The following is a 72089-nucleotide window of genomic DNA, read 5'->3' on the forward strand; positions in this document are numbered from 1 at the left end:
AGGGAAATTCATAGCCAAGCAGTCACACATTAGGAAAAAAAAAAAAAAAGCTCAAGTAAATAATCTGACTGCACACCTTAAAGAATTAGAAGATGAGTAAAGGAATCCTTAAGCAACCAGGAGCATGAAAATAATAAAAATTGGGGCAGAAATGAAAAACATCAAAAAAAAGGACTCATAGAAAAGATCAATGAAGTAAAGTGTTGGTTCTTTGAAATGGTAAACAAGTTTTACAAACTCTTAGCGAGACTCACTAAAAAAAATGGAGAAGTACCAAATAAATAGAATTATAAATGAAAGAGAAGGTATCACAACTGACTTCACAAAAATACAAAGTAGTATGTGCAACTTCCACAAACAAATATATGATATCAACCTAGAGAACCTGGAAGAAATGGAATAGTTTTTAGGAACATACAACCTTTGAAAACTAAACTAAAGGATCTAGAAACGTAAATGGGCCAAACAACCAAAGAAATAGAAATAGTTATCAATAATAAACTTCCCAACAATAAAAGGACCAGATGGCTTCACAAATGAATTGTACAAATTCATCAAGGAAGAATTAATACCTCTACTTTTAAAGCTCTTCCAAAAGATTGAAGACACAGGGATACTCCCCTCAAATTCTATGAAGCTGCACACACACACACACACACACACACACACACACTACAGACCAATGTCTCTGATTGATCATAGATGCTAAATTAATGAACAAAATCCTAGCCAAGCAGATACAGGGGTATATTAAAAAAATGTTCATCATGGCTAAGTGGGATTTATCCTGGGGGTGCAAAGTTGGTTCAATACACATAAATAAATCAATTTACCACATTGATAAAAGCAAAATGAAAATAATGCATTATTATCTCAGTAAATGTAGAGAAAGTATTCAACAAAATCTAATATTAATCCAAAGTCAAAAAACACAAAAATGGGAATAAATAGACAATTCCTTAAGATACTGGAGTTCATATACAACAAACTTACAGCCAACATCATACTCAATGAGGAGGAGAAGCTGAAAGTGTTCCCACTCAGATCAGGTACTAGACAGGGCTGCCTACTATCATCATTGCTTTTGGATACTATTAGAAGTTCTCACCATAGAAATCAGGCAATAGCAAGGAATTAAAGGGATACAGATTGGAAGAGAAGGAGTAAAACTCTCACTGCTTACAGATGATATGATAGTATATATAAAAAACCTGAAGAATCTAGTAGAAAGCATTTGGAAATTTTAGGCAATATAGTAAGGTGTCAAGCTACAAAATGAACATAGAAATGTCAGTGACATTCTTTGCTACAAATGCTAAGCCAGAAAAAATATATCCACAAATTAGTTCCATTCACTATAGCAACAAAAATGAATAAGGTATCTAGGGAAACACCTAACTAAATAATTTAAAGACTGGTATACTGAAAACTGAGTCACTATTCAAGCAAATAGAAAATGACTCAAAGAAATGGAAAAATATTTCATGCTCATGGGTTAGGAGAATTAACATCACCAAAATGAATGTTCTACCCAGAGACTTATACAAATTTACTGCAATACTTATCAAGGTCCCATAAAGTTTCTATGAGAGAATAGAAAAAATTTCAAACACTCATTTGTAACTAGAAAACACCTAGAATCATCAAAACAATCTTGAGAAAAAGAATCAGAACTAGATGCATCACATCCCCTAAGTTTCAGACTATATTATAAGGTCATTGTAATCAAAACTGCTTGGTACTGGAACAAAAATAGAAAAACAAACTAGTGGAACAGAATTAAGAACCCAGAAATATACCCCACATCTATAGACATCCAAATTTTGATAATGGGGCCCAAATTATGAAATGGAGAAAGGAGAGTTTCTTCAATAAATGGTATTGGGAAAATTGGATTGTAATGTGCAGAATAATGAATCTGAATCACTATATCTCACCAAAAACAAAAAATAAACTCCAAATTGATCAAAGACCTGCATACTAAACTGTTGGTGGAACTATTTTCTGTCTAAATTTCAAGGGCATCTTTGATGATACAGATCTGATTGCAAGGAAGACTTCTGTCTTACCTGTCAACGCCCATGTTCAGCGGGGAAGCAATTACAGAAGCCAGACCTTCAACCTTCTGCATCCTACAATGACCTTGGGTCCATAGTCCTAGAAGGTTAAAGAATAAGAAAGCTATCAGTGGAGGGGATGGGATATGGAGCTCTGGTGATGGGAATTGTGCAAAGTTGTACCCCTCTTATCCTATGGTTTTGTCAGTTTCCTTTTTATAAATAAAAAATTTAAAAAAAGAAGTCAGACCTGCCACCTTCTACACCCCATAATATCCTGGGTCCATACTCCCAGAGGGATAAAGAATAGGAAAGCTATCAGGAGAGGGGATGGGATACAGAGTTCTGGTGGTAAGAATTGTGTGGAAATGTACCCCTCTTGTCCTATGGCCTTGTCAATATTTACATTTTATAAATAAAAACTATATAAATAAAAAATGTCCATTTACTTTTTAATTTCTTTACAGGTTTACAGCTGACAATAAAATACAATAGTTTGTACATATATAACATTTCTTAGTTTTCCACATAAGAATTCAAGCCCCAGTAGGTCCTCTTCTGTCCATGTTCCAAGACCTGAACCCTCCCCCCTTTACCCTAGAGTTTTTTTTACTTTAGTGCAATACACAAACTCCAGTCCAAATTCTGCTTAGTGTTTTCCCTTCTGATCTTGTTTGTCAACTTCTACCTGTTATGAGATCATCCCATAGTCATCCTTCTGTTTCTGACTTATTTCACTTAATGTGACTCCTTTAAGTTCCATCCAAGATGAGGTGAAGAAGGTGAATTCCATAGTGCATGTAAACTACAACATTCTCAGCCACTTGTCTGTTGTTGGACACCGGGGTTGCTTCCATGTTTTGGCTATTACAAATTGTGCTGCTAAGAACATAGGTATACACAAGTCTTTTTGGATGGGTATGTTTAGTTCCTTAATACATACCCAGGAGAGAAATTGCAAGGTCATAGGGTTGGTCCACTTCTAGCCTTCGGAGAGTTCTCCAGACTGCTCTCCACAGGGGATAGACCAATTGACATTCCCACCAGCAGTATAGGAGGGTTCCTTTGCCCCCACAACCTCTCCAGCACTTGTTGCTGCTACTTTTTCTGATGTATGACATTCTCACTGGAGTGAAGTGGTATCTCATTGTTGTCTTTATTTGCATTTCTCTGAAAATTAATTACTTGGATTATTGTTTCATATCTTTCTTGGTCTTTGGATTTCTTCTGTGGTGAATATTCTACTCATATCCTATCCCAATTTTTGGAGGATTAATTTGTTTTCTTGTTGCTGAGTTTGGTGAGTTCTTTATATATTTTTGTTATTAGCCTCTTGTCTGATGATTGACATGTAAAGATCTCCATCCAATCTTTGGGAGCTCTTTTTGCTTGGATGGTGGTTTCTTTTGCGGTGCAGAAGCTTTTCAATTTGATGTATTAAAATAAATGAAATAAAAAAGATAGGGATGGACATTACTTAATGCTCAGAGGATCAGCCAATCCAGAGGACTTACTGATTATTAACATCTATGGACCCAATGAGATGCCATTTAAATACATCAAACATCTACTGAAGAGATATAGCACTATATTAACAGAAACACAGAATACTAGGGGATTTTTAACATCCTGTGGATGTTATACCAGAAACTATCAAATAGTTAGAAGAAAATACTGGTTGAGATCTTCTCCATCTAAATTTTAAAGGCATCTTCAGTGAAATGAAGCCAATTACAAAGAAGAGTAAATAAAAATTAAACCAATGGGACAACATAAAAAATGTCCATTTTTAAGCCCACAGTTTCTTTAATTCACGCAAGGGGGCTCCTTTTCAATGAATCACCTACTGTTTTTCAAGTTCGGGTGGAATTGGATGCACCACTTCCCAGGTCTGAAGAATGACTCATTTTTTTAAATGATTTTTTTTGCTTTTTTTATTTATTTAAGAAAGGATTAATTAACAAAACCATAGGGTAGGAGGGGTACAACTCCACACAATTCCCACCACCCAATCTCCATATCCCACCCTCTCCCCTGATAGCTTTCCCATTCTCTATCTCTCTGGGAGCATGGTCATTGTGGGTTGCAGAAGGTAGAAGGTCTGCCTTCTGTAATTGCTTCCCCGCTGAACATGGGCATTGATTGGTCGGTCCATACTCCCAGTCTGCCTCTCTCTTTGGTCTTCAATCCAGGGAAGCCTGGCATCTGGAACCTGGTGACTGAAAAAAGAGTTAACATACGAAGCCAAACAAATTGTTGAGCAATCATGGACACAAAGCTTGGAATAGTGGAGAGGAAGTGTTAGGGAGGTACTCACTGCAAACTCTAGTGTACTTCTGCTTTCAGATATATATTGAATGACTCATTTTATGTAAATAACTTTTCTCTGTTTTGGAGACTGGAAATGCCAGTTTCCACACCTGTAGGCTGTCTTACTCAGTTATAAGAAGAGAATATATGGTAGTGGAGGAATGGGAGATAGCTTATTAAGGGAACCAAGGTACTAGTGAGGCTGGTGAGGGTACCATCACTGTTGGTCAAGATGGTTAATAGAGCGGAGCATGGGGAAGTCTGTTTCATGCCTCTTGTCTGAATGAAGGCAGTCTGTAAATGTTACCCTTCTGCCTGACACCCTCCCCACTCCATATGTGTGAACAGGTTATGTCAAGCAAGCATTTTCTGCAGACTAGAAGTCTGCTTTTGCCTTTGCTCAGATTTACACCCTTCACACACATTGGCATAAGAGGTCTGAACTGGCCTTTGTATGTGTACCACTGAAAATCAAGGACCTAGTTAAGTGGCACTTAATTTAATTGCTCCTTTAGGTCCACTTAGGATAATAGCTGTGAACATCTATCCCAAGTGTGTCCCAGAGACAAACAGAGACAAACTTTTCCAAGGATGAGTCACATAGTCATGACACAATCAGCTTAAATAGGGGAAGAAAGCCTTTACCTTGTATAAACTGTTCTTGTCTTAGACTGCTTGCTGCTTCCTTGTTACTATATTTCCAAGCTCAGTTGTGGGTGACAGAAAACAGATGGCTATATATTAAAATCTATTTACTCCACCAAGGGGAACTCCTTTTATAAAGGTAATTAGAATTATTCAGAAGACTGTTAATTTTATTGAGAAATAGAAAAGAATAAGAAAAAAAAGTGTGCTTACAACTCTAAGATGGCTTAATTTGAATCATTCATTATAAAACATATTTGACTTTTCACTTGAGTGAATAATGTTTGTGGATCTTTCAAAGTGTTTCATTGTTACTTCATAGCAAATGGAATAACAACCTATAAGGTTGCTTAGAGCCTAAGGTTTGCTTTCTATATATCAGTGCCCAAATACATTCTTGTTTAATTTTATTTGACATGTTATTATTGGATAGGGAAGGGTTAAATTGTGTAGTGAGTATTTTAGAGAAGACCCACAAAAGCCTTGAACTATATAATAACTTATCTTAATGCTCTGTGTGAGGAGTCTAAGTCACCAGAATCTTTGTGACTTGACAATAAATAAGTTCCATGATCTACCCATTGAACTATCTCCCAGGTCTAAGTGAAAAAACTTGCATGAAGACATAGTATGGCAGGCCCAACTCTGTTCTTTTCTGTCTCTATCCACTACTGAGCCTCATAGTGGTCTCTGCAGTTGACCATGAATTACATACAAATAAGGTGATAGATAGTACTAATCTCAATATCTCAGCTAAAACAGCAAAAGTCAAAAATCACTATTTTTATTTCAAACAAAAATTGTACTTTGAATAAACTGGATGTTCATGTCTTTTGCCTGGTGTCATATTGATGTGTTTTCTATGATTAATAAAACTTATTGATACCTATATAATATTGCATATATCATGCCAAATATGAATGAAACATAGCAGCTTTTCTTAGGACACCTCTTACTTTTCTCAATAGCACTGAAATCATATGAAGCTGTGGGTGGATATTCATCTGACAGCTCTAGAAATCCCTCTAAACCTGAGGACAATGAATAACCAGACACTGGTAACAGAGTTTATTCTGCAGGGATTTTCTGAATACCCAGAATTCCAGGTGCTCCTATTCATCTGCTTCCTCTTTCTCTACACTGTGGCCTTGACAGGTAACATCCTCATTATTTTAGCCATTACCTTCAGCCCTGGTCTCCACACACCCATGTACTTTTTTCTCTTCAACTTGGCTACTATGGACCTTATCTGCACCTCATCCATCATTCCCAAAGCCCTGGAGGGTCTGTTGTCAGAGGAGAACACCATCTCCTTTGGGGGCTGCATGGCCCAGCTCTATTTTCTCACATGGTCTGCATCTTCTGAGCTGCTCCTCCTCACAGTCATGGCATATGACCGCTATGAAGCTATTTGCCACCCGCTGCATTATAGCACCATGATGAGCAAGTCATTTTGCAGCATGTTGACCACAGGTGTGTGGGTGCTCTGTGTTATCAACACATCCATTAACACGGGGCTGATGCTTCGCTTGAATTTCTGTGGCCCCAATGTCATCACTCATTTCTTCTGTGAGGCTCCTCCCCTGTTACTTCTCTCCTGTAGCTCCACCTATGTGAACAGCATCATGATTGTCCTGGCTGATGCCTTTTATGGCATCTTGAACTTCCTGATGACCATCGTTTCCTATGGTTTCATCATCTCCAGCATCCTAAAGATGAGAACCACAGAAGGGAAGAAGAAAGCCTTCTCCACATGCTCTTCCCACCTCATTGTGGTGTGCATGTATTACACTGCTGTATTCTATGCCTACATAAGTCCTGTCTCCAGCTATAATGCAGAGAAGAGCAAGTTGGCAGGTGTGCTGTACACCATGTTGAGCCCTACTCTCAACCCTCTCATCTACACTTTAAGAAACAAGGAGGTCAAAGCAGGACTTAGAAAGATCTTACCCTTCTTCAGAAATTAATCTGAGTTTTCCGGTGCTCCTTCAGAGACTGCATTTTCAGTGACAGTTGACTTTTCTGTGAATATATAGTGAGGAGGTTTCTGGATTGGATGGTTGGTAGATCTGTCTTCATATCAAAATAGGACATATACATGGAAGAAATTGGAATTCTGTTCCCCTGAAGATAGTTGGTGTAAGAACTCTGCTTTGCATGAGTCTTTGAAAATAGCATTAAAAATTCTTACCCCAAGTAAAGTCAGCACTAAGTTGTCAGAGAATCAATGCTCTTATGCTTTAGATATGCAGATGTATGAGAGTTTTACTTTTTGCATTTTATTTTGGATGTACAATGCTTAGACTCTAAGAGCTAAAGTCATGCATAGAATTTAAGCATGCACTAGCTAAAAAGAGTTAATGTGTCCTTCAACATTTAGAAACTGAATTATTTATTTAAAGTGACCACTAAACTCACAAGAATCCTCCATTCCTACTATCATACCTCACATGTTTATTTGGAGTCAGTTTGACTTTATAAAATTAGTTTCTGATTCTAATGAAAACTGATTTCTGTTTTCCCTTTCTTTTAACTAGGAATGTGATGACTGAATTTATACCTATATTGAGCTATATATGACTGCACACATTATACATACAGTTTGATGAGTATGGACATATATAATTATGGTTTTGTTTAGTGTTCATTAATTTCAACAGTAAGATGTGATACACAGGCTATGATTTTATTTTAAAAAATGTGCAAGATTTCTTACCCCTTCTTTGCTTTCAAATTATGAGGGCCTGTCCTACCACATTGACCAAACATGGTGGTTTTTTTCCTTAAATTTAATTTTCTCTTAAAATTTGATTTCCTCTTAAAATTATGCAGCCTCTTAAGAAGCAATGAAAAACCAACAGTTTCACAATAAAACTGGACCAGTCCTCTGCTTTTAATTATAGTAGGTCTTAAGCTTTTGCTCTGTGCCATGGAGAAGCTGGACTGAAAACATTTTTCTTTATCATGATCCATTAAAGGTAACTGAAGCAAGATAAAAGATTATCTGAAATTTTCCATTGACTAAAAGGGTACTGATTATTATTATAGATGGAATCTTGAGTACAGTTTGGTTTAAAAGGGACTGGTTACCCATGATTCTTTATTTGTTATTCTAATTACCAGCCCTCAAAAGCACATTAACTATATTGCCTGATAATTTCCTGAAACTTTCTGTTGGATTCTTTAGATTTACTATATATGCTATCATTTCACCTGCAAATAGTGGCAGTTTGATTTCTTCTCTTCCAATCTGTATATCCCTGTAATTATTTTCTCTTGTCTTATTGTTATGGTATAGACTTCCAATATCATGTTTAGGAGTAATGGTGAAAGTGGGCAGCCCATGTCTAGTACCTGATCTGAGTATGGATGCTTCAGCCTCTCACCATTGTATATGATGTTGGTTGTGGGTTTGCTGTATATGAACTCCACTATCTTAAGGAATTTTCCATCTATTCCCATCTTGTAGTGTTCTGATCACGAAAAGATGTTGGGTTTTTTAAGTTTTTATTTGCATCTATTGATACGTGGTTTGCTTTTTCCTTTTTGATGAGGTAGGTCACATTGATTGATTTATGCATATTAAACTGGCCTTGCATCCATGAGATAAATCCCACTTGTCATTATAAACAATCTTTTTTATTATACTGCTGTATCTGGTTGGCAGGATTTTGTTCATTATTTTAACATCTGTGTTCATCAGAGATATTAAAGTTTCTTCTTTTTGTTATGTGTCTGTCTGTTTTGGTATCAGGGTGATGTTGGCTTCATAGAAGGCAGAAGGGAATATTCCTGTGCTTTCAGTCTTTTATAAAAACTTTACAGGAAGAGGTACTAGCTCTTCCTTGATGAAGTTGTACAATTCCTTTGTAAAACTATATGGTGCTGGATTTTTATTGATCAGAAGGTTCTTGATAACTGTTTGAATTACTTTGGCTGTGATTGACCTGTTTATGTTTTCTAGTTCTTCCTGGTTCATTTTTGGAAGGTTATATATTTCTAGGAACTCTTCCATTCCTCCAGGATCTCTAGCTTGGTGGCATATATGTAGTTGTTTATAGAAATTTCATGTGCTCCTTTGTATTTCTGTGGTGTCTGTTGTGATATCTCCCCTATAATTTACAATCATATTTTTAAGACTTGTCCCCACTCTTCCCCCCTTTTTGTTGGTGAGACTGGCCAAGGAAGTGTCAGTTGTTCTATGCTTTTGAATATCCAATATTTAGCTTCATTAATATTTTTGTGGCTCTCATATTTTCAGTGTTATTTATTTCTGCCCTAATTTTTGTTATTTCCATCCTTCTGGTTGCTATACAGTTCCTTTGTTCCACTACTTCTAAGTTTTTAAGGTGTGCAGTCAGGTTGTTTAGTTGAGCTTTTTCTTTTATCTTTTATTAGTCTTTGCTTACTTACTTTATTTTTATTATTGGATAGAGACAGAGAGAAGTTGAGAAGGGAGGGGGAGACAGAGAGGGAAAGAGACAGAAACACCTGCAACCCTGCTTCACTACTCCTGAAGCTTACCCCCTGCTGTGGAGACTGGGGGGCTTGAACCTGGGTCTTTGCACAGTGTAATTTGTGCACTTAACCAGGTGCTCTATGGCCTGGCCCTGTGCTGAGCTTTTTCTTCTTCCTTAATGTGTGTTTGTACAGCTATGAATTTCCCATTTAGTACTGGTTTAGTTGTGTCCCAAGTAGTTTGACAGCTCATGTATTCATTTTCATTGGATTCTAAGAACAAATTTCTTCCCTGGCCCAGTAGTTGGTAAGTAGTGCACTGCTGAATTTCCATATTTGGGGACTTTTATTAATTTTTTTGTTATCAAGTGCTAGTTTAATTGTGGCCTGAGAAGATGCTTGGGATGAAACTTTTATTAATTTTTTTGTTATGAAGTGCTAGTTTAATTGTGGTATGAGAAGATGCTTAGGATGATTTCAATGCTCAACAATTTGTTGATACTGTCTTTGTGACCTAACCTATGGCCTATCTTTGAGAATGTCCCACGTGGATTAAAAAAGAATGTGTATTCCAGTTTCTTGTTGTGAAGGACTTTGAAAATGCTCAGTAGCTCTAGTCTATAAGTCTCTTCATTTAATTCTCTGTTAAAATGATTTTTATTTATAAAAATGAAACACTGACAAAAACCATAGGATAAGAGGGGTACAACTCCATACAATACCCACCACCAGAACTCTGTATCACCTCACCTCCCCTGATAGCTTTGCTGTTCTTTATCCCTCTGGGAGCATGGACCAAGGGATATTATGGGGTGCGTAGGTGGAAGGTCTGGCTTCTGTAATTGCTTCCCTGCTGAACATGGGCATTGACAGGTCGATCCGTACTCCCAGCCTGCCTCTCTATTTCCCTGATAGGGTGGGCTCTGAGGAAGCAGGTCTCCAGGACACATTGGTGGAGCCATCTACCCAGGAAAGTCCAGTTGGTATCACGGTAGCATCTGGAACCTGGTGGCTGAAAATAAGAGTTAAAATATAAAGCCAAACAAATTGTTGACTAATCATGAACCTAAAGGCTGTAATAATGCAGATGAAGATTTGGGGGTCTCTGTATTGTAGATAGTTGGCCTATCTTAGTTATATTCCAAAGGGCCCATGACTAGTTTTTTTTGTTTTCCTGAGTCTGACATCTGATGTTTAGGTGTACCCAGGTTATTGTCTGGGGAGATATCACGGCTGCAAAAAGAACCAGAAAAGCTGGATCAGGGAAGAGAGTAGCTCCCAAATATGGGAAAGGTGTATAAATATTGTTGCCTGTAAATCCCATCAATTTGATCTGATCTGGGGCCCATATTCAGCTTAGGAGCCTATGTAACCTCTGCATTCCTGTAGATCTGAGCTCACATTCCATGGTCATGAGTAGGAACATTCCAAGGTGCCCCAATTTCAGAACCCTTCTTCCTCAGGTGGAAGATAGGAGGATGGAACATTCTCTACCATTGTTGATACATGATCCATTGTTGATCTGTGGTGTTTATCTCATTAGGTTATATGAGATTCCTGCAGACAGCATATGATTGGGTTGTATTTTCTGATCCATCTTCTTACTTTCTGTGTTTTCATGAACGAATTTAGGCCATTGACATTCATTGATACTATGGATTTGAGATATTTCAGTTCCACTATTTTATACTTCTTTATGTGTTCTGATATATGGCATGTTATTTGGTCATGTTGTTATTGTTTATACAAGAGCTTTAAGAATTTCCTTCAGGGAAGACTTGGTGAGATCAATCGATCAGTCTTGGTGAGATCAAACAATATATATAGTTATTGGATAGAAACAGAGAGAAATTGAGAGAGAAGGGGGAGATAGAGAGCAAGAGGGACAGAGAGATGCCTACAGACCTGCTTCACTGCCTGTGAAGTGACTCCCCTGCAGGTGGGGAGCCGGGGGCTCAAACCTGGATCCTAACTGGTCCTTGCACTTTGTGCCACATGTGCTTAACCTGCTGCGTTACCCCCCCCCCCAACTCATGGTTACTATATATATTTTAAAGTCTATTTTGCCAGATAGAATAGTTGTTGCTGTGGTTTGGTGTTTTTTTTTTTGTGATCTGTTAGCTTGTATGATAGTTTTCCATTCTTTTACTTTCAGCCTGTGTTTGTCTCATTAGGTTAGATGAGATTCCTGCAGAGAGCATATGATTCAATTCAACTGTTTGCTTGTCTGAGAAGGCTTTTATCCTTAAATCTAGTCAGAATGATAGTCTGGCAGGATACAATAATCTTGGTTGAAAGCTTTTTTGTTGAGAGCAATATAAATATCTTGCCATTTTTCTTCTGGCATTTAGATTTTGTGTGGAGAAGTCTGCTGATAATTTTATGGGATTTACTCTTTATGTGACTATTTGTTTTTGTCTTTCAGCCTTCAAAATTCTTTCTTTATCCTTACTCCTTTCCATTTTAACTATGATGCATCTTGTTGTCTTTAGGTCTGGGTCAATTCTGTTTGGGATTCTCTGGCTTTCTTGAATCTTAATGAAGTAGGAATAGTTAGTGTAATAAATACTTCTCAAAAGTTGTTGTTGCTCTAATATTTCATTCCGGAAATTGATGAGTGTTACTTAAGTCATGAAACAATCAATGTAAATTATTTTAATTATATTATTATGACAACACATCAGAATAAGAAGACCAACTTTAATATAAATTAATATAGTTAGATACTCTCATACATATAAATATCTTTTTTTTCTATTGAGTTTCTAGATATTTTGCTACTGAATTGAGGGTTTCTTTATATATCTTGGATGTCCGCTTCATGTAAGACATGTGTTGTAGAAATATCATCATCCAATTACAAGGATATCTTTTATTTTCTTATTTTTATATTATTTTTATTTATTTGTTGAGTAGAGACAGTCAAAAATCAAGAGGGGGGTATAGAGAGGGAAAGAGATGAAGAGACACTTGAAGCACTGCTTCAACACTCAAAAAACTTTCCCACTGCAAGTGGGGACCAGGAGCTCAAACCTGGTTCCTTGTGCATTGTTAACATGTGCACTCAACCAACTGCTCCACAACCAGGCCCCTAGATATCCTCTAGTTTTTGTAGCAGCTTATTTTGTTGTGTGAAACATTTTAAATTTGATGTAATCCTATTTGTTTATTCTTGCTTTATTAATACTTTACTTTCCAGTTGGGTTCAGAAAGATTCTGCAATGTTTCACTTGTGTTTTATACTATGTGTTTTATGGTTTCAACCCTAAAAATCCAAGTTTTAAATAAATTTTGAGCTACCTTTAGTGTATGATGTTAGCTGATGATATAATTTCATATTTACACACATGGCAGTTGTTATCTAAGTAACATATTGAAAAGGCTTTCTTTTCTTCATTGTATGGTTCAGGCTCCTTTGTCATAAAATAGATGTCTATGTATATGTCTACATATTTCTGGTCTTTCTAGTCTAGTCCACTGGTCTTTGTGCCAGTTTCTGTTCCAATCTCATGCCATTTTAATTATTATTGCTTTGTAATATATTTTGAATAGAGAGTGTGATGCCTTCATTTTCTTACTTTTTCTTATGTATATTTATAGACCTTCATAGTTTTGCATGGATATTTTATAATTGTTCTGTTTACTTAAAAAACACCCACTGGTATTTTGATAGAGATTGCACTATAAATAGGTTTGAGTATGCTGGTCATTGTAACAATGTTTAATACTCCAATTCATGACAATGCATGTTATTTCATTTTTTAAAGAATATTTTATAGTTTTTACTGTAAAGATCTTTTAACCCTTTCCCTAGATTCATTCCAGGGAACAATTTTTGCTACAATTTTATTATAAATGGTATTACATTTTTAATTTCGTATTATCTGACTTATCTTTGAAATATATATATATATATATATATATATATATATATATATATATATATTAGATTTTATACCAGCCTTGGAGGGTGCCTCCTTTCCTATGCACATACATGGATTTAAGCTCTGCATTTGCCACACTGGGCATCTACAGCACTGTAATATCTTTCTTTTATTTATTTGTTTTCTCTTTTATTGCCCTTGTTATTTTTTATTATTTTATTGTTGTAGTTATTATTGTTATTGGTGTTGTCATTGTTAGAAAGGACAGAGAGAAATGGAGAGAGGAGGGGAAAAAAGAGAGGGGGAGAGAAAGATAGACACCTGCAGATCTGCTTCACTGCCTGTGAAGTGACCCCCCCCCCCCGTAGGTGGGGATCCAGGGGCTTGAACTGGGATCCTCATGATGGTCCTTATGCTTCACGCCATGTGCTCTTAACCCACTGTGCTACCACCCGACTCCCTGTAATGTCTTTCTTTCCCTTATCACTATCTCTTATTCTGTTTGAAAAAGTTTAAGAGCTCCAATAAACTCAACTGATGACTAAAAAAATTACAATATATATATAGTAAAATTGATTAAATCAAGAGTAGGGCACCAAATTAAAACCCCTGTTGTGAGGGGAGGGTGGACATTTAGCTTCCCAGGGCAAGGGGGGGAGGGGTGGGCTGGGTGGGTGGGATGGGACACAGTCTTTTGGTGGTGGGAATGGTGATTATGTACACTCCTATTAATCTGTAGTCATAAAAATCACTATTTAATTAATTAATATGAGAGGAGCAAAATTGATCATATGTCTCAAACTTTTTAAAACATAGATTAAGTCTTTTTAATACATAGGCTAAGTCTTTGATATGCTGACTCTCTCAAAAGTCTAGACCAGGTAGAACAGAAGCAACTGGTGGCACAGCTATATACAGGATGCTGGGTATTATACAGCAAACCCTAACAAAGGGACTTTTCAAAGTTAACCCAATTACCAAATAATGTGATGATAACAGTAACTATCCATTTTCTTCTTGAACCCTAAGACAGCAGGAACCTCACATTTCCACAAGAGAGCCTATATTTCCCCTAGTCTTGGAAAAAAAAAACTTAGTTTACTACTTAAATTTTGTACTTATGATAAACCTGTTCTAGCTATCTATTTTTTATTCTTCTTAAAAGATTGTATAATAATAGTGGCATTAAAATATCTCAAATCTATTTCAATAAATGTGAATAGCCTAAACTCATCCATTAAAAGGGATAGAGTAGGAAGATGAACCAGAAAACACAACCTAACCATAAGCTGTCTGCAGGAATCCCACAGACTCAAAAAGAAAGGATGAAAAATTACCATACGGAGTGCGGGAAGATGGCGGACTGAGAAGCTGCTAACAGCGAGTGCTCTGATCACATCGTCGGCAACGCATACATCCTTCCCGCCGCCCCTCTCCCCCATAAGCAGTCCCTGGGACCAGCTACTAGCAGGATACCCCATACCACCAAACAGGGTTTTTTTTTTTTTAACTCACTGATACGTATTCGGGAAGTTCCTTACACTGCTCTTTAATTACAACTCTTCTTCTTATCTTCTCCCTTTTCTCTCTCTTATCTCTCTCTCTCTCTCTCTTTTTTTTTAATCTTGTCATACACTTCTTTCTTCTCTGCCTTTCTGAATTTGTGAATTACTTTGGGGAAGAAATATGACTCAGAGTGGACTCTCTATGTGTGTATCTCTGCTCTAGTTCCCTTTCCCCTCTTGTTACATCTAGAATATACACTGGATAGTAGATTTGCATAACTGTCTATTCTTGCTATCCTCTCTTTCTTTTCTCTTTATTCACTGGGATTTGGTTACTATTTTTTCACGGACTGGAGAAATTGGCTAACTGGTAACGATGAAACTACTTCAATACTTACTTCAGTTGCTACTGTAATTCCGGAGGTTGGTGAGTGCAATTGTCATAAAGGTATTTAGTACAGTGTTACTTGTACTCAAGATACAACAACTGAGGAACAACAGAGCATAAAAAAAAAGAGAAACACATAAATAAAAAATGGGTAGATTAAAAACAAATAAAACTGCTACTCCAATGAATGAAGACAAGAGCCCAGAAGAAACCACAAATCAGTCAGAAGTAACCATAGATAAGAAAAGTATGCAAGCAATAATAAACTTATTAATCACAGAAATGAAAACAACATTGGAGGAAAGGAATGGCAGTATTAGGGAAACAACAGTTGAGACCCCCAAGGAAAATACTGATTATCTTGAGGCAATTAGAGAACTGAAAGCTGAAATAGCTGTAATGAAGAAAGAAGCTGAGGCAAGGGAAAGCACACTAACAGAAGCAGAAAACAGAATTAGTCAGACAGAGGATGAGTTAGAGAAAACGAAGAAAGAGGTGAAAGAGCTTAAAAAGAGATTGAGAGACACTGAAAACAAGAACAGAGACATATGGGATGATATCAAAAGAAGTAATATTCGTATAATTGGCCTGCCAGAGGAAGAAAGAGAGGAAGGGGAAGCAAATATTCTAGAGGAAATAATACAAGAAAACTTCCCATACCTGAATAACAGAAAGGATATCAAGGTTCAAGAGGCCCAGAGAGTACCAAACAGAATCAACCCAGACCTGAAGACACCAAGACACATCATAGTCACAATGAGAAGAAGTAAGGATAAAGAAAGGATCCTAAAGGCTGCAAGAGAGAAACAAAAAGTCACATACAAGGGAAAACCCATAAGACTATCTGCAGATTTCTCCACTCAAATTCTAAAAGCCAGAAGGGAGTGGCAAGATATCTATCGAGCCCTGAATGAAAAAGGGTTTCAACCAAGGATAATATATCCTGCTAGACTTTCATTCAAGCTAGATGGAGGGATCAAAACCTTCTTAGACAAACAACAGTTAAAGGAGGCAACCATCACCAAGCCGGCCCTGAAAGAGGTACTAAAAGACCTCTTATAAACAAGAACATCACTATAATACTTGCAATATATCAGAGCAAACAAACTGTTTTTTAGAACAATGGCACTACAATACATTAAATCCATAATATCAATAAATGTCAATGGCTTAAACTCACCCATCAAAAGGCACAGGGGGGGGGATGGATCAGAAAACATAACCCAACCATATGCTGCTTCCAAGAATCCCATCTGTCACAACAAGATAAACACAGACTTAAAGTGAAAGGATGGAAAACTATCATACAGGCTAACGGTCCACAAAAAAAGGGCAGGAACAGCCATTCTCATCTCAGACACGATAGATTTTAAATTAAATAAAGTAATAAAAGATAGGCAAGGACATTACATAATGATTAGAGGATCAATCAGCCAAGAAGACTTAACAATCATTAACATCTATGCACCCAATGAGGGACCATCTAAATACATTAACCATCAACTGAAAGAATTTCAAAAATACATCATTAGTAATACAATAATATTGGGAGACTTCAATACCCCACTCTCACACTTAGACAGATCTACAAAGCAGAGAACCAATAAAGATACAAGAGAATTGAATGAAGAGATTGACAGACTAGACCTCTTGGACATTTTCAGACTCCTCCACCCCAAAAAACTGGAATACACCTTCTTTTCAAACCCACATAACACATACTCAAGGATAGACCACATGTTAGGCCACAAAGACAGCATCAATAAATTCAAGAGCATTGAAATCATCCCAAGTATCTTCTCAGACCACAGTGGAGTAAAAATAACATTTAACAACAAACAGAAAATTATTAAAAGACATAGAATTTGAAAACTAAACAACATGCTCCTTAAGAACCACTGGGTCAGAGACTCACTCAAACAGGAAATTCAAATGTTCCTGGAAACTAATGAAAATGAAGACACAACCTATCAAAATATTTGGGACACAGCTAAAGCAGTACTGAGAGGGAAACTTATAGCCATACAATCACATATTAAACACCAAGAAGAAGCCCAAATGAACGACCTTACTACACACCTCAAGGACTTAGAGGAAGAGGAACAAAGGAACCCTAAAGCAACCAGAAGGACAGAAATCACTAAAGTTAGATCAGAAATAAACAACATCGAAAATAAAAGAACCATACAAAAGATCAATGAAGCCAAATGTTGGTTCTTTGAAAGATTAAACAAAATTGACAAACCCCTAGCCAGACACACCAAACAAAAAAGAGAGAAGACTCAAATTAATAGAATTGTAAACGATGCAGGAGATATCACAACTGACACCACAGAAATCCAGAGAATCCTGCAAAACTTCTATAAAGAACTATATGCCACCAAGCTAGAGAATCTGGAAGAAATGGAACAATTCCTAGAAACCTATGCACTTCCAAAACTGAACCAAGAAGAACTACAAAATCTAAATGCACCAATCACAGACAAAGAAATTGAAACCGTTATTAAGAATCTCCCCAACAACAAAAGTCCTGGACCAGATGGCTTCACAAACGAATTCTACAAAACTTTCAGGAAACAGTTAATACCCATAGTTCTTAAGCTATTCCATAAGATTGAAGAAACAGGAATACTCCCTTCCACCTTTTATGAAGCCAACATCACCCTGATACCAAAAGCTGATAGGGAAAGAACAAAAAAGGAAAACTACAGACCAATATCTCTGATGAACATAGATGCCAAAATATTAAACAAGATCTTGGCCAACCGGATACAGCAACACATCAAAAAGATTGTTCATCATGACCAAGTGGGATTCATCCCAGGAATGCAAGCCTGGTTCAACATCCGTAAGTCAATCAATGTCATTCACCACATCAATAAAAGCAAAGCCAAAAACCACATGATTATCTCAATAGATGCAGAGAAAGCCTTTGACAAAATCCAACACCCATTCATGCTCAAAACTCTACAAAAAATGGGAATAGATGGGAAATTCCTCAAGATAGTGGAGTCTATATATAGCAAACCTACAGCCAACATCATACTCAATGGACAGACTCTGAAAGCATTCCCCCTTAGATTGGGGACTAGACAGGGCTGTCCACTGTCACCGTTACTCTTCAACATAGTATTGGAAGTTCTTGCCATAGCAATCAGGCAAGAGAAAGAAATCAAAGGTATACAGATTGGAAGGGAAGAAGTCAAGCTCTCACTATTTGCAGATGATATGATAGTATACATAGAAAGACCTAAAGAATCCAGTAGAAAATTACTGGAAGTTATTAGGCAATGTAGCAACATATCAGGCTACAAAATCAATGTACAAAAATCAGTGGCATTTCTTTATGCAAACACTAAATCTGAAGAAGAAGACATCCAGAAATCACTTCCATTTACTGTTTCAGCAAAATCAATCAAATACCTAGGAATAAAGTTGACCAAAGAAGTGAAAGACTTGTATACTGAAAACTATGATTCGCTACTCAAGGAAATAGAAACTGATACCAAGAAATGGAAAGATATCCCATGCTCATGGATTGGAAGAATAAATATCATCAAAATGAATATTCTCCCCAGAGCCATATACAAATTTAATGCAATACCCATCTAAGTTCCACCAAGCTTCTTTAAGAGAATAGAACAAACACTACAATCATTTATCTGGAACCTGAAAACACCTAGAATTGCCAAAACCATCTTAAGGATAAGAAACAGAAATGGAGGCATCACACTCCCAGACCTTAAACAATGTTATAAAGCCATCATCATCAAAACAGCATGGTACTGGAACAAAAATAGGCATACAGACCAGTGGAACAGAATTGAAAGCCCAGAAGTAAATCCCAACACCTATGGGCATCTAATCTTTGATAAGGGGGCACAACGGATTAAATGGAAAAAGGAGGCTCTCTTCAATAAATGGTGCTGGGAAAACTGGGTTGAAACATGCAGAAGAATGAAATTGAACCACTTTATCTCACCAGAAACAAAAATCAACTCCAAATGGATCAAAGACCTAAATGTCAGACCAGAAACAATCAAATACTTAGAGGAAAACATTGGTAAAACACTTTCCCACATACACCTCAAGGACATCTTTGATGAATCAAACCCAATTGCAAGGAAGACTAAAGCAGAAACAAACCAATGGGACTACATCAAATTGAAAAGCTGCTGCACATCCAAAGAAACTATTAAACAAACAGAGAGACCCCTCACAGAATGGGAGAAGATCTTCACATGCCAGACATCAGACAAGAAACTAATCACCAAAATATATAAAGAGCTCAGCAAACTTAGCCGCAAAAAAGCAAATAACCCCATCCAAAAATGGGCAGAGGAAATGAACAAAACATTCACCACAGAGGAGATCCAAAAGGCTAACAAACATATGAAAAACTGCTCTAGGTCACTGATCGTCAGAGAAATGCAAATTAAGACAACACTAAGATACCACCTCACTCCTGTAAGAATGGCATACATCAAAAAGGACAGCAGCAACAAATGCTGGAGAGGATGTGGGGACAGAGGAACCCTTTTACATTGCTGGTGGGAATGTAAATTGGTACAGCCTCTGTGGAGAGCAGTTTGGAAAACTCTCAGAAGACTAGACATGGACCTTCCATATGACCCAGTAATTCATCTCCTGGGGTTATATCCCAAGGACTCCATAACACCCAACCAAAAAGAGGTGTGTACTCCTATGTTCATAGCAGCACAATTCATAATAGCTAAAACCTGGAAGCAACCCAGGTGCCCAACAACAGATGAGTGGCTGAGAAAGCTGTGGTATATACACAATGGAATACTATGCAGCTATCAAGAACAATGAACCCACCTTCTCTGACCCATCTTGGACAGAGCTAGAAGGAATTATGTTAAGTGAACTAAGTCATAAAGATAAAGATGAGTATGGGGTGATCCCACTCATCAACAGAAGCAGACTAAGAAGATCTGAAAGGGAAACTAAAAGCAGGACCTGATCAAATTGTAAGTAGGGCACCAAAGTAAAAACCCAGTGGTGAGGGGTAGACATGTAGCTTCCTGGGCCAGTGGGGGGTGAGAGTGGGCGGGAGGGATGGGTCACAGCCCTTTGGTGGTGGGAATGGTGTTTATGTACACTCCTAGCAAAATGTAGACATATAAATCAGTAGTTAATTAATATGAGAGGGGGAAATCAATTGTATGTCTCAAAGTTTCTCAAAAGACAAACTGAATCTTTTTAATATATAGGCTGTGTATTTGATATGCGGACTCTCTCAAAAGCCTAGACCAAGTAGATTAGAAGCATCCAATAGCACAGCTATATACAAGATACTGGGTACTGTACAGCAAACCATAACAAAGGGACTTTTCAAAGTTAACCCAATTAACAAATAAAGTGTTAATATTAACTATCGATTGTCTTTTTGAACCCTAAGACAGCAGGAACCTCACATCTTTACTATAGAGCCCCTACTTCCCCCAGTCCTGGAACCCTTGGATAGGGCCCACTTTCCTGTATGCATCTCCCAATCCGAACCAAATAATATTGCATCCGCCGATCACAACCTAACCAAAGCAACGATTGCCACCTCAATATGCTTCACCTCAGACTGTATCCAGAGACTTCACGTGTGGAATGACAACCCTTCAACTTCATTACTCAGGTGAGACCTTTCCTTTTATAGTACACTCTAATTTCATCTCAGGTAGTTCACTTTCTAACAAAGTCCCATAATCTAGATATGCACCCGTTTCTGTGAGAGAGAGCTTATGTGCACACGTATCCATAAACTACTGCAAAATATATACCTGAAAGCAGAAGTACACTAGAGTTTGCAGTGAGTACCTCCCTAACACTTCCTCTCCACTATTCCAAGCTTGGGATCCATGATTGCTCAACAAATTGTTTGGCCTCATATGTTAACTCTCTTTTCAATCACCAGGTTCCGGATGCCACCTGGATGCTGGCTAGGCTTCCCTGGATTGAAGACCCCACCAATGTGTCCTGGAGCTCAGCTTCCCCAGAGACACACCTTACTAGGGAAAGAGAGAGGCAGACTGGGAGTATGGACCGACCAGTCAACGTCCATGTTCAGCGGGGAAGCAATTACAGAAGCCAGACCTTCTACCTTCTGCAACCCTCAATGACCCTGGGTCCATGCTCCCAGAGGGCTAGAGAATGGGAAAGCTACCATGGGAGGGGGGGGATTATGGGGATTGGTTGGTGGGAATTGTGTGGAGTTGTACCCCTTCTACCTTATGTTTTTGTTCACTAATCCTTTCTTAAATAAAAAATTAAAAAAAAAAAAAAAGAAAAATTACCATACAAGCTACCAGACCACAGGAAAGGTCAGGAACAGCTATTCACATTTCCGACAAACTAGACATTAAAATAAAAGAGTAATAAAGGATTAATACGGTCATTACATAGTGCTCAGAGGATCATTCAACCAAGAGGACTTAACAATTATTAACATTAGGGGCACACAATTAGGGGCCATCTAAGTACATCAAACACCTACAGAAATACCAACATAAATACATCAATTGGAACACAGTTATAGTAGGAGACCTCAAAAAAAAAAAGGAGAAGATTCAAATCAATTGAATTGTAAATGATAGAGGGGATATCACAGCAGACACCACAGAAATCCAAGAAATCATGCAAAACTTCTAGGAACAACCACCATAGTTTTCTTGAAGTCTTAGGTACATAAAAAAAAATTTTTTTCAATCTCTCTTCCCACCCCCAACCATCACCTGAGTACTAATCAGGTTTATAGTGGCCTGGGAGATTGAATTTAGGATTTGAAGCCTCAAGCTTGAAAGTCTTTTTTCATAACCATTATGCTATCTTCCCTCCTACCCCACCCTACTTTTCTTTCTATCTTTCTTTTTCAAAAAGTTCATGTTTTTAGTTCTTTCAATTTCATATGAGTGAAATCATCTGACTGTTGGTTTTTCACAGAAATGCAAATATTTTGGTAATAGATATAAAAAAAAACTATAGAAATAAGGGATTTGAACACAAACTGAAGGATAAAAGTCCTGACATTATTTCTTCCTCCTTCCGTCACAATTTCTATTTTTAATGTAAAGCCGGGGCATGGGAGGAAGTATAATTATTATGCAAAAGACTTTCATGACCTAGGCTCCAAGTCTCAGGTTCAATTCATTCCACCACAAGTCAGAGCTGAACAATGCTCCAGAGGGGGGGAAAAAAAAGCCCAGGAGGAACTCAAGGCCTCTTGCATATAAGATATCACTCAGCTGTCTCATGGACAAATGTCCATTTTTAAGCCCACAGTTTCTTTAATTCATGCAAGTGTCATTTCCCAGGCATTGCCAGGGGGCTCCTTTTCAATGAATCACCTACTGTTTTTCAGGTGCAGGTGGAATTGGATGCACCGTTTCCCAGGTCTGAAGAATGACTCATTCTATGTAAATCACTTTTCTCTGTTTTGGAGATTGGAAATGCCAGTTTCCACACCTGTAGGCTGTCTTACTCAGTTATAAGAAGAGAATAAATGGTAGTAGAGGAATGGGAGATAGCTTTAAGGGAACCAAGATACTAGTGAGGCTGGTGAGGGTACCATCACTGTTGGTCAAGATGGTTAATAGAGCGGAGCATGGGGAAGTCTGTTTCATGCCTCTTGTCTGAATGAAGGCAGTCTGTAAATGTTACCTTTCTGCGTGACACCCTCCCCACTCCATATGTGTGAACAGGTTATGTCAAGCAAGCATTTTCTGCAGACTAGAAGTCTGCTTTTGCCTTTGCTCAGATTTACACCCTTCACACACATTGGCATAAGAGGTCTGAACTGGCCTTTGTATGTATACCACTGAAAATCAAGGACCTAGTTAAGTGGCACTTAATTTAATTGCTCCTTTAGGTCCACTTAGGATAATAGCTGTGAACATCTATCCCAAGTGTGTCCCAGAGACAAACAGAGACAAACTTTTCCAAGGATGAGTCACATAGTCATGACACAATCAGCTTAAATAGGGGAAGAAAGCCTTTTACCTTGTATAAACTGTTCTTGTCTTGGACTGCTTGCTGCTTCCTTGTTACTATGTTTCCAAGCTCAGTTGTGGGTGACAGAAAACAGATGGCTATACATTAAAATCTATTTACTCCGCCAGGGGGAACTACATTTATAAAGGTAATTGAATTATTCTGAATACAGATAATTTCATTAGGTGATGTAACAGAATAAGAAAAAAAAAGTCTGTTTACAATCTAGGTCAGCTTAATTTGAATCATTTAGTAGAAAACATACTTTTTTAATAGTTTTTTTATATTTATTTATTTTCCCTTTTGTTGCCCTTGTTGTTTTATTGTTGTAATTATTATTGTTGTTCTTGATGTCATCGTTGTTGTTTGGATAGGACAGAGAGAAATGGAGAGAGGAGGGGAAGACAGAGAGGGGGAAAGAAAGATAGACACCTGCAGACCTGCTTCACCACCTGTGAAGCTACTCCCCTGCAGGTGGGGAGCCGGGGGCTCGAACCGGATCCTTTCGCCTGTTCTTGTGCTTTGCGCCACGTGCACTAAACCCACTGCGCTACCGCCCGACTCCCAGAAAACATACTTTTTAAAAGACTTTATTTTTCCCCTTTTGTTGCCCTTATTGTTTATCATCATTGTTGTTATTATTGTTGTTGTTATTGCTGTTGTTGTTGGGTAGGACAGAGAGAACTTGAAAGGTGAAGAGAAGACAGGGGGGAGAGAAAGATAGACACATGTAGTCCTACTTCACCTCCTGTGAAACAAAACCCCTGAAGGTGTGTAATCAGAGCCTCGAACTGGGATTCTAACACTGGTCCTTGCACTTGGCACCATGTGCCCTTAACCCGCTGTGCCACCACTCGGCTCCCAAAACATACTTTCTTTTTACTGACCTTGAGTGAATAACATTTCTGGATCTTTCACAGTGTTTTGTTGTTATTTGATAGCAAATGTAATAAACTGGATGAAAGTTTAAGGTCTACTTTCTACATATCAATAATAATAAATGGCCATACACATTCTTGTTTCCTTATCTTTGGTTTGTTCTTTATTGGATAGTGAGGGTTAAATTGTGTAGCAAATATTTTATGGAAAAATCAAAAAAGCCTTCTAGATCATAACTTTGTCTTAATGCTCTGTGAGAGGAGACTAAGTCACCTGAGCCTTTGTGTCTTGACAATAAACAAATAAGTTAGGACACTGTCATCTTTAAAGTGTTTTTCAGGGTAAACCTATAAAGAGTACATGCCAGTTTTTTCTGACTTCAGCTTTTCAGTTCTTGGGATATGTTATCAATAGGAATATTCACCCATGGTGCCTTATAATATTTTTATGAATAAAAATAACAGAAGTAGTTCAACTTCTTCATTCTTAATTAAACGACTTTTTCAATTTGTGAAATTATGATCAGTAAATTGGACTAAAGCTAAGACTTTAATGAACTCATATTTCCATAGAGAATTCAACTTAATTAAGGAAGCTCAATAAAATTAACTTTCTAGGGGCTGGGTGGTGGCATATCTGATTGAGTGCACATGTTACAATGCACAAGCTCCTGGGTTCGAGCCCCTTGGTCCCCACCAGCAGGGGGAAAGTTTTGCGAGTGTTGAAGCAGTGCTGTAGGTATCTCTTTGTCTCTCTCACTTTCTTTCTTTCTTTTTTTTTTTTTTATCACGCCCTTCTCTCTCTTGACTTCTGGCTGTTTCTATCCAATAAATAAAGATAATTTTAAAAATTAACTTTTTGATTTCATAGATTTTGACAACACTTTGTGCTGTTTCTCCAGCGTGATTAAGTCGTACAAGATCATTGCCCTAATTTTCTCTAAAACCTAAGTGTTAAAGGATTTGCTAAGTATGGTAAATTCTAACTGCTTAAATGTCCTAACACTTTGTATGTGGGAAGTCATGTTATTTCAGTGTAATATGTGTTTAAATTTGTTACTTACACCTGAAATCTTTTTCTTTTTCCTCATATCTTTAAAGTTCTGGTGATATTGTTGAATTAAATCCATAAATCTCAGGAGACAAGATCTTTGTTATTTTCAGAGGAAGAAATGTCTGGTTTAGGTTCAATAGAGATTTCGTGATTATTCTCATAGGAAGCTCTTTGCATCTGATGTTTAGATCTGCTATTCAACAACTGGAAGAGAGGACAATCCATCTTCTCTGGAAATCACTATGTGATGGTAATTTATTATATGAGGGCTAATTTGTTCCCTTAATGTGAATTAGTTTGTTGATAGTTCTTTGTGTTCAGCGCCTATTCAAGACTTCCATTATATTGCAGTTTATTTCCCACTTTTGCTTACTCTGAAGCCAAATGAAGAGAAAGACTGGATTTAAGATTTTCTTCATAATAGGTTCTCTTGGTGATATACTTACACATTATTTTTCAGTGCCTCATTATAGGTATCTTTTCCTACAATTCATGTAGCATTTTGAATCTAGTTTTATACCCAAAGTCATTGATTTTTTTTTTTTTTACCACTGTGGAAGGGACCATACATGAATACAGATGACATGAAGTGGTTAAAATTCTAGGAAATTTACTAGTGGAAAGTGTTAGGAATATGAGACCAGTAGAGTCAGATGTGAAGACAAAGGAAGGTTTTAATTTATTGGTCGGGGAAAATTGAGAGCCTCTAATGGGAGAGCTCGAGAAGCCCAGCTATAGCTGCCAGGGGGGAGTTTTAGGAGCCCTGGCCAGGAAAGTGAGAGCCCAGACAAAGGGTGTATTGGAGTCAGCCCTGGGATAGGTAGAGCTCAGTGCTGTTTTGGTAGCTTGGGAAGGCCTGGTAGTCTTAGATTTATTGATGTATTCAGGAATATTTCTGGTTGTCCTCTGATATGTCCTATGCAGGCAGGAACAGATAAGATTTAATGATAAGATTTTCCTATATGGGTGAGGGGTCTGCTTGTTCCTAGCACGACCACTTCAGTCTGTTTCAAGGAGACAGATTCTTTCTGAGAGGGTAGGGGTCAGGCCTCTGCATATTTCCTTAGAGAGTGTGGAAATGTTTTTTAATACTTCAGTGTTTTTTTTTTTTTCTTTTCTTTATTTTATTTTATTTTTTTTTTAATTTAAATTTTTAATTTAAGAAAGGATTAGTGAACAAAAGCATAAGGTAGGAGGGGTACAACTCCACACAATTCCCACCACCCAATCCCCATAACCCACCCTCTCCCATGATAGCCTTCCCATTCTCTAGCCCTCTGGGAGCATGGACCCAGGGTCATTGAGGGTTGCAGAAGGTAGAGGGTCTGGCTTCTGTAATTGCTTCCCTGCTGAACATGGGCGTTGACTGGTCGGTCCATACTCCCAGTCTGCCTCTCTCTTTCCCTAGTAAGGTGTGTCTCTGGGGAAGCTGAGCTCCAGGACACATTGGTGGGGTCTTCAATCCAGGGAAGCCTAGCCAGCATCCTGGTGGCATCTGGAACCTGGTGATTGAAAAGAGAGTTAACATACAAAGCCAAACAATTTGTTGAGCAAACATGGATCCCAAGATTGGAATAGTGGAGAGGAAGTGTTGGGGAGGTACTCACTGCAAACTCTAGTGTAATCCTGCTTTCAGGTATATATTTTGCAGTAGTTTATGGATACGTGTGCGCATACGCTCTCTCTCACAGAAACTGGTGTATGTCTAGGTTATGGGACTTTGTTAGAAAGTGAACTACCTGAGATGAAATTAGAGTGTACTATAAAAGGAAAGGTCTCACCCGAGTAATGAAGCTGAAGGGTTGTCATTCCACACGTGAAGTCTCTGGATACACTCTGAGGTGAAGCATGTTGAGATGGCAATCGTTGCTTTGGTTAGGTTGTGATCGACGGATGCAATATTATTTGGTATGGATTGGGAGAAGCATACGGGAAAGTGAGCCCTATCCATGGGTGCCAGGACTGGGGGAAGTAGGGGCTCTATAGTGAAGATGTGAGGTTCCTGCTGTCTTAGGCTTCAAAAAGACAATCAATAGTTAATATTATCATCACATTATTTGTTAATTGGGTTAACTTTGAAAAGTCCCTTTGTTATGGTTTGCTGTACAGTACCCAGTATCTTGTATATAGCTGTGCTATTGGAAGCTTCTAATCTACTTGGTCTAGGCTTTTGAGAGAGTCCGCATATCAAATACGTTGCCTATCTATTAAAAAGATTCAGTTTGTCTTTTGAGAACCTTTGAGACATACAATTGATTTCCCCCTCTCATATTAATTAGCTACTGATTTATATGTCTACATTTTGCTAGGAGTGTACATAAACACCATTCCCATCACCAAAGGACCGTGACCCATCCCTCCCGCCCATTCCCACCCCCCACTGGCCCAGGAAGCTACATGTCTACCCCTCACCACTGGGTTTTTTCTTTGGTGCCCTACTTACAATTTGATCAGGTCCTGCTTTTAGTTTCCCTTTCAGATCTTCTAAGTCAGCTTCTGTTGATGAGTGGGATCATCCCATACTCATCTTTAACTTTCTGACTTAGTCCACTTAACATAATTCCTTCTAGCTCTGTCCAAGATGGGTCAGAGAAGGTGAGTTCATTGTTCTTGATAGCTGCATAGTATTCCATTGTGTATATATACCACAGCTTTCTCAGCCATTCATCTGTTGTTGGGCACCTGGGTTGCTTCCAGGTTTTAGCTATTATGAATTGTGCTGCTATGAACATAGGAGTACACACCTCTTTTTGGTTGGGTGTTATGGAGTCCTTGGGGTATAACCCCAGGAGAGGAATTATTGGGTCATATGGAAGGTCCATGTCTAGCCTTCTGAGAGTTTTCCAGACTGCTCTCCACAGAGGCTGTACCAATTTACATTCCCACCAGCAATGTAAAAGGGTTCCTCTGTCCCCACATCCTCTCCAGCATTTGTTGCTGCTGTCCTTTTTGATGTATGCCATTCTTACAGGAGTGAGGTGGTATCTTAGTGTTGTCTTAATTTGCATTTCTCTGACAATCAGTGACCTAGAGCAGTTTTTCATATGTTTGTTAGCCTTTTGGATCTCCTCTGTGGTGAATGTTTTGTTCATTTCCTCTGCCCATTTTTGGATGGGGTCATTTGCTTTTTTGCGGCTAAGTTTGCTGAGCTCTTTATATATTTTGGTGATTAGTTTCTTGTCTGATGTCTGGCATGTGAAGATCTTCTCCCATTCTGTGAGGGGTCTCTCTGTTTGTTTAATAGTTTCTTTGGATGTGCAGAAGCTTTTCAATTTGATGTAGTCCCATTGGTTTGTTTCTGCTTTGGTCTTCCTTGCAATTGGGTTTGATTCATCAAAGATATCCTTGAGGTGTAGATGGGAAAGTGTTTTACCAATGTTTTCCTCTAAGTATTTGATTGTTTCTGGTCTGACATCTAGGTCTTTGATCCATTTGGAATTGATTTTTGTTTCTGGTGAGATAAAGTGGTTCAATTTCATTCTTCTGCATGTTTCAACCCAGTTTTCCCAGCACCATTTATTGAAGAGAGCCTCCTTCTTCCATTTAATCCTTTGGGCCCCCTTATCAAAGATTAGATGCCCATAGGTGTTGGGATTTACTTCTGGGCTTTCAATTCTGTTCCACTGGTCTGTGTGCCTATTTTTGTTCCAGTACCATGCTGTTTTGATGATGATGGCTTTATAATATAGTTTAAGGTCTGGGAGTGTGATGCCTCCATTTCTGTTTCTTTTCCTTAGGATGGTTTTGGCAATTCTAGGTGTTTTCAGGTTCCAGATAAATGATTGTAGTGTTTGTTCTATTCTCTTAAAGAAGCTTGGTGGAACTTTGATGGGTATTGCATTGAATTTGTATATGGCTCTGGGGAGAATGTTCATTTTGATGATATTTATTCTTCCAATCCATGAGCATGGGATATCTTTCCATTTCTTGGTATCAGTTTCTATCTCCTTGAGTAGCGACTCATAGTTTTCAGCATACAAGTCTTTCACTTCTTTGGTCAACTTTATTCCTAGGTATTTGATTGATTTTGCTGAAACAGTAAATGGGAGTGATTTCTGGATGTCTTCTTCTTCAGATTTAGTGTTTGCATAAAGAAATGCCACTGATTTTTGTACATTGATTTTGTAGCCTGATACCTTGCTATATTGCCTAACAACTTCCAGTAATTTTCTACTGGATTCTTTAGGTCTTTCTATGTATACTATCATATCATCTGCAAATAGTGAGAGCTTGACTTCTTCCCTTCCAATCTGTATCCCTTTGATTTCTTTCTCTTGCCTGATTGCTATGGCAAGAACTTCCAATACTATGTTGAAGAGTAACGGTGACAGTGGGCAGCCCTGTCTAGTCCCTGATCTGAGGGGGAATGCTTTTAGCTTCTCTCCATTGAGTATGATGTTGGCTGTAGGTTTGCTATATATAGACTCCACTATCTTGAGGAATTTCCCATCTATTCCCATTTTTTGTAGAGTTTTGAGCATGAATGGGTGTTGGATTTTATCAAAGGCTTTCTCTGCATCTATTGAGATAATCATGTGGTTTTTGGCTTTGCTTTTATTGATGTGATGAATGACATTGATTGATTTACGGATGTTGAACCAGCCTTGCATTCCTGGGATGAATCCCACTTGGTCATGATGAACAATCTTTTTGATGTGTTGCTGTATCCGGTTGGCCAAGATCTTGTTTAATATTTTGGCATCTATGTTCATCAGAGATATTGGTCTGTAGTTTTCCTTTTTTGTTCTGTCCCTATCAGCTTTTGGTATCAGGGTGATGTTGGCTTCATAGAAGGTGGAAGGGAGTATTCCTGTTTCTTCAATCTTATGGAATAGCTTAAGAAGTATGGGTATTAACTGTTTCCTGAAAGTTTTGTAGAATTCGTTTGTGAAGCCATCTGGTCCAGGACTTTTGTTGTTGGGGAGATTCTTAATAACGGTTTCAATTTCTTTGTCTGTGATTGGTGCATTTAGATTTTGTAGTTCTTCTTGGTTCAGTTTTGGAAGTGCATAGGTTTCTAGGAATTGTTCCATTTCTTCCAGATTCTCTAGCTTGGTGGCATATAGTTCTTTATAGAAGTTTCGCAGAATTCTCTGGATTTCTGTGGTGTCAGTTGTGATATCTCCTGTATCGTTTACAATTCTATTAATTTGAGTCTTCTCTCTTTTTTGTTTGGTGAGTCTGGCTAGGGGTTTGTCAATTTTGTTTAATCTTTCAAAGAACCAACATTTGGCTTCATTGATCTTTTGTATGGTTCTTTTATTTTCGATGTTGTTTATTTCTGCTCTAACTTTAGTGATTTCTGTCCTTCTGGTTGCTTTAGGGTTCCTTTGTTCCTCTTCCTCTAAGTCCTTGAGGTGTGTAGTAAGTTCGTTCATTTGGGCTTCTTCTTGGTGTTTAATATGTGATTGTATAGCTATAAGTTTCCCTCTCAGTACTGCTTTAGCTGTGTCCCAAATATTTTGATAGGTTGTGTCTTCATTTTCATTAGTTTCCAGGAACATTTGAATTTCCTGTTTGAGTGAGTGTCTGACCCAGTGGTTCTTAAGGAGCATGTTGTTTAGTTTCCAAATTCTATGTCTTTTAATAATTTTCCGTTTGTTGTTAAAAGTTAGTTTTACTCCACTGTGGTCTGAGAAGATACTTGGGATGATTTCAATGCTCTTGAATTTATTGATGCTGTCTTTGTGGCCTAACATGTGGTCTATCCTTGAGTATGTGTTGTGTGGATTTGAAAAGAAGGTGTATTCCAGTTTTTTGGGGTGGAGGAGTCTGAAAATGTCCAAGAGGTCTAGTCTGTCAATCTCTTCATTCAATTCTCTTGTATCTTTATTGGTTCTCTGCTTTGTTGATCTGTCTAAGTGTGAGAGTGGGGTATTGAAGTCTCCCACTATTATTGTATTACTATTGATGTATTTTTGAAATTCTTTCAATAGGTGTTTAATGTATTTAGATGGTCCCTCGTTGGGTGCATAGATGTTAATAATTGTTAAGTCTTCTTGGCTGATTGATCCTCTAATCATTATGTAATGTCCTTGCCTATCTTTTATTACTTTATTTAATTTAAAATCTATCGTGTCTGAGATGAGAATGGCTGTTCCTGCCCTTTTTTGTGGACCGTTAGCCTGTATGATAGTTTTCCATCCTTTCACTTTAAGTCTGTGTTTATCTTGTTGTGACAGATGGGATTCTTGCAAGCAGCATATGGTTGGGTTATGTTTTCTGATCCATCCCCCCACCCTGTGCCTTTTGATGGGTGAGTTTAAGCCATTGACATTTATTGATATTATGGATTTAATGTATTGTAGTGCCATTGTTCTAAAAAACAATTTGTTTACTCTGATATATTACAAGTATTATAGTGATGTTCTTGTTTATAAGAGGTCTTTTAGTACCTCTTTCAGGGCCGGCTTGGTGATAGTTGCCTCCTTTAACTGTTGTTTGTCTAAGAAGGTTTTGATCCCTCCATCTAGCTTGAATGAAAGTCTAGCAGGATATATAACCCTTGGTTGAAACCCTTTTTCATTCAGGGCTCGATAGATATCTTGCCACTCCCTTCTGGCTTTTAGAGTTTGAGTTGAAAAATCTGCAGAAAGTCTTATGGGTTTTCCCCTGTATGTGACTTTTTGTTTCTCTCTTGCAGCCTTTAGGATCCTTTCTTTATCCTTACTTCTTCTCATTGTGACTATGATGTGTCTTGGTGTTTTCAGGTCTGGGTTGATTCTGTTTGGTACTCTCTGGGCCTCTTGCACCTTGATATCCTTTCTGTTATTCAGGTCTGGGAAATTTTCTTGTATTATTTCCTCTAGGATGTTTGCTTCCCCTTCCTCTCTTTCTTCCTCTGGCAGGCCAATTATACGAATGTTACTTCTTTTGAGATCATCCCATATGTCTCTGTTGTTGTTTTCAGTGTCTCTCAATCTCTTTTTAAGCTCTTTCACCTCTTTCTTAGTTTTCTCTAACTCATCCTCTGTCTGACTAATTCTGTTTTCTGCTTCTGTTAGTCTGCTTTCCCTTGCCTCAGCTTCTTTCTTCATTACAGCTATTTCAGCTTTCAGTTCTCTAATTGTCTCAAGATAATCGGTATTTTCCTTGGGGGTCTCAACTGTTGTTTCCCTAATACTGCCATTTCTTTCCTCCAATGTTGTTTTCATTTCTGTGATTAATAAGTTTATTATTGCTTGCATACTTTTCTTATCTATGGTTACTTCTGACTGATTTGTGGTTTCTTCTGGGCTCTTGTCTTCATTCATTGGGGTAGCAGTTTTATTTGTTTTTAATCTACCCATTTTTTTTTTTAATTTATGTGTTTCTCTCTTTTTTTTTTTTTTTTTTAATGCTCTGTTGTTCCTCAGTTGTTGTGTTTTGAGCACAAGTAACACTGTACTAAATACCTTTATGACAATTGCACTCACCAACCTCCGGAATAACCGTAGCAATTGAAGTAAGTATTGAAGGAGTTTAATCGTTACCAGTTAGCCAAACAATTTCTCCAGTCCGTGAAAAAATAGTAACCAAATCCCAGTGAAGAAAGAGAAAAGGAAGAGAGGATAGCAAGAATAGACAGTTATGCAAATCTACTATCCAGTGTATATTCTAAGGGTAACAAGAGTGTAAAGGGAACTAGAGCAGAGATACACACATAGAGAGTCCACTCTGGGTCAGATTTCTTCCCCAAAGTAATTCACAAATTCAGAAAGGCAAAGAAGAAAGAAGTGTATGACAAGATTAAAAAAAAAAAAAAAAAAAGAGAGAGAGATAGAGATAAGAGAAAGAAAAGGGAGAAGATAAGAAGTAGAGTTGTAATTAAAGAGCAGTGCGAGGAACTTCCCAAATGTGTATCAGTGAATTAAAAAAAAAAAAAAAAAAAAAAAAGGAAAGAGGAAAAAAAAAAAAAAAAAAAAAAACCTGTTTGGTGGTATGGGGTATCCTGCTAGTAGCTGGTCCCAGGCACTGCTTATGGGGGGGGGGGGCGGCGTGAAGGATGTATGCTTGAAAATTAAAAGGAAGAAAAAAGAATTTTTTCCCCTACTCTAATTCTTAACCCAAATTAAGTTATAGAAACATCCTTGGTATGACCGTTATGGCCCCTTATTGGCTGGCTTGCTAAAGGCAGAAAATCCTATTGTTTACAAGAGATGTGTCCGGAGCTCAAAGGCTAGCCGCTTCTGCTTCTCCGGGCGCCATCTTCCGGGAAACCCCGCCCTCCAGACTTTTTTAAAGGATTTCTCAAAAATGAAAACTAGCTCCAAGTCCTTTGATCCAATGAGAGCTATACTCAAGAAGTCTTTGGATCCACCCTCAGGGTCGCGGTGGACCCTAGCGACTCCCAAGAGGCAGCCCCCGAGCTAACGTGTTCTCTCCGGGTCCTCTGCCCGCTGCGCTCTGCAACTGGCGGCGGAGGAGCCGCCTTCCCGGGCGGGCGGAGGACAATGCCCGGCGCACTCGCCTTGCCTGGCGCCGCCTGGGAATTCTGGAGCCCCGCTAGTCCGTGTCCCCTTTGCTCTAATTGTTAACCCAAATTAAACTGTAATCACTTCTTTGGTGCTCCCCCCTTGTTGACTGGCCTGCTAAAGGCAGAAAATCCTACCTTTGCCGACGATGCTATCAGAGCACTGGCTGTTAGCGACTTCTCAGGCCGTCGCCATCTTACCTCCAAGCTTGGATAATATTTAATCTCAGGATAGACAGACAAACCAGCAGGGTGCCATGATATGAAAGGATTGGATCCTATGCGGCTTAGGAGGAAGGGGAGGGGTCTGTGACAGCTTGTCCCCGGAGAAGTGGACTGATGTCTTACTTCAGTGTTTTTATAGGAGAGAATGAGAGAGATAGAAAGACCAGAACACTGCTCATCAGTATGATATGACAGCGTGGAGGAATCAAACTCAGAGCCTCAGGCAGGTAAGTTCAATCTTCTACCCACTGAAATGTCTCCTTGGTCCAGTGCAGAAATTTGCATGGAGACATAATATGGCAGGCCCAACTCTGTTCCTTTTAAGTCAGTCCCCACTTTTGAGCTTCATGGTGATCCCTACAGTTAACCAAGAATTACCCACAAGACCATGGTGAGGATCAAATAAAGTGACAAAGCAGCAGAAGGACACAGTATCTTCAGCTAAAACTGCAAAAGTCAAAATCACTATTTTTGTTTCAAACAAACTTGTATATTGAATGAACTACATGTTCATCCTTGGCCTGAGGTCATGCTGATGTGTTTGCCTTGAGTTATACAACTTATTGACAGCTATACAATATTGCTTATGTCATGCCAAATATGAATGAAATATAGTAACAGTTTTTCTTAGGACACCTCTTATTTTTCTCACTAGCACTGAAGTCACATGAAGCTGTGGATGGAAATTCATCTGACAGCACTAAAAATCCCTCTCAACCTGAGGACCATGAGTAACCAGACGCTGGTAACAGAGTTTATTCTGCAGGGATTTTCTGAACACCCAGAATTCCAGGTACTCCTATTCAGTTGCTTCCTCTGTCTCTACTCTGTGGCCTTGATAGGTAACATCGTCATTATTTTAGCCATTACCTTTAATCCTGGTCTCCACATACCCATGTACTTTTTTCTCTTCAACTTGGCTACTATGGATATTATCTGCACTTCTTCCATCATGCCCAAAGTCCTGGAGGGTCTGCTGTCAGAGGTGAACACTATCTCCTTTAGGAGCTGCATGGCCCAGCTCTGTTTTCTCATATTGTCTTCATCTTCTGAGCTGCTTCTCCTCACAGTCATGGCCTATGACCGCTATGCAGCTATTTGCCACCCACTGCATTATAGCACCATGATGAGCAAGTCATTTTGCAGCATATTGGCTATAGGTGTGTGGGTGCTCTCTATCTTCAACACAGCTGTTCACACAGGCCTGATGCTGCGCTTGAATTTCTGTGGCCCCAATGTCATCACTCATTTCTTCTGTGAAGCCCCTCCCCTGTTACTTCTCTCCTGTAGCTCCACCTATTTGAACAGCATCATAATTGCACTGGCTGATGCTTTTTATGGCATCTTGAACTTCCTGATGACCATCGTTTCCTATGGTTTCATCATCTCCAGCATCCTAAAGATGAGAACCACAGAAGGGAAGAAGAAAGCCTTCTCCACATGCTCTTCCCACCTCATTGTGGTGTGCATGTATTACACTGCTGTATTCTATGCCTACGTAAGTCCTGTCTCCAGCTACAATGCAGAGAAGAGTGTTAGCAGGTGTGTTGTACACCATGTTGAGTCCCACTCTCAATCCCCTCATCTACACTTTGAGAAACAAGGCAGTTATAGCAGGAGTCAGGAATCTCTTACATATCTTCAGAAAGGGAACCAGCCTTGAATTCCTGGGATAAATCCCATTTGGTTGTGATGAACAATTTTTTTTAATATACTGGTCTATCTGCTTGGCTTGGATTTAGTTCAGTATTTCAGCATCTATGTTCATCAGAGATATTGGTCTGTAGTTTTCTTTTTTTGTTGTTGTCTGTCTGCTTTTGGTATCAGGGTGATGTGGCTTCATAGAAGGTTTAAGGGAGTATTCCTGTATCTTCAATCTTTTGGAAGAGCACTTAAAGTAGAAATATTAACTATTCCTTGATGAGTTTATAGAATTCATCTGTGAAGCCATCTGGTTCTGGTCTTTTATTGTTGGGAAAGCTCTTGATAACTGTTTGTTTCTTTCCTTTGATTGGTCTGTTTTTGTTTTGCAGTTCCTCCTGGCTCAGTTTTGTAAGGGTATATTTCTATGAACCCTTCCATGTCTTCCAGGTTCTCAAGCTTGGTGGCTTGGTTCATAGATGGTGACATGACACTTTGGATTTCTGTGGTGTCTTTTGTGATATCTCCACTTTTGTTTACAATTCTATTTATTGAATAATTTCCCTCCATTCATTTATTTATTTATTTATTTATTTATTTATTTATTTATTTGACTGGCCAAGAGTTTGTCAATTTTGTTTATCCTTTTGAAGAACCAACATTTAACTTCATTGATCTTTTTATAGTTCTCTTATTTTTAATATTATTTATTTATGCTGTAACTTTTGTTATTTCTGTCCTTCTGTTGGATTTAGGTTTCCATTGTCCCTTTTCCTCTAAATTTTTAAGGTGTGCAGTCAGGTTGTTTATTTTTGAGCTTTTTCTTGTTTCCTAATGTATGATAATGAATTTCCCACTTAGTACTGCTTAGCTGTGTCCCAAATATTTTGACATCTCATGTTTTCATTTTCACTGGATTCTAAAAACATATTAATTTCTTCCTTGATTTTGCCTTTGACCTAGTAGTTGTTAAGTAGTGTTTTGTTGAGTTTCCATATTTTGGGACTTTTACTCTGCCAAACCTTTTGCCTTATACTTCCTGAGCTTGGGCATGAGTTAGAAAGTTGGAGAAGTCAACTCACCACTCCAGATGTCTGTACCTCTGGATTTATGGATGGAGTGAGCATGTAAGGGAGAAGGTCAGTCACTGCCTCCATTATAGTGGAGTTAGAGCTCAGTGGCACACTCCCCTTGTGATGGTGAAGATGGCTGCAGCAATGGCTTGGGCTGCAGTGATAGAAAATGATTTGGAGACAAAATGTTGAAGATTCTGTATATAAATAGAGAGAATTTACATACTTCTAGTCCCCAATACGAATAAAACATATAAACGTCTCTAGTTGATCAAAAGCTCCCATTGTTTTAATAGTTCACCAGTTTGGTTTCTGTATCAAAGACTTGAAGATAAAGGATCCTAGAAGGAGACATTATAAGCTCTGGAACAAGTAATTGAATAGTTAAGATAGTTTTTACTACTATCAAAAACTTAAAGGATCTATGGTGAATTTAGCTTAAGGGAGGGAAGAGAAGCTCAATTGTCTTCATAAATTTATCTCTCATAATAAAAAAACCCAAAAACCTTTATATAAGTATTTTTGATTGTGGAGTGAGAACATAGATATAATGACCTCTAAGAGTTTATTAGTATTAATGGAAAGGATATTGTAGCTACCAAACAGGAGACATGTATTAGATGTGTAAAAGAAATATAATTTGAGAGCTGGCAAGATAGCTTACTTGAACAGTGTACTTGCCCTGTTGTGTGCATCATGCAGGTTTGAGTTGGGCCCCAGTTGGACTAGAGGAAAATTTAGTCATGTAGTTTCTTTCCCTCAGTCTGTTTTTCTGTCTGAAAAAAAAATGGAACTATAGCAATGCAACCCCGATAATGGCCAAAATAAATAAATAAATAAATGAAGTAAATTGAAGTTTTATTTTAATAACAACTGTAATTTATTCAGATTTTTATCTGAATAATTTGATCAGGTGATTTGGATACAGCATGCTGTGAGAACAACACTAGAAGTGGAATTTAATTTGAATGGTTGGTGAGTGACCATTATTGTGTTTTACTCTGAACATATTAGCTTATGGCAGCAGGGGTGATCACAGAGATGTCTGTACTTCCATATTTACTGTAGCATTATTTATAATAGTACATAGAAAAATCATGTGTGTGTGTTGATAGAAACTCCATAAAGAAAATGTGGAATATACATTTGAAATAGTGTTGACACTGAAAAAAAGAAATTTTGCTACTTGAAGCAGCATGAATAGACCTGGAAGAAAAAGAAAAAATAAACTATACAAAAGTGAATATAACATCATCTCATGTGTTCATAGCATATGTGCCATGTGCTATGAAATGAGTCACCAAACTATTAGAGTTTGAAGGTTGAAATCTCAGGCTTGGAATCTCTGGATACAGTTCTAAGTTAAACATGTCATGACGACATTAGTTTCATTGATTGAGTTAAGGTCAGCTGAGGCAGTACCACAGGGTAGGAAATAAAGAGGAAAAGCATCAAGAAATACAAGCAAAGTCCTAGTGATTCCAGGACTGGGAGAAATATGCATTTTAAAGAGGGGAAGGTTCCTTGTTGCCTTACAATTTAAGAAGACAACAGATAATTATTATTATAACAAGTTTTTTTGTAAGCTTGGTTCATTTTGCAAATCCCATGTTGCCTTACAATTTAAGAAGACAACAGATAATTATTATTATAACAAGTTTTTTTGTAAGCTTGGTTCATTTTGCAAATCCCATGGTTAGGATTTACTGTAGCAAACATAACCTCACCATGATATATGTCATTTATTGCTATTTACTAATAACTGTATCTTAGATACTGACAGGGCCAGTTGATTCTGCTCTACCTGGTCTAAGATTGTGGGTAACTTAGTACTTGGAAAAAATGTTATTCTTAGAAATGCTTTAATTATTCCAATTTATTGTCGTAATTCAATAAATTTACAAATTTGAAACAGCAAGCGCTTAGACTAAAGGAAATCGAGACATTCAATAAATTTCTCCCTGACATATTAGATAAATAATTTATAAGATAATAAATTATCCCTGGACTGAAGACCCCACCAATGTGTCCTGGAGCTCCACTTCCCCAGAGACCCACCCTACTAGGGAAAGAGAGAGGTAGACTGGGAGTATGGACCGACCAGTCAACATCCATGTTCAGTGGGGAAGCAGTTACAGAAGCCAGACCTTCCACCTTCTGAAACCCACAACAACCCTGGGTCCATGCTCCCAGAGGGATAGAGTATGGGAAAGCTATCAGGGGAGGGGATGGGATATGGAGATTGGGTGGTGGGAACTGTGTGGATTTGTACCCCTTCTTCCCTATGGTTTTGTTAATTTATCCTTTCTTAAATAAAAAATAAATTTAAAAAAGATAATAAATTAATATAAGTATAGTTTGACACCTTTTTCACCACCAAAGGTCTGTGTACCTACCTCTACCCCCCTATAATGGTCCTTAAAAACCACCTTCCCCTCCCTGACCCCTTCTATAGCCTTTTACATTGATGTATTATGTAGGGAAATTGTGAGGATGTGGTAGAGCCTGGCAGGGCTTGACCTGAGGGGTGTGGCTATCCTGTTAATCTCTCTCTCTGCTGAGAGGTTGAGTGAAGGGTGTTGTTAAAATTTCAGGCTGGCTTTGTTGTTAAAATTCGGAGGCTCTAGCTGGCCGGGCTAGCTTCACGGGCGGGTAACAGAGACACGGAGACAATGGCTGGGTAGGGAAGCTGTATTTCTTTATTCAGGAACAACGATTCATAAACTAAAACAAACTAATCACCAAACAGAACTCTGCTGCCTCTTTCCCCGGCGGCAAGCACTCTCTTACTCTCGAACTTTGCAACTCTCCAACCCTCCAACTCTCGAACTCTGACCCTCTCTCAGGGTTCCTAGGGGTGGGGCCAAGCGGGCCTGCGAAACTAACAGGACTGATCCAATTCTCTTGGCGGGGGAGAACTAGAACCCAATGTAAAGCATACAACAGAAGGGGACACAGGAACCCCAAAGGTTTGCCTTGTCTTATTAGACTCCCTGCCTCACAAAGCACCCTGCACTTTTCTGCCTCCAGGAGCCTGGCATTCCTTAAAACATTAAGCCAGCTCCCCCTGCTCCACCATGCATTCCTTGATACTATGACCCGTCCTTTTATTATCTACATATCAATCTTCTGCTTTGTCTAAAAATGACTTATGGCCTCCATCCTATCCCCCCACCCATTCTGCTCATTTAATATATTCTTTTTCTACCCTCAAGACCACAGGGTATTATTAATCCTACCAACTAAGCCCCTAGCAACAGTTGCTAAGAAAGTTCCTACCTTTTTCACCTTTCTCCTCCCCTTTCCTAACCATGTATGGTATTGTCAAGCCACTTCTGTTTCCAACTTGGCTCTTCTGTGTCCCTACTTGGCAAAGAGCATGGGCAGACCAGGAGGCTGACACCGGTCATTGCTGTTTGCTCCACATAGCTTAACTTGTGTTATGTGGCTTAACCAGGTGTGCTACCACCTGACTCTGGGGCATTCGGATGATTAAAGAATTGAATGGCCTCACCACCATGAGCTTGGTTCCTGGGTCATCTCTCTCTTGCATTGCTAGCCTAACAGTGTTACTCTAAACCTTAGTCCAAGGTCTGATTTGTGTTTCCTTTTCTGCTGTTTCATGACTTTTGCCTATGTGTGGGATCAATCCACATTCAGACTTCTCTTTCTAACTTATCTCATTTAACATGATTACTTCAGGGTGCTGGGTGGTGGTGCAGTGGGTTAAGCGCATATGACATGAAGCACAAGAGCCAGCCTAATGATCCCAGTTAGAGCCCCCCAGCTCCCCACCTGCAGGGGGGTCAATTCATAGGCAGTAAAGCAGGTATGTAGGTGTCTTTCTCTCCTCCTCTCTGTCTTCCTCTCCTTTCTCCATTTCTCTCTGTCCTATCCAACAACAATAACAATACTACTAACAACAATAATGATAACAGCAACAATAAACAACAAGGGCAACAAAAGAGGAAAAAATAGCCTCTAGGAGCAGTGGATTCATGGTGCAGGCACCAAGCCCCATCAATAACTCTGGAGGCAAAAAAAGAAAAAATGACAAAAGCACAATTATCTCAGCTACCTATCTTTGTTTGACAACTGGGATGCTTCTAGGTTTCAGCTGTTACAGACTGTGCTGATAGGAACACATCTTTTTGGATGGATATGTTTGACTCCTTAGGATATATCCCCAAGAGGGGAATTGCTGGGTCATAAAGTGAGGGTTCTCATGTGTGGGGTTCTCCAGACTGCTCTCCACAGGGTTGGACCAATTTATATCCCTACCTTGAATTGGCTAATATGTTTCTTCTTCTGTTATTCTGCTCTCCTTTCTCTCAGCTTTATTCCTTACTTTAGCAGTTCTTTTTTAATTTTTTTCTATGTTCAATTACAGTATTAGCTTGTTCTGTTATTTGGCCTGTTAGATCAGCTATTTCAGCTTTGAGATAGCGAATTACCTCAACATAGTTCATATTTTCTTTCAGGTTATTTATTGTTTCCCCATTTCTGATATTATAGCCTCAAAATTTTTTCTCATATCTGTGATTAATGTGTCAGTTAATGTTTGTTCACTTTCCTCATTCTTAATATCTTCTAGCTAGATATATGTATCCCCTGGGTTGCTGTCTTAGTTCATTCTTGCAGTTTATTTATTTATTTATTTTTATGTAACAATCTAATCACTATATTTTTTGTCATTTGTAATTTGTGTCTTGGCTGTTGCTGTTCAGGTATGATGTAGGGTGACCTCTGGTCTGTTGTTTCCTAGACTTCTGAAGCCAGTCACTTTGTGTTCTGTCTCAGGAGGGGCTGGAGCTGTTGTTCTAATGTGACACCACTGACACCTCATCACAGACCCCTGCAAGCGTCAACCGGGCTTTGACCTAGCTTGTTATGATTGGGCCCTCCTCAATCGCTATCGAACAGGCCATGGCCAGTGCGCCGCTATGTTCCATCGCTGGGGAGCCAGAGTCGACCCGAACTACCCCTGCGGCTACAGACAGACTATGACCCACATAGTGAACGACTGCCACCTCTCCAGATTCAAAGGAGGTCTCGAAACTTTACATCAGGCTCAACCTGACGCTGTTGACTGGCTACGGAAGAAGGGCAAATGCTAGAAGAAGAAGAACCACTGCCACTGCCTTTGGAAGATGAGAGGAAGGGTGTCTTGTGTTCAAACTGAATTAGGGGATAGATGACTGAGATAGCAACAAAACAAACAATAGCAACAACAAATGACAAAATGAAACCAGATCCCCCCCCCAAAAAAACCCACAAACACCAAGAAAATACTGCTATAAAACAGGAACAAAAACTAAACAAAACAAAATAGAACAACAACAACAACAACAACAACAACAAAAAGGCTGCCAACAAAAGGGGTTTACATAGAGAACCAGGGAGGAATTAATTAACAGAAAATATTTATGTGCTTGTAGTTGGGGAGTCTGTTGGTTTGAAGAAGCTTTTGCCTGACTGTTTCAGTGGGCACACCTATCAGCCTGACAAATTGCTTGGGACTGCCTGTAGGTCAGAACTAAATTAAAGTGGGGAATAGATGCCTGAAATAACTAAGAAAAAAAACAGAAGAAAAAGAAAGAAAGGAAAGAAGAAACACACACAAACACACACCCCAAATAACCAAAAAACATGCAAATCAAATGAAACTAACAAAAAACTTCACCCAGAACAAAGAAAACAAGAAAAAGCAGCAACAGCAACAAAGAAACAAAAATAAAATAAAGTAAATAGATAAATAAAAGCAGCCATCCAACTGCAGACAACAAAAGGAGACTATACAGAGAACCAGGGAAGGAATTAAGAAATTAGTAGAACATTTATATGCTTACAGTTGGGGAAGATATTGATTTGATGAAGCTTTGCCTGATTTTTTCAGTGGGTAGACCTACAGCCTAACAATTTATTTGGGACTGTCTATACTTCATATAGAAACTGAAGTAGAGAATATATGACTGAAGCAGGTACAAAACAAAATAACAATAAATAAAAACAAAAACAAACCAAACAATCAAAAATCTCTCCCAAAACAAACAGCGCTCATATCCATCATCCTCTTCGCCCCTGCATTCTGACAAAAGGTTCAACCTTGGACTCTTACTTGATGAGTTTGACTCCACAAGGTAGGAGGGGACTCTTTCTCAGGCTGCTCCTATTTCCCAAATAAGCCACTTCTGGCCTGGTGTGGATTTTGAGGGGTACAATAGAAGACTCACTGCTCAGCTATCCTTTGTCCTTTTCAGCACCATTTTGCCAATTCACAAATGAATTGTAATTTCCCACCATGGTTTCTCTTTGTCCTCTCCTCTGTATTTTCTCTCCTACTGGCTTGGAAATCCTGCTTCCATTTAGAATTGCCAGTATTTGAAGGTGTATATATATAGTTTAAAATTTTTACTTATAGTTAGGAAACACTGACAAAACCATAGGATAAGAGGAGTACAATTCCCACCACCAGAACTCTGTACCCCATCTCCTCCCCTGATAGCTTTCCTATTCTTTATCCCTCTGGGAGTATGGACTCAGGGTCATTATGGGGTGCAGAAGGTGGAAGGTGTGGCTTCTGTAAATTCTTCCCTGCTGAACATGGGTGTTGGCAGGTTGATCCATGCTCCCAGCCTGTTGCTCTCTTTCCCTAATGGGACAGGGATCTGGGGAAGTGGAGCTCAAGGACACAGGTGGGGTTGTCTGCCCAGGAAATCCAGCTGGTATTATGGTAGCATCCGGAACCTGGTGGCTGAAAAAGAGTTAACACAGAAAGCAAATTGTTGACTAATTATTAACCTAAAGGCTGGAATATTGCAGATGAACATTTGGGGTTTCCGTTTTGAAGAAAGCTATTAGGTCTGTTTTAGGTATATTACAAAGAACCTATGACTATACTAGTTTTTTCCTGAGCCTGATCTCTGATATGCAGGTGGACCCAAGTTATTGTCTAGGGAGATGATATCATGGCTGAAAAATGACTAGGAAGCTGGATCAGGGAAGATAGTAGCTCCCAAATATGAGAAAAGTGTATATATATTGTTGACTGCAAACCCCATTGATTTGATCTGGGGCCCATATTCAGCATAGGAGCCTATGCAACCTCTGCATCCCTTTAGGTCTGAGCTCACATTCTGTGGTCATGAGTAGGAATGTTCCAAGCTGCCCTAATTTCAGGACCCATTTTCCTCAGGTGGTAGATAGGGTTATGTTATTCAACCACCCTTAAAAGGATGGAATATTCTCTACCATTGTTGATCCAACTTGAGAGCAAGGTCCTAGGGGGACACCCAAAGAAGTCCATTATATTGTTCTTGAGGGAGATGACCAGTGAGAATGAAGAGAGAGATCTATTCAAGGTCTAGGCACATCATGTCTGTGTGGGAATCCCAGGACTCCCCAGCTAGGACCCCAGATGTGGCCTAATAGTAACTAAAGAGTCATCATTAAAGTATGACAGTCTCTTGCCCTTATTCAGCTTTTTAGTCCTTACTTTGACAAGGTTACTCTGTTCCACATGTGAAGGAAAATATCAGAGCTTATTTTCACTTTTTTTTCCTTTTTGTTTTATTTCCACCACCAAAAGACTGTGTCCAATCCCCCCTTTTCTCCCCGCTGCCCCATGAAGCTGAACATCCACCTTCACTGGTTTTCACTTTCTTAATTCAATAACAGATTATCTTAAACTCTATTAATTTTTACCACAAATGCTCAATGCTATTTTGCTAATGGCCAGCTGGTATTCCATTCCGTATATGTCCTACATGTTAACATCATTGTTAATTGTGGCATTATAAAGATAGAATGACATTTATCCTTTTAATTTAGAGTTTTCCTGTAATTTGGATAAATGCCTAGGTTTAGCATTCATGTTCACAAGTTCATAAGGTATTTTTATATTATAATGAATTGCTTTTCTATTTTCCAAAGGGCTTGCATTTTTTTCATTCCCAGCAAAAATGAATCAGAGATTCATTCATACCAAATCTTCATCAGCACTTGTTTGTGATAATTTTGATTAAGGCTATTCTCACCAGTGTGGGGGTGGTGATTCAGTGCAGTTTTAATTAGAAAATCCATAATAATTAGTGACATTGAACACCTTTTCGTGTTATTTGTTGTTCATCTGCATGTCTCATTTGGATAACTGTCTATCTAGATCTGTTGCCCATTTTTTCTATAGGTTTGCTTAATTTTGATAGAGTTGAGGGATTTCTTTATAGATTTTGTATGTCTACTCTGTATCAGGCGTGATACAGAAATGTCTTCTCCCAATTACAAGGATATTTTTTATTTTTGCAGAAATTTATTTATTTATTTATGAGAAAGGAGGAGAGAGAAAGAACCAGATATCATTCTGGCACATACGCTGCTGGGGATCAAACTCAGGACCTCATGTGTGAGAGTCCAAAGCATTATCACTGCGTCACCTCCCGGACCACAAGAAATTTCTTTTGATGTGTAAAAGATTTTTAATTTGGGTTAGTCGCATTTGTTTATTCTTGTTTTAGTTTCCTTGCCAATTTGTTTGAATCCATAAAACATCTCTGATTTTAAGGTTTTTAAATATTTCACTTACATTTTCTTCTATGAATTTATGGTTTCAATTCTAAAACCCACATTTTTTATCCATTTTGAGTTAATTTTAGTGTATGATGTTAGGTGATGATCTAATTTCAGTTTTCCACAAATGGCAGTTTTTATGTGAGTAACCTTTCTTGAAAAGGTGTTCTTTTCTCCTCTGTATGCTCTAGGCTCCTTTGTTATAGATTAGATGTCCATATACAGTGGATATATTTCTGGCTTTTCTATTATATTCCACTGATCTGAAAGCTAGTTTCTGTTCCCATACCAAGCCACTTAATTATTGTTGCTTTGTAGTATAGTTTGGAGTCAGAGAGTATGATGTCTCTGTTTTCTTATTTTCTCTTAGATTGTTGTCACTATTTGTAGTCTTTCATAATTTTGTGGAAATTTTTAGAATTGTTCTGTTTTCATGAAAAATTCTATTGTGGTTTGGGTGGAGATTGCACTAAATCTATAAATCAGTTTGAGTATACTGGTCACTATAATAATGTTTAGTCTTCCATCATGAACACTGCATATCTTTTCTTTCTTTTTTCTGTGTGTATGTGTGTCTCTGTGTGTGTGTGCTTTAAACAGTGTCATATAGTTTTTTACTGTAAATGTCTTTAATCTCCTTTATTAGATTGATTCCAGTAAATCTTCATGCTGCAATTGGAAATCTTATTAATTCATTAATTTTCCTTTAATCTGATTCATCTGTTGTGTCTACATATTCAGTTCTTTGTATTACACATATGAGTGAGATCATCTGACTGCTGTCTTTCACATAAATTATTTGGTAATAGATAGAAACTATAGAAATAAGAGGTTTGAACACACACAAATGAAAGATAAAACTCCTGACTATTTATTTTTTATATTTTACATTACAGAATTACATGTCGACAGGGGTTTAAATCCACACCATTCCCAACACCAGAGTTCTGAATCCTCACTCTCCCCACTGCAATCCACCACTGTTCCCTTAAAGTTTTAGACATGGGCCAGCCATCTTTAAAACTGTCTGTCCACATTTATACATAGGTGCCCCTTCTTTTCTGAGTCAATCCTCTCTTTCCTTCTAAGCCACTCAGGACATCATAACTACCTTCATATGTCCCTCTCTTTTTCCTTCTCTCTCTCTGGGTGCTGATGGAGCTGGAGTGCAGAGTCCTCTTATCTTCATCCTATTGCTTCTCCCCCGCTGGGAGTATGGATCAAGGTTGTTTCTGGGGAGCAGAAGGTAGGAATTCTGGTTTCTGTATCTGCTTCTCCACTGAGCACGGGTATTGACAGGTAGATCCATACCCTGAACCTGTCTCTATCTTTCCCTAGTGGACAAGAGCTCTCAAGATGTGAGGGTGCAGGACACATTGGTGAGGTCATCTGCCCAGAGAAGTCGGGATGGAGTCATGGTAGCATCTGCAGCCTAGTGTTTGGAAGGTGGCATGACCTAAGTTCAGACAAGATGGTTAATGAACAGGAACCAGAATGTAGGATCAAAGCAGGTGAGATTAGGGATTTTAGGGTAGAAGAAAGCTAGGAGAACCATTTTAGGCATGTTTCTGGGGGAGTACAACAGTAGTTTTGCTTGAGTTTGGTAGCTAGTGTGAGGTTGGATGAGAATATTGTCTGAGAGAATGGTGTCAGAGTGGAGAAAGGGGCTAGAAAGTTGGATCAGTGAGAGGAGTAGCTCCCATTCTTATAAAAAAGAATTTTGTGGCTAACATTGACTATTTACCTCCATCCACCTGCTCCAGGGCCAATATTTAAATGCACATTAATATTTAGTGCCAGAGCCTGTGTAACCTCTAAGTCCCTATTGATCTGAGCTTATAGCTCATGGTCACAACTGGGAACACTGCAGGCTGCACTTATTTTAGGACCAATCTTTTTTGAGTGCCAAGGCAGGATATTACATGTCTCCCTTTGGAGACTAGGGCTATCCCTTATCAGAGTTTAATCATTTTGAAAATCTAAGATAAATATTAGCAAAAACTAGTATTTGTGCTTAGGCTATGGTCTAGGCAGTCAGGGAACTTGAAATGTTAAATCTATCCATCCTCCTCACATTTGTATTACTGCTGATAGGACTAAATAGTGATAGGACTAGAGTTTCACATTTTTCCCACCACCAAAAGTCTGTGCTCTCTCCTCTCCCCTGGGTAATCACTATAGTTTTCCAAATTTAAATAGGGGTTTTGTTGTGTCTGGTTGTTTATTTTAAGTATTTGTGTGCAGTTCTCTAAATTCCACACATGAGTGAAACCATCCTGTAGTTTTCCTTTACCTCCTTGCTTATTTCACTAAGCATAATGTTCTCAAGTTTCATCCATTTTATCCCAAAGGATGTGGAATCATCTTTTTTATTGCTGAGAAGTATTCCATTGAGTATGTGTCCCATAACTTTTTTTATCCAGTCATCTGTGGAAGAACATTTTGGTTGCTTCCAAATTTTTTCTATTGTAGATAGTGTGGCTATGAACATAGGGGTGCATATATCCCTTCGAATTGGTGATATCTCTTTTGGATAAATGCTTAGAAGTGGGATTGCTAGGTCATAAGGTATTTCCATCTGTATTTGCTTAAGGATTCTCCATACCGTTCTCCATAATGGTTGTACCATTTTGCATTCCCACCAGCAGTGTATTAGAGTTCCATTCTCTCTGCATCCTTTCCAACATTTTTCTTCTCCTGTTTTGTTGATGAAGGGCATTCTCACAGGTATGAGGTGGTATCTCAGTGTTGTTTAATTTACATTTCTCTGGTGATGAGTGAATTAAAGCATTTCTGCATATGTTCATGGGCCATGTGTATCTCTTCTTTGGAGAAATGTCTATGCACATTCTCTGCCCACTTTTTATCAGGTTGTTCTTTTTCTTTTTGTTGAGCTGAATGAGTTATTTATAGATGTTTGATATCAAGCGCTTGTCTGAAGTATGATATGCAAATATATTTTCCCATTTGCTGGCTTTCCTGTTTATCTTTATGGAGTTTTCATTTGATGTATGGATGCTTTTTAATTTGCTATAGTCCCACTTGTTCAATCTTGATTTTGTTTCACCTGCCCATGGGTTGAACTCTCCAAACATGTCTTTAGTGTTAATGTCATGAAATGTTTCACCGATATGTTCTTCTATGTATTTTATACTTTCAGGTCTTATGTCCAGATCTTTTGATTCATCTTGAGTTAATTTTGGTGTATGGTGTTAATTGGTGGTCTAGTTTCATTTGTTTACATTTGGCTGTCCAATTCTGCCAACACCATTTGTTAAAAAGACTTCCTTTTCCCCAGTGGACAGATTTGGCCCCTTTGTCTTCTATAAGGTGTCTGTACATGTATGGATTGAGTTGTGGGCTCTCTATCCTATTCCATTTTGTTCCAGTGCCACACTGTTTTAATTACTAGTAATTTGTAGTATAACCTGAAATTGGGTATTGTCATGCCTCCATTTTTCTTCTTTTTAGTTAGGAGTGTTTTTGCTATTTGTGATTTTTTAGAGTTCCACACAAATTTTTGAATACTCTGTTCAATTCCCTTGAAATATATCATTGGTATTTTAATAGGGGTTGTATTGAATCTATAGATTGCTTTTGGCAAAATTTCCATTTTAATGATATTTATTCTCCCAATCAATGAATAGGATGTTCTTCCATTTCTTTGTGTAATCCTCTATTTCTTTTAACAGTGTCTTGAAAAGGTCCTTAAAGATAATAAAAATATTTAAGGAAAATATAGTAGTAGAGGAAAGAAAGATAGCTTATTAAGGGAACCAAGGTATTAGTGAGGCTGGTGAGGAAACCATCACTGTTGGTCAGAATGGTAAATACAGGGGAACCTGTTTCTTGCCTCTTGTCTGAATGAAGGCAGTCTGTAAATGTTACCTTTCTGCCTGACACCCTCCCCACTCCATATGTGTAAACAAGTTATGCCAAGCAAGCATTTTCTGCAGACTGGAAGTCAGATTTTGCCTTTGCTCAGATTTACACCCTTTATGCACATTTACATCAGAGGTCTGAACTGGCCTTTGTATGTATACCACTGAGAATCAAGGACCCAGTTAAGTTGCTTAATTTAATTGCTCCTTTAGGGTCCACTTAGGATAATAGTTGTGAACATCTTTCCCAAGTGTGTCCCATAGACAGAGACAAACTTTTACAAGGATGAGTCACCCAGTCATGGCACAATCAGCTTAAATAGAGGAAGAAAGCCTTCACCTTGTATAAACTGCTCTTGTCCTGGACTGCTTGCTGCTTCTTTGTTACTATGTTTCTAAGCTCAGCTGTGGGTGACAGAAAACAGATGGTTATACATTAAAATCTATTTCTCCCACCAAAGGGAACTACTTTTATGAAGGTAATTAGAATTATTCAGAAAACGGTTAATTTCACTAGCTAATAGAACAGAATAAGAAAAAAAAAAGTCTGCTTACACCTCTAAGTCGGCTTAATTTGTATCATTCATTATAAAACAGACTTGATTTTTCACTTGTGTGAATAATGTTTGTGGATTTTTTTCAGGGTGTTCTGTTGTTACTTGATAGCAAATGGAATAAAGAGCCAATAAGCTGGCTCAAAGTTTAAGGTTTGTTTTCACGATAATTGGCCATATACATTATAGTTTTCTTTCTTTGGCAAGTTCTTCATTGGGTGGGGTAGTGTTAAATCATGTAGCAAGAATTTTATGGAGGAATCTGAAGTGCCTTGAATACAAACTTTATTTCTTATGCTTCGGTGAAGAGACTAAATCATCTGAGCCTTTGTAACTTGACAATAAATAAATATGTTATGACTTTGTCATTTTCAAGGTATTTTTCAGAGTAAACCTGTATAAAATGCATGCTAGCATTCTTTGACTTTTGCATTTCAGCTCTTGAAATATGGTATCAATAGGAAAAATCACCTTCTTATATAATAGAGGGACTTTATATTTAAACTATGGTTTCTGAAAATCTTTGGTTGCTTTATAAATAAAAATAACAAAATTAGTGAACATCTTTATTATTAACTAAATGTCTTAAGGCAGTAATTACTCTTCATTTGTGAAATTATTATCAGTAAATTGTACTAAAGCTAAAGCTTTAATAAAATCGTTTTTCTATAGAGAAATCAGCCTGTCTTTATAGAAACTCAATGACATTAGCTTTTTGATTTCAGAGATTTTGACAATACTTCATGCTCTTTCTTTAACTTGGTTAAATCATAGTAGATCTTTTTCAGAATTTTCTATAAAACCTAGGTGCTAAAGGATTTGATTAGATACAAAAAAATTACAATTGCTTAAATGTCCTATCACTTTGCATGTGGGAAGTCATGTTGTCTCAGTGTACTAAGTGTTTAAATTTGTTAAATACTTCTGAAATCCTTTTCCTTTTTCTTCATATCTTTTGTAAAGTTCTGGTGATATGTTTTAATTAAATCCATGTTCCATAAATCTCAAAAGAGAAGGTTCTTGTTCTTTCTAGAGTAGGGAATGGCTGGCTAAGGTTTAACAGAGATTTAATGGTCATTCTCATAGGAAGTCTTGGCATCTAGTTTTTAGATCAGTTTAGAACAACTGGATGAGAAGACTGTCTATCTGCTCTGGAAATTATCAGATGAAGATCATTTGTTATATGAGATATAATTTGTTCCCTTAATGTAAAAAAATTGACACTTTTTTGTGCCCAGTACCTATTAAAAATTTTCATTATATTGAAAGAATTATTTCCTGCTTGTGTCAACATGGAGAGAAATTAAGAGAAAGATAGGTTCAAAATAGGTTCTCTTGGTACTCCAAAAATGGCTGGTGAAAGACTTGAACATTATTGCTCAGTGTCTGGTTATAGTATCTCTTTCTTCCTTTGTTTCACGTAACATTTTCAGTCTTCATTTTATTTGCAAATTCTTTGTTTTTTTTTCCTCTATGGAAGGTACTATGAGTGGGTACAGTGACATTAAGTGGTTAAAATTAAAGAAAATTTATATGTGGAAAGTGTGGAAATCTTTGGTAATACTTATTTATATGGGAGAGAGTGGGAAAGATACACCAGAGCACTGTTCAGCAGTATCCTATGACATTGTGAAGAAGTCAAACTCAGAGCCTCACACAGGACATTTCCATGTTATAGCCATTGAACTATCTCCCTGTTCCAAGTACAATAATTTGCATGGAGACATAATATGGCAGGCCCAACTCCTCCTTTTCAGTCAGTCTCCACTTTTGAGTTTCATGGTGGTCTCTGCAGTTAACCAAGAGTTGCCCACAAGACTGTGGTGAGGACCAAATAAAGTTACAGAGCAGCAATGGTCTCAATATTCTCAGCTTAAACTGCAAAATTCAAAGTCATTATTTTTGTTGCAAACAAAATTGTACTTTGAATGAACTGGAAGTGCATGATTTTTCCCTGTGATCATGTTGACATGTTTGCTTTGAATAATACAACTTATTGACAGCTATACAACATTGTTTATGTCATGCCTAATATGATGAAACATAGTATTTTTTTTCTTAGGACACCTATCTGTTATTTCTTTATTAGGGTACTGATGTTTTATAGTCGACAGTAAATACAATAATTTGTACATGCATAACATTTCTCAGATTTCCACTTAACAATACAACCCCCACTAGGTCCTATGCCATCTTGTTTCAGGACCTGAACTCTCCCCCACACACCCCAGAGTTTTTTACTTTGGTGCAATATACCACTTAGGACACCTCTTATTTTTCTCACTAGCACTGAAGTCACATGAAGCTGTGGGTGGAAATTCATCTGACAGCACTAGAAATCCCTCTCAACCTGAGGACCATGAGTAACCAGACACTGGTAACAGAGTTTATTCTGCAGGGATTTTCAGAGCACCCAGAATTCCAGGTGCTCTTATTCAACTGCTTCCTCTGTCTCTACTCTGTGGCCTTGACAGGTAACATCCTCATTATTTTAGCCATCACCTTTAATCCTGGTCTCCACACACCCATGTACTTTTTTCTCTTCAACTTAGCTTCTATGGACATTATCTGCACCTCATGCATCATGCCCAAAGCCCTGGAGGGTCTGTTGTTAGAGGTGAACACCATCTCCTTTGGGGGCTGCATGGCCCAGCTCTATTTTCTCACATGGTCTGCATCTTCTGAGCTGCTCCTCCTCACAGTCATGGCATATGACCGCTATGCAGCTATTTGCCACCCACTGCATTATAGCACCATGATGAGCAAGTCATTTTGCAGCATGTTGGCCACAGGTGTGTGGGTGCTCTGTGCCTTCAATACAGCCATTCACGTGGGGCTGATGCTGCGCTTGAATTTCTGTGGCCCCAATGTCATCACTCATTTCTTCTGTGAGGTCCCTCCTCTGTTACTTCTCTCCTGTAGCTCCACCTATGTGAACAGCATCATGATTGTCCTGGCTGATGCTTTTTATGGCATCTTGAACTTCCTGATGACCATCGTTTCCTATGGTTTCATCATCTCCAGCATCCTAAAGATGAGAACCACAGAAGGGAAGAAGAAAGCCTTCTCCACATGCTCTTCCCACCTCATTGTGGTGTGCATGTATTACACTGCTGTATTCTATGCCTACATAAGTCCTGTCTCCAGCTACAATGCAGAGAAAAGCAAGTTGGCAGGTGTGCTGTACACCATGTTGAGCCCCACTCTCAACCCCCTCATCTACACTTTAAGAAACAAGGAAGTCAAAGCAGGACTTAGGAAGATCTTACCCTTCTTCAGAAAATAATTTGAATTTTCCAATGCTCCTTCAGAGACTGCATTTTTAGTGACAGTTGACTTTTCTTTTTAAAAAGATTTTATTTATTTATGAGAAAGATAGGAGGAGACAAAGAAAGAACCAGACATAACTCTGGTACTTGTGCTGCCAGGGATTGAACTCAGGACCTCATGCTTAGAGTCTAATGCTTTATCCACTGCACCATCTCCCAGAGCACTTGACAGTTGATTTTTCTGTGAATATCTAGTGAGCAGGTATCTGAACTGGAAGGTTGGTAGAGCTGTCTTTTCCATTATAATACAACATAGACATTGGAGTGCTTGGAGTTCTGAAGTTGGTGTGAGAATTGTGGTTGTATATGATTCTTTGAGAGTAGGATTAGAAAGTCTCACCGCACAGTTAGGTCAGCACTACATTCACAGGTATACAAAGCTCTCTGTGCAAAAAAAAATGTTCCTTATGTTCTAGACAACTTATAGACAGCTATACAATATTGTTTATGTCATGCCAAATATGAATGAAGCAGTAACACTTTTCTTAGGACACCTCTTATATTTCACTCTAGCACTGAAATCACATGAAGCTGTGGATGGAAATTCATCTGAAAACTCTAGAAATCCCTCTCAACCTGAGGACCATGAGTAACCAGACACTGGTAACAGAATTTATTCTGCAGGGCTTTTCAGAGCACCCAGAATTCCGGGTGTCTTCTGTAGCTGTATGAATTTTTTTCCTTTTCCTATTTAATTTGGATGTACAATGTTCAGATTTTAAGTTCTAAGGTCATAACTAGAATTCAAGTGTGCCAGCTAAAAAGAGTTAATGTGCCCTACAACATTTAGAGTATTACCTGATTGAGTAATATCTTTAAGGTGACCACTGACTCTCAAGAGACTTCTATTCCTACTATTATACCTCAGGTATTTATTTGGAGTCTGTTAGGCTTCACAAAAATAGTTTGATTTTATTGAAATCTGGTTTTTGTTTTCCCCTTCTTACTAACAAGATCGTGACTTGGCTTTATTCCTCTATTGAACTATATGGATTGTACACATATAATACATACACTTTGATGCATAAGGTATGTAATTATGTCTTTGTTTAGATTTCACTAAGTCCAACATTAAAATTGTATGCACAGGCTGTGCTTGTGTGCAAATGTACAATATTCCTTACCCTTGCTTTGCTTTCCAATCATAAAAATCTGCCCTACCACATTGCTCTAGCATGGTGATGACTAATATGATTTACTTCTTAAAATTATGCAACATATTAGAAATCAATGGTATCTTTAATAGTTTCATTACCAAACTACAGCCCTCAACATCTAATTATAATAGGGCTTGATCTTGTGCTCTATGCTATTGAAAAACTGGACTGAAAAGCAATTTTCTTTATCATCATTCATTAGGGGAAACTGAAGCAAGATAAAAATATTTTTCTAGTGCCAAGCAGTAGAGTACCAGTAGGACCCTGGTTCAAGCACCTGTTTCCCACCTGCAGCAGGGACACTTCAGGAGCAATGAAGCAGGTCTGCAGGTGTCTCTTTTCCTCTCTTCCTATCTATCTGTCTTCTCTCTCTTCTCTCAATTTATCTCTGTCTTAGCGAATAAAATTGAAAAAAAAATTGCAGCTGTGAGAGGTGAATGCTTAGTGCCAGCACTGTGTGCCACATCTATAATCCTCAAGGCAAAAAAGCATATAAATATGTATATATATGTTTATATATATATATATATACTTTTTCCATTGAATACAAACATATTGATTACTTTTTTATATTGCTTTAAAAAGAGTTTGGTTATCTATGGATCTTCATTCAGTATTGTTATTACCAGTCTTCAAAAGTGCATTAAGTTTGGGCATGAAATTCCAGAATTCAATGAACTATCAAATCTCCATGGCATCAGGATACAGTTTGCTGTGGACCTGATTGAATATCTTCTAATAGAATTTCTGAAGGCAAGTAACAAGTTCAGACCATCAGCAGTTTTGGAATTATTCCTATGAATAAAATTTTTCTGCCTGCCATTGATGACTAACTATGATTATTAATGTGTTTTTGACATGTCATGAAGGACATTTATTGTTACTCATTTTTGTTTTTTTAAATAATTTTTACATTTTGCACACTTTGTAATGGATAAAAATTAAAAATAATTATGAGTACTAATTTTTTAAGATTATTACTCAATTGATGAATCAAAAATGTGAAACAATATATAACCTAAAGAATTATTACAGTTGGTAGTAATTGAATGGCATGATAGTTAAGAAAACATTAGGATCTATGATAATAAATATAAGCAGTCACATGAACACTGCATTTCTGAATGTGGTATCAGTGTATTGTAGACACATAGAGAAGAGATGTCTAATATGGACAGTGCTGAATTGGGAGAAGGTCTGGGTTCACATTCAAACTCTTTTTTTTTTTACTTTCAAGTCATTTTATTTTACTTGTTTTCTGTGTTTTTATTCATTTTATTTTATTTTATTTTTATTTATAAAAAGGAAACATTGACAAAACCATAGGATAAGAGGGGTACAATTCCACACAATTCCCACCATCCAAACTCAGCATCTCATCCCCTCCCCTGATAGCTTTCCTATTCTTTATCCCTCTGGGAATATGGACCCACGGTCATATGGCATGCAGAAAATGGAAGATCTGGCTTCTGTAATTGTTTCCCCACTGAACTTGGGCGTTGACAGGTCGATCCATACTCCCAGCCTACCTCTCTCTTTTCCTAGTGGGGTGGAACTCTGGAGAAGCAGATCCCCAGGATATATTGGTGGGGTTGTTTGTCTGGAGAAGTTTGGTTGGCATCATGGTAGCATCTGGAACCTGGTGACTGAAAAGAGAATTAACCTATAAAGCCAAACAAATTCTTGACTAATCATGAACCTAAAGGCTAGAATAGTTGATAAAGAGTTGGGGGTTCTCCGTTTTATACATAGCTAGTAGGTCTATTTTCATTCTATTCCAAAGGGCCTGTGGCTATACTCGTTTTTTTTTTCTTTTCCCCTGAGTGTGAAATCTTATATGTAGGTGGATTCAAGGTATTGTCTTGGGAGATGGTGTCATGGTTGGAAAAAGGACCAGAAATCTGGATCAGGGAAGAGAGTAGCTCCCAAATATGGGAAAGGTGTATAAATACTGTTGACAGCAAACCCCACTGATTTGATATGATCTGGGGCCCATATTCAGCTTAAGAGCCTATGTGACCTCTGTATCCCTGTAGATCTGAGCTCACATTCTGTGGTCATGAGTAGGAACATTCCAAGCTGCCCCAATACCAGTACTCATCTTCCTCAGGTGTAGCATAGTGTATTATGTCCAGCCTCCCTTCAGAGGATGGAACATTCTCTACCATTGTTGATCAAAGTTGAGGGCAAGGTCCTATGGGGGGCCCACAAAGGGGTCTATTTTGTTGTTCCTGATAGAGATGACCTGTAACAATGGAGAGAGGGATTTATTTGAGGTCTAGGCCCATCATGTCTGTTTAGGAATCTCAGGACTCCCTGAATAGGGCCCCAGCTGATGGGGTGGCCTGATAGTGACTAAAGAGTCATCATTAAAGTATGCCAGTCTCTTGCCCTTATTCAACTTTTGCAGTCCTTGCTTTGATAAGATTTGCTTTGGAGTGAGTGAGGGAAGTATAACATGAAGTAGGTGAGGGAGGTATCTAAGTCTAAGTAGACACTATTTTATTATGAACTTTATACTGACTCACTGAAGACTATTGTGTACTTCTGCTTTCAGGTATATATTTTGCCCTAATTTGTGGATACATGTGAAACTATGCTCTATCTCATGGGACCTAAGTCTATATCTAAGTTTTGGGACTTTGTTAGGAAGTGAACCTCCTGGAATAGAATTAGAGAATCATATGAAAGGAAAGATCTCACACAAGTAATGATGCTGAAGGGTTGACATTCCATGCCTAACATCTCTGGCCACAGTCTGAAGTGAAGCCTGCTGAGGTAGAACTCATTGCATTGAATAGGTTGGGATTGGTGGATGCAATATAATTTGATATGAATTGAGAGAAGCATGAAGGAAGTTGAGCCCCACACTAGAGGTTCCAGGACCAACAGAAATATAGAGGAAGTGGGAGGTCCCTTCTGTCTTAGGGTTTAAGAACGCAGTAGATAGTTATTTCTATAATCACATTACTTGGCAATTGGGTTAACTTTGCAGTATCCCTTTGTTAGGATTTATTGTATCATACACAACATCACCATAGTTTATGTCCTTTGACATTATTTTTATATAGCTGTGCCACCGGTTGCTTCTCCCTGGTCTAAGTTTTTAAGAGAGTCAACATAAGACTCAGCCCATGGTCTCTGCATTAAAAATTTTGAGACATTCAATCAATTTTTCTCCTCTCATATTAATTAAATAGTGATTTATATGACTACAAATTAATAAGAGTGTACATAAACATCATTTTCATCACAGAAAGACTGTGTCCCATTCCAACCTCTCCCCTGCCCCCACCCAGTGAAACTGAACTTCTGCCCTTGCCCTCAACCCAGATTTTTACTTTGGTGCCCTACTCCAAATTCAGTCAAAACCTGTTTTTAGTTTACCTTTCTGTTCTTCTTTTTAAAATTCTGTTTATGAGTGGGATCATCCCATACTCCTCTTTCTGACTTAGCTCACTTAACAAAATTCCTTCTAGCTCCATCCAATATGGCTCAGAGAATGTGGGTTCATTGTTCTTAATAGCTGCATAGTATTCCATTGTGGATATATATATATATATATATATATATATATATATATATATATATACCACAGCTTTCTCAGCCAACAGTATTCCATTGTGGATATATATATATATATATATATATATATATATATATATATATCACAGCTTTCTCAGCCATGTTGTTGGGCACCTGGGTTGGTTACAGGTTTTAGCTATTACAAATTGTGCTGCTGTGAAGATAGGTGTATACATAATTTTTTGGTTGGGCATTATGTAGTCCTTGGGGTATATCTGTAGGAGAGGAAATACTGGGTCATATGGAAGGTCCATGTCTAGCCTTCTGAGAGTTCTCCAGACTGCTCTCCACAGAGACTGGATCAATTTACATTCCCACCAGCAGTGCAAAAGGGTTCCTCTGTCCCCACAGCATCTCCAGCATTTGTTGCTGCTGTCCTTTTTGATGTACGCCATTCTCACAGGGACGAGGTGGTATCTCAATGTTGTCTTTATTTGAAATTCTCTGAAAATCAGTGGCATGGAGCAATTTTTTTCTGTTTTTTTGGATTTATTTTCCCTGTTTTTGCCCTTGTTGTTTTTCATTGCTGTTGTAGTTATTATTGTTGTCATTGATGTTGTTATTGTTAGATAGGACAGAGAGAAATGGAGAGAGGAGGGGAAGACAGAGAGTGGGGGAGAAAGACAGACACCTGCAAACCTGCTTCACTGCCTGTGAAGTGACTCCCTTGCAGGTGGGGAGCCAGGGGCTCAAAGCAGCATCCTCACGCTGGTCCTTGTGCTTCGCACCATGTATGATTAACCCGCTGCGCTACCGCCTGACTCCCGACATGGAGCAATTTTTCATGTGTTTGTTAGCCTTTTTCATCTCCTCCAAGGTGAATGTTCTGTTCATATCCTCTGCGCTTTTTTGGATGGGATCATTTGCTTTTTTGGTGCTAAGTTTACAGAGCTCTTTGTATATTTTGATTAGTCTCCTGTCTGATGTATGGCATGTGAAGACCTTGTCCCATTCAGTGAGGGGTCTCTTTGTTTGTGTGATAATTTCTTTGGCTGTGCAGAAGCTTTTCAATTTGATGTAGTCCCACTGATTTGTTTTTGTTTTGATCTTCCTTGCAATTGGGTTGTGTTTTATGATCCATCCTCCTACTCTGTGCCTTTTAACGGGTAAGTTTAATACACTGACATTGATATTACGTATTTAAGGTATTTCAGTTACATTAGTCAACATTTTTTTATTTGCTCTGATATACGACAAGTGTTTTGGTGACGTTCTTATTTATAAGTGGTCTCTTAGAAACTCTTTCAGGGCAGGCTTGGTGATGGTTGCCTCCTTCAAATGTTGCTTTTCTGAGAAGGTTTTGATCCCTTCATCTAGTCTGAATGAAAGTCTAGCAGTATATATTGTCCTTGGTTGAAACCCTTTTTCATTGAGGGCTTGAAAGATATCTTGCCATTCTGTTAGAGTTTGTGTGGAAAGTCAGTTGATAGTGTTATGTGTTTTCCCCAGTATGTGATTTTATGTTTCTCTCTTGCAGCCTTTAGGATTCATTCTATATCCTTACTTCTTTTCATTGTAACTGATTTTCTGGGGGTCTTCAGGTCACATTTATTCATCCTCTGTCTGACTAATTCTGTTTTCTTCTTCCATCAATCTGCTTTCCCTTCCCTCAGCTTCTTTCTTCAGTTCAGTTATAGTTTAAGCTTGTTCTGTTAATTGGCCTTTTCGCTCAGCTATTTCAGCTTTCATTTCTCTAATTACCTCTAGGTAGCTAGTATTTTCCTTGAGGGTCTTATCTCTTGTTTCCTAATTCTGATAGCCCTTTCATCCATAGTTGTCTTCATTTCTGTGATTATTAGGTTTACTATTGCTTGCATACTTTTCTTGTCTATGCTTACTTCTGACTGATTTGGAGTTTCTTCTGGGCTCCTGTCCTGATTCATTGTTTTAGCAGTTTTATTGCTCTTGATTTAACCATTTTTTTGTTTGTGTTTTTTATTCTTCTGTTCTGCCCTTCAGTTGTTGTTTTGAATACTAGCCAAGCTATACTAAAGACTTTTCACAAATGCAGTTGCAAACCTCAGAAATTACAACAATAGCAACTGAAGCAAGGATTGATGCAGTTCAACCAATACCAGTTATCCAAACAACACCTCTTGCCCAAGAAAAAATAGCAAACAGAACCAAAATAAACAGAAAGGGAAAGCAAGAGTAGAAAATTATGCAAATCTACTCTCCACTATAAGTTCTATGGATAGCAAGAGGAGAAAGGAAAGTAGAAAACACACACACACACACACAGACACAGTTCACTCCAAGTCAGATTTCTTCCAAAATGTAATTCACAAATAAGTGTCAGTGAATTCAGAAGGCAAACGAAGAAAGAAAAAAAGAAAGAAGGAGAAAAAAAAAGTGCAGTGAAAGGAAAGAGTTTTTTTTTTTTTTTGAATAAGCTAGGAGGAGAGAAAAAGAAAACTGGAGGGAAGCATGAAAGAGAAGCAAGTTCCTATCACAATGGATAGGAAACCCAGTCAACTATAAATGTAAAAGGCAATAGCAGTTAATTTTGGTCAACCTGAAGAGGAAGGAAAAAGGACAAGCATATATAATAATAAAATAAGATAGAGTAAAAAACCCTAACAGTCAGTCTGAAACTTGTACCACTCTAGATTGGTTGCACACAACCTGAGCAAAGATAACCAATTATAAGAATTATCAAAGAAAAAGAAAAAGAAAAAGAAAAACAGAAAACAAAACAAAACAAAAAACCTTCCAGGTAGTCTTTCCCAGGCAGGGCTGAGGCTCTGATTGGTCAGACATTTTGTCATTCAAATAGAGCTCCATCCACCTAACAAACAAAGAGAAGGAGAAGAAAAAGAAAAAGAAAAAGATTTGGAATGACATCCCTTCTTCTTCTTCTTGCCCTTCTTCCATAGCCAGTTAACAGCGTCAGGTTGAGCCTGATGTAAAGTTTCGAGACCTCCTTTGAATCTGGAGAGGTGGCAGTCGTTCACTATGTGGGTCATAGTTTGTCTGTAGCTGCAGGGGCAGTTCAGGTCATCTCTGGCTCACCAGCGGTGGAATATAGCAGCGCACCGGCCATGGCCTGTTCGATAGCGATTGAGGAGAGCCCAATCATAACGTGCTAGGTCAAAGCCAGGTTGACGCTTGCAGGGGTCTGTGATGAGGTGTTTGTTCTTTACCTCAGCTGACTGCCAACTCTGTTTCCAAGAGTCTGGAACAGAGAAGTTCAGTGTAGGCGTAGGAGACCAGATTGGATGACGAGACGTCAAGCGTTGAACAGGGTGGGTGAAGATATCCATGTATATTGGCAGGTCTGGTCGAGCGTAGACGTGGGAAATGAACTTAGATGATGCCGCATCCCGATGAATATCTGGTGGGGCGATGTTGCTAAGAACTGGCAGCCATGGAACTGGGGTGGAACAGATGGTTCCAGAAATTATCCTCATGGAGGAATATAATTTGGAATCGACCAAGTGGACACGGGGGCTACGGAACCGTACTGGGGCACAGTATTCTGCAGTGGAATAGCTTAATGCCAGAGATGATGATCGTAGTGTGGAAGTGCTCCAGCCCCATGAGGAGCTGGCCAGTCTTGCAAGGATGTTATTCCTTGTGCCCACCTTTGCTGCAGTTTTTATGAGATGTTCGTGAAATGACAGGGTGTGATCGAGAGTAACGCCAAGATAGACTGGCTGGGCTTCATGCCAGATTCTCATATCGTCAAGCTGCACATTAAGCTCACGCGAGGCCGAGGCATGGTGTAGATGGAAAACAGGTGATACCGTTTTTGCAGTGCTAGGGATTAGTCGCCATTTTTTACAGTAATCAGATATCAGAGACATGTCTTTCGTGAGTGTTTCCTCAAGGATGTCAAACTTGGATGCCTGAATTGCACAGCAGATGTCATTGGCGTAGATGAACTTCCTTGAAGAAGTTTCTGGGAGGTCATTGATGTAAATATTAAATAGCGTAGGAGCCAGAAAAGAGCCCTGGGGGAGGCCACTTGTGACAAGTCTCCATCTGCTAGACTTGTCACCCAGATGCACCCGGAATCTTCTGTTATGGAGAAGAAACGATATAGTGTTGGCCACCCATGGAGGCAGGCATCTTGAGATCTTGACTAGGAGACCACGATGCCAGACCGTGTCATAGGCTGCTGTGATCAACAAAGACAGCACCCGTCTTTAAATTCTTCTGGAATCCATTTTCAATGTAAGTTGAGAGGGCCAGGACTTGTTTGCCGGTAGATCTTCCTGGGCGGAATCCAGCTTGGGCGGGTGATAGGAATTTCTCTGTAAGATGAGAAATACGTGACAGAAGCAGCCTCTCAAGGAGTTTGTAACACACAGAGAGGAGAGAAATTAGTCTATAGCTGGCGGCCAGTGTTGGGTTTTTCTTTGGTTTCAAAACTGCTATTATCTTTGCACAACGCCAAATTTTGGGCATAGATTCGGATTCCGAGATTGGGACAGGAATGTAGTGAGCCACTTCTTTGCCGCAGGGCCCAAGTTAAGAATGAGTTCTGGGGTGATGTTATCATAGCCAGCAGCTGTTCCCGGTTTAACCCTCTTCAAAGCGTCTTCCAGTTCTGACAGTGTAAAGGGAGAGAGTTTTGGAGATGGACAAGATAAACGGAAGTGGGATGACCACTCATGGGAAATTTCTCTTTTCCAGACTGGGTCGATCTTAGCACGTCCAACTTGAGTTAGGTGACTGGCCACTGAGTTTGGAGATACGGGAGGATGGGAGACAGGAGAGGGTTGGCTACCAGCACCCAGACTACGAAGAAGCTTCCAGGCCTTCCTACTTGAGTGGGTGAAGTTCAGACATTCCGTGAGTTGTTGCCAGCAGGCTTGCGTGCTGCATCCAGGGAGGCAATGAGATGGTCAGCCACATCTGGGTCGCCCGACTCATCATACTGCTTTAGTAGTTGCTCGCATTCAGCATCAAGACAAGGCGTATAGTTAGCACGTCTCCCACAAGGAATAGCTTGGGAAGCTGCTTTGAAGATGGCTTGGCGGAAGCGCTTGTAGGAATCTTCAGAGGGGATAGAGTTAATTGGAATTGCAGGAATAGATTTGTTGGTAAGATCACTGAACAGACACCAGTTTGCTTTCTGAAAGTTCCATCTTAGTTTCTCCGAGCACAAAATCAGTGGGAGCTGGAGACCAATGTGCATGATAGCTGGGCGATGATGACTGTGCGGGAAGTCCTTGAGAACTTGTCTCGTAGCGGGAAAGGCTTGGCTGTTGACTGTACTAATCCAGCACAGGTCGGGTGACAAGTCTTTATTCCATCTAGCACTGTGAAAAGAGCCTGGCTGTATAATAGGGAAAGGTCATTCACTGAAGCCCAATTGGCTAAGATAGAGCTGTCAGCACGAGTGGAGGAATATTCCCAGTCTAAGTGATGACTATTAAAGTCTCCAACATAAATGGGGTGCATTGGATCGACCTTCCCGTGGTGCATCCCATGAGTACCCATTCATTGGGGAAACTGACGATCCTTCCTAGCCGACTGAATCCACATGGATCCCAGTCACTTTCAAAGCCAGCAACAAGCAGCTCCTGACAGCTTTCAAGCTGTTGGTCCTGCTCTTTGAGTCCTCCAACTTAATGTTGAGGGGCTGTCCTTTGCCAAACGCATTCTTATTGGTCAATTGGCGATACAGCATCAGGCAGATGTCATTTGCCTACAAGAAACACACATAGCAGTCGATGAAGCTGCTCGATTCACCATCAGTGGATTCGATTTAATATGCTATAATCTCCATCCTAAACACGGCCGAGCCATCTATGCCAAATCGTATCTTGTGGACGTTTGCCACACGCCCTCTTCCACCTTCTACGACTCCATTACTATTGGAACTATTCAGCTCGTCAACGTATATAAGCCTCCCAGTGCCTCATGGGATAATGAGGTCCTGCCTAGCCCAAATGACATCCCTGCTCTGCCAGGAATCTTGGTAAAGAAAATAACTCTGCCAGGAGCCTGATAGGAGCAGCTGGCCAGCCCTTCTGGGGTGGGAGAAAATGGTGAGTTCAGAAATAGTGAAGCCATAGGTTTTCCTTTCTTTGTCCATTTGGCTTCTGTTTGCCCACCCAAGAGTGGATTATATGACTCTTTTTTGGTGTCACCCTGACCACCCCCTATTTACCCTTTCATGGACATGCCAATTATCTTACCCTCTCCAGAGAATCCTAGGTTGTAGGCTACTTTTTTAAGGAGCTCATTCCAGGTATTGTTTCCAATTCTCCACCTTGGCTTTGCCCCCTCCAGATTCAGACTCTTATGGAACATGCAACACATTTGACATAAGTTTTTTTTTTAAACATAAATTATCAACCTAGAAATACAGTGAGTTACAGGCAGCAAACAGAAAACTGTGTTCAACTTAAGACATTAGAGATAGGAACAGCAAAAACAGTCTTGATACCATAGGCCCTTATTCCTCTCTGTCCCAGAGTCATGTTTATAGTAGTTATATGGGAAATATATGTGTGAGTAAGTGTCAGAAATTATATTTATGGGGCAGGGAGTTAGTATAATGGATATGCAAAGGGACTCTCCTGCCTGAGGCTTTGAAGTCCAAGGTTCAGTCCTTTGCCCCACCATAAGCTACAGCTGAGCAGTGCTCTGGTAAAAATAATGATGATGATAATAATAATAATTAATAAATTAAATATAGTTTTAATAAGAAATCATATTGATGAACTAATGGAGCTGCTGAATATATATAGACAGGCAAAATATTTTCACAATAACCCAGTGGGGTTGGCTAAGGACATAGCATAATTATTATGCAAAAATACTTTCATGCCTGAGGTACCCAGATCCCAGGTCTCTCTTCCTCCCCCCCCCCACACTTCTCTGATATATTCTGAGTGACCAATTTTTCATTTGTTCTTAATTACTTCTTGGCTTCACAGGTTTATTAATTTTTTGTACACTTCAATTAAAGAATTTCATTTCAGTTTTTTTATAATTTTGATTTATTTTTGGATAAAGACAGAGAAATTGAGAGGGGATGAAAAGGTAGAGAGGAAGAGAAACAGAGAGACTCCTGCAGCCCTGTTTCATCACTCATGAAACTTTCCTCCTACAGGTGGGGACCAGGGACTTGAACCCAGGTCCTTGCACACTGTAATGTATATGCTTAACCAGGTGCACCACCACCTGGCCCCAATAATTTCGGTTTGCAGAACACATTTTTCCCTGTCTAGTTTAGCCACATGTCTTGAGCTCTATTCTTATTTCTCTGAGTTGTCTGTGAGCAACTGATGTGTCTTTCTGCAACCATCTTCAACTAGATAGATAATCTCTTCCTACTGTAGTTATGTCTTTGCTATTTCACTTCTCAGGAACAAAAATATCCTTTTTCTTCAATTTCTTTTTTTTTGTATTCTGTATTTGTCTTCCTTAGTTAAAACAGGAAAACAGCTCTTGAAGCTACATGATATTCTCTTAAAATCAGTATTTGTGATTTAATTCAGAAAGACTCATGACCACATAGATGTCTAGCAGCCAGTACTTATGACTGCCTGCCTATGGCTTCACTTTACTAATACTTTGAAGATTCACAGAGAGAAACTTCTAGAATTCCTTTTTCACTCAGTTCTCTCTTCTTTGGCCTTGACTATGTGTACAAGTATTTGAATGCACATTCTTCTTTTGACCAATTTCCAGTCATAAGCTCTTACACCTTTTCAGTTACCCTTACTCTGGCAGAACCCTCCTACTTGGTGAAATTCAGATTAGTGTGCTATCACTGGCAAGAACATAGTAAAGGACCTGGATAATGGGGAAAAGATAAAGGCCTGTGGTCTCTATGAAGAGATAAATTCCTTCGTTCTTTCTCTTTTACTATATGGATAACATTTTAATTATTAAAATTTTCTTAATAATTTAATGATGATTTACAAAATTATAAGATAATAAGGGTATAATTCCCATTCCCACCACCAGAGTTCTGTATTTCCATTCTCTCAATTGGAATTCTCCCAAGGTTGCAGATATGGGTTAAATATTATTTCTATAACTATCTGTCTATATTTTCCCATTTCCCCCACCATGATCCTATCTTTTCTTCCTTTCCAAGTCATGCCTACACCTATTACTACTTCTAAATGCCCCTTTTTTAAAAAAAATTTATTTATAAAAAGGAAACACTGACAAAACCATATATGAGGGGTACAATCCCACACAATTGCCAACACTGGAACTCTATATCCCATTCCCTCTGCTGATAGCTTTCATATTCTTTATCCCTCTGTGAGTATGGACCCAGGGTCATTATGGGGTGCAGAAGGTGGAAGGTCTAGGTTCTGTAATTGCTTCCCCACTGAACATGGGCATTGATAGGTTAATCCATGCTCCCAGTCTGCTTCTCTCTTTCCCTAGTGGAGCAGGGCTCTGGGGAAGCAAGACTTCAGGACACATTGGTGGTAATGTCTGCCATTTTAAAGATAGCTACTCAAACTATTTTAGTTATATTCCTTAGGGCCCATGACTATACTAGTGTTTTTTTTTCCTTTCCCCATTTTGGAAAATGCTATTAGGTCTATTTTAGGTATATTTTAAAGGGCCTGTGACTTTACTAGATTTTGCCTCAGCCTGACATCTGATATGCAGGTGGACCCAAGTTACTGTCTGGGGAGATGATACCATGGCTGAAAAAGGGCTATATAGAGGACCTAGTGGGGATTGTATTGTTATATGGAAAATTAAGAACTGTTATGCATGTACAAACTACTGTATTTACTGTGGAATATAAAACATTAATCCCCCAATAAAGAAATTAAAAATGTATATTTTCAGATACTTTTAAGTGGTCTTAGAGGGTATATTCCCTTGTAAGAGGAAGAAAATTCACACTTAGACTATAGTTAACCTGAATGTCCTCTCTCATATTTGGAAATATTTGTCATTGCACTATGCAATTTCTGCCAGCACGGCTACTACATTGAGCTAACAGAAAAGCTTCTATATATTAGGCTTAGAACTAAGTATTTCCACAGTTTGTCTGTAGATTTCCAGTGTACTATGATGTGTCCAGCTAATGAAATTAATAAGCAATGGAGGAGACTCCATTAATTTAGAATATTATCTTTCTCTTAAAAATAACCTATTTATTTATTTTATGTGTACTGCCCAGGCCTCACAGCGCAATCTTACATCCTGCCACTGATCCACTTACTTGATAACAGAGCATATTGTCTTATCAACAAAAGAATGCCATAATATAACATGGACTTCAGATTCCTGTATGGTTAGAATTATGAAGGAGTTTTCTTAATGAACTGAGTAAGCTTAAAACTGACTAGTGGATGTGGAAAACCAGTTTTATTTTCTTGGGGGGCGGGAGTAAGTTTTGCTATTTTAAAAAAATTATTAGTGATTTAATATTGATTCACAAAATTATAAGATAACAGGGGTACAATTCTGTATCATTCCTACCCCACCAGAATTCTGAACCAACATTTCCTCCATTGGAAGCTATTAAGGTTCTCCTAAGGTTGCAGATATGGGTTAAATATCTACAACTATCTGCTTATATTTGTAAATACTTGCCCATTTTCCCCCATGACCCTATCTTCCTTTCCAAATTATACCTATACCTATTACTGCTTCCAAATACCCCTCCCTTTTTCCTCTTCTCTCTCAGGGTCCTGTTGGAGTTGGGATTTTAGAGCTCTCTGCTGATGTTCCCCCTATCCTTTCTCCCCTATTGGGAATATGGATCAAAATATTTTGGGGGTATAGAAAGTGGGAGTTCTTTCTGACTTAGCTCACTTAACATAATTCCTTCTAGCTCTGTCCAAGATGGGTCAGAGAAGGTGGGTTCATTGTTCTTGATAGCTGCATGGTATTCCATAGTGTATATATACCACAGCTTTCTCAGCCACTCATCTGTTGTTGGGCACCTGGGTTGCTTCCAGGTTTTAGCTATTATGAATTGTGCTGCTATGAACATAGGAGTACACACCACTTTTTGGTTGGGTGTTATGGAGTCCTGGTATAACCCCAGGAGAGGAATTACTGGATCATATGGAAGGTCCATGTCTAGCCTTGTGAGAGTTTTCCAGACTGCTCTCCACAGAGGCTGTACCAATTTATATTCCCACCAGCAATGTAAAAGGGTTCCTCTGTCCCCACAACCTCTCCAGCATTTGTTGCTGCTGTCCTTTTTGATATATGCCATTCTTACAGGAGTGAGGTGGTATCTTAGTGTTGTCTTAATTTGCATTTCTCTGACAATCAGTGACCTAGAGCAGTTTTTCATTTGTTTGTTAGCCTTTTGGATCTCCTCTGTAGTGAATATTTTGTTCATATCCTCTGCCCATTTTTGGATGGGGTCATTTGCTTTTTTGGTGCTAAGTTTGCTGATCTCTTTATATATTTTGGTGATTAGTTTCTTGACTGATGTATGGCATGTGAAGATCTTTTCCCATTCTGTGAGGGTCTCTTTGTTAGTTTAATAGTTTCTTTGGATGTGCAGAAGCTTTTCAATTTGATGTAGTCCCATTGGTTTGTTTCTGCTTTAGTGTTCCTTGCAATTGGGTTTGATTCACCAAAGATGTCCTTGAGGTGTAGGTGGGAAAGTGTTTTACCAATGTTTTCCTCTAAGTATTTGATTGTTTCTGGTCTGACATCTAGGTCTTTGATCCATTTGGCTCATGAGCTAAGTCAGAAAGATAAAGATGAGTATGGGATGATCCCACTCATCAACAGAAGTTGAGTAAGAAGATCTGAAAGGGAAACTAAAAGCAGGACCTGACCAAATTGTAAGTAGGGCACCAAAGTAAAAACCCTGTGGTGAGGGGTAGACATGCAGCTTCCTGTGCCAGTAGGGGGGGGGTGGGAGTGGGTGGGAGGGATGGGACACAGTCTTTTGGTGGTGGCAATGGTGTTTATGTACACTCCTAGCAAAATGTAGACATATAAATCACTAGTTAATTAATATGAGAGGGGGTAAATCAGTTGTATGTCTCAAAGTTTTTCAAAACAAAAACTGAATCTTTTAAATATATAGGCTGTGTATTTGATATGCGGACTCTCTCAAAAGCCTAGACCGAGTAGATTAGAAGCATCCAATAGCACAGCTATATACAAGATACTGGGTACTGTACAGCAAACCCTAACAAAAGGACTTTTCAAAGTTAACCCAATTACCAAATAATGTGATGATAACATTAACTATCCATTATCTTTTTGAACCCTAAGATAGCAGGAACCTCAAATCTCTACTATAGAGCCCCTACTTCCCCCAATCCTGGAACCCTTGGATAGGGCCCACTTTCCCCTATACCTCTCCCAATCCATAATAAAATAATATTGCATCTGCCGATCACAACCTAACCAACGCAACGATTGCCACCTCAACATGCGTTACTTCAGACTGTATCCAGAGACTTCACGTGTGGAATGACAACCCTTCAGCTTCATTACTCGGGTGAGACCTTCCCTTTCATAGTATACTCTAATTTCATCTCAGGTGGTTCACTTTCTAACAAAGTCCCAAAACCTACACCAGTTTCTGTGAGAGAGAGCATATGTTCACACGTATCCTTAAACTACTGCAAAATATATACCTGAAAGCAGAAGTACACTAGAGTTTGCAGTGAGTACACCCCTAACACTTCCTCTCTACTATCCCAAGCTTTGGGTCCATGATTGCTCAACAATTTGTTTGGCTTCGTATGTTAACTCTCTTTTCAGTCACCAGGTTCCAGATGCCATCAGGATGCTGGCCAGGCTTCCCTGGATTGAAGAACCCTCCAATGTGTCCTGGAGCTCAGCTTCCCCAGAGACACACCCTACTATGGAAAGAGAGAGCAGACTGGGAGTATGGACTGACCAGTCAACACCCATGTTCAGCAGGGAAGCAATTACAGAAGCCAGACCTTCTACCTTCTGCAACCCACAATGACCCTGGGTCCATGCTCCCAGAGGGATAGAGAATGGGAAAGCTATCAGGGGAGGGGGTGGGATATGGAGATTGGGTGGTGGGAATTGTGTGGAGTTGTACCCCTCCTACCCTATGGTTTTGTTAATTAATCCTTTCTTAAATAAAATTAAAAAAAAAGAAAGTGGGAGTTCTCGCTTCTGTAATTTCTTCTCTTCTGGACATTGGCATTGGAAGGTTGATCCATACCCCCAGATTGGGAAACCAGTTTGTTTTAAGGTGTTATACTGATGTCAGTAGAGAATTCAAGATTTACATTCTACTTTCTGTTGTCATAACTACCCTACTGGTGCACTGATGTCTGCATTTAATTAACAAAGAGGGAGATATCACCCATTTTCTCATATGTATGTTTCCTAGAACTCTACCAGATCTAGGATACTAGCTCTGTCTAGTTATTTCTTTTAGAGAAAAGACACTTCTGTATGATGGGAGTAATCATGGACTGGGAGGTGGTACCATGGATGAGTTACTGGATTCTCAAGCATGGGATCCTGTGTTTGATCCCCAACTCAGACACATTGCATGTGTCTGAGTGCTGATCTGGTTCTCTATGTCATATATATATATATGTATATATATATATATGTATATATATATATATATATATAAATTCTCATTAACATTTAACTTCCATTACATGGAGTAGATTATTATTTAATTTTTAAAATGTACTTAGTTTATTTTCCTTCTTTAAGAAAAGGAAGCAGGAGGGTTAGTTTCATCAAAGGCAAAAAAACAAACAAACAAACCACACACACACACACTACTCCATCAGAGAGCAGACAGCCCAGGTGGGCATTGTGTGAAAATGTACCTTTCTTATCCTATAGTCTTGTCAATATTTCCATTTTATAAATAAAAGTTGAAAAAAGAATATTGTCTGAGAGAATGGTGTCAGAGTACAGAAAAAGGGCTAGAAAGCTGGATTAGGGCAGGAAGTAACTCTCATTCTTGAAAAAGGAAAATCTGTGGCTAAAGTGAACTATTTACCTACATCCACCTTTTCTAGGGCCCATATATATATTTATATTTACACCAGAGCTTTTGTAACTTCTAAGTCCCTCTTGGTCTGAGCTTATAGCTCATGGTCACAACTGGGAACATTGCAGGCTGCACTTATTTCAGGACCAATCTTTTTCGAGTGGCAAGGCAGGATACCACCAGTCTTCCTTTGAATACTAGGGCTATCCCTACCATCACTGATTTATGGTGAGGACAATGTCCTGGGAGGGCCCACAAAATTTTGTTCCTTATGGAAGTGACCAGTGGTGGTGGAGAGAGGGACCCTTTAAAGGTCTAGGCCCATCATATGTGTATGGGGATCCAAGGATTACCTAACCCTAACTAGGGCTCCGGATGATAAGGTGTTGTGATATTGACCAAACGGGCCATTATTAAGTAGGTCAGTCTCTTGCCCTTATCCAACTTTTGTAGTCCTCTCTTTATCTGATGATGTTAGACTATCTCTCTCAGTTGTTTAGGCTTTCAGTACCATTTGTTGAGCCCAGCCAGAGTTAGGTTTTGGGGATCTGTCTTTGGGCCTTTCTGCTAGGCTGCCCAGCTAATCTGGTCTAAATCCAATCAATTATAGAATGTATGATGCCTTCTTTAGGCATGTCAACCATTATTGAACACTTTGAATTGGAGTTATATAACTACCCTTTTTTATGGATATGTGTACACCTGCATCCAGTACTCAGTACTCCAAACCCTAGCCTAATCTGTTATCTACTACTTAGTTAAATGATGTGCCGTCTAAGGTGGATGTAGCTAGTGCCTTGTGTTAGGAAAGGTCTCATCAGATTTGAAGATTTGTGAGGTTGACTTCTCAGACTTGATATCTCTGGTTACAGTCCACAGGAGGATTTCAGGAGCAGCATAATGTGGAGTGGCAGCACCAGTAGCCATTTGGTTGAAGGCAATAGAGGTGGTATGGCAGTAAAGAATCATAGAGAAGGAATATCAAGAAGTATGGGCATGTCCTAGAGGTACCAGGACTAAGAGAGATGAGGGTCTTAAAGAGATTGAAAGGTGTTTCTGATAGTATTTGAATGAGTTTAGAATATCAATAATTCTTATTATAACCAGATTGATTGGGTGGTTTGTTTTCTTTTTTCTTTTTCTTTTTTTTATTTATAAAAAGGAAATACTGACAAAACCATAGGATAAGAGAGGTACAACTTCACAATTCGCACCACCAGAACTCCATATCCCATCCCTTCCCTTGATAGATTTCCTATTCTTTTTTTAATATTTATTTATTCCTTTTTGTTTCTCTTGTTTTATTATTGTGGTTATTGTTGTTGTAGTCATTGGATAGGACAGAGAGAAATGGAGAGAGGAGGGGAAGACAGAGAAAGGGAAAGAAAGATACACACTTGCAGACCTGCTTCACCACTTGTGAAGCAACTACCCTGCAGGTGGGGAATCAGGGGCTCGAACTGGGATCCTTACGCCGGTCCTTGCGCTTTGTGCCACTTGCGCTTAACCCACTGCACTACATCCCAACTCCCAA

At 38.7% G+C, this 72089-nt stretch overlaps 2 protein-coding genes and 1 pseudogene across 2 annotated transcripts; all 3 read left to right on the forward strand.

Annotated features, from left to right (window-relative positions):
• The first annotated feature begins 5992 nt into the window (after positions 1 to 5992).
• LOC103116581 (olfactory receptor 13A1-like) lies at positions 5993 to 6979 on the forward strand. Its single transcript, XM_007526499.1, has one exon. The coding sequence runs from the start codon at positions 5993 to 5995 to the stop codon at positions 6977 to 6979; it is 987 nt and encodes a 328-aa protein (XP_007526561.1).
• Positions 6980 to 34524: 27545 nt separating this feature from the next.
• LOC103116594 (olfactory receptor 13A1-like) lies at positions 34525 to 35533 on the forward strand (annotated as a pseudogene).
• Positions 35534 to 51870: 16337 nt separating this feature from the next.
• On the forward strand, positions 51871 to 52857 carry LOC103116596 (olfactory receptor 13A1-like). The gene has a single exon (XM_007526511.1). The coding sequence runs from the start codon at positions 51871 to 51873 to the stop codon at positions 52855 to 52857; it is 987 nt and encodes a 328-aa protein (XP_007526573.1).
• Positions 52858 to 72089: the final 19232 nt, after the last annotated feature.

The sequence above is a fragment of the Erinaceus europaeus genome, chromosome 1 (assembly GCF_950295315.1).
Source record: "Erinaceus europaeus chromosome 1, mEriEur2.1, whole genome shotgun sequence".
Lineage (NCBI taxonomy): Eukaryota > Metazoa > Chordata > Mammalia > Eulipotyphla > Erinaceidae > Erinaceus > Erinaceus europaeus.

Coding starts and splice junctions, on each gene's coding strand:
- LOC103116581 (XM_007526499.1), top strand. CDS start 5,993: ATGAAGCTGTGGGTGGATATTCATCTGACAGCTCTAGAAATCCCTCTA.
- LOC103116596 (XM_007526511.1), top strand. CDS start 51,871: ATGAAGCTGTGGGTGGAAATTCATCTGACAGCACTAGAAATCCCTCTC.